General features: G+C 39.8%; 1 protein-coding gene across 5 annotated transcripts; it reads left to right on the top strand.

Annotated features, from left to right (window-relative positions):
- Nucleotides 1–18,222: 18,222 nt before the first annotated feature.
- On the top strand, nucleotides 18,223–29,294 carry LOC123507886 (tudor domain-containing protein 1-like). Of its 5 annotated transcripts, XM_045261169.1 has the most exons (17): nucleotides 18,223–18,402; nucleotides 18,619–18,715; nucleotides 19,504–19,853; nucleotides 20,726–20,850; nucleotides 21,787–21,958; nucleotides 22,388–22,512; nucleotides 23,263–23,427; nucleotides 23,711–23,892; nucleotides 25,015–25,162; nucleotides 25,397–25,495; nucleotides 25,775–25,894; nucleotides 26,057–26,474; nucleotides 27,272–27,416; nucleotides 27,601–27,816; nucleotides 28,013–28,142; nucleotides 28,391–28,622; nucleotides 28,743–29,294. In XM_045261169.1, the coding sequence occupies exons 3-16, from the start codon at nucleotides 19,529–19,531 to the stop codon at nucleotides 28,574–28,576; spliced, it is 2,556 nt and encodes an 851-aa protein (XP_045117104.1). In that variant the 5' UTR covers nucleotides 18,223–18,402; nucleotides 18,619–18,715; nucleotides 19,504–19,528; the 3' UTR covers nucleotides 28,577–28,622; nucleotides 28,743–29,294. The 5 variants fall into 5 exon arrangements, with proteins under 5 accessions (XP_045117104.1, XP_045117107.1, XP_045117105.1 ...); XM_045261172.1 differs by lacking the exon at nucleotides 18,619–18,715 and having other exon boundaries at nucleotides 19,504–19,670; XM_045261170.1 differs by lacking the exon at nucleotides 18,619–18,715 and having other exon boundaries at nucleotides 26,093–26,474.
- Nucleotides 29,295–72,089: the final 42,795 nt, after the last annotated feature.

Below are 72,089 nucleotides of genomic sequence, written 5' to 3'. Positions count from 1 at the left end.
GAATGAAAGAAAAGTAAGAAAAAGTAAGCTGTGTAAAAGAAAAAAGTAAGAAAAAGTAAGATGTGTAAAAGAAAAGTAAGCTGTGTAAAAGAAAAGTAAGAAAAAGTAAGCTGTGTAAAAGAAAAGTAAGTAAGAAAAGTAAGCTGTGTAAAAGATAAAAAAAAATACAAATATAACAGAAAAAAATGATTAACGCAAAGAAGAAATAAAAACGTACAAAAACAAGTAAGACAACAGAGAAACACTGAAAAAAAAAAAAAACACCATTCACAAACAATCCACACATTCCACGCAGTAAAAACAACACCCTCACCCACACAAAACCTAGAAATAGACCTGAAAACACCTGCACCAATTTCCGTCGTAACAAGGAAGGATGGAGTATCATGTTATATCTGGAAGACGATAGCAAAGACCTGATAAAAAGGCCCCTAAGTAGCTTTGAAGGTCTGCCTCACACATATCGCTAACGGAATTCAAGGTTTGTCGCGAGCGAAGTTCCTCAGATATTTTCAGTTTCATTTATTGGTGGTAGCTAGACTCCCACGCGGCCACAAAGAGGATTGTGTAAGCATTTGTGTCGCTGTGGGGGCGTGGATTGGGGACATGTAGGGAGAGAGAGAGAGAGAGAGAGAGAGAGAGAGAGAGACAGGGATGTGGAGAGAAAAATTCACGATAAAAGTGAGAAAAATACGAAGTGAAAAATATATCAACATAATAAAATAAGGCAGAAAAGCTGAGAGAGAGAGAGAGAGAGAGAGAGAGAGAGAGAGAGAGAGAGAGAGAGACAGTCTGAGTATAGAATATAATTTCATTCCACGAGAAAATATTTTGCAAAATATTATATAAAATTCTACATCATTACACACACACACACACACACACACACACACACACACACACACACACACACACACACACACACACACACACACACACACACACACACACACACACACACACATATTAGTGGTTAGGTTTTAGGTTAACTGAGACGAGAACAAGGCGAATGGCAGGTAGGGAGAGAAACAAGGACCTGACAAAAGAAGGCGTAAACGTGCAGAGAGAGAGAGAGAGAGAGAGAGAGAGAGAGAGAGAGAGAGAGAGAGAGAGAGAGAGCAAATATTATCGGGGAACCATTGTGAGAAAGTTAGAAGTGGAGGAGGAACAGCCAGCGGACCCTCGATGCAGGAGGAAGGCAGACTGCGAAGTACAAGAGTAGGAGCGAAATCGATGCTTCCAGTAGACCTGAAGACCCACCAGTAGCAGCGATAAAAGAGCAAGCCAGAATGGGGAACTTTAGACGCGGTGAGACAAGAGGAAATGTTACAACGGAGGAGATAGTGTGAGCAATTAGATAGATAGATAGATGTATAGATTGTTAGATAAGCAGATAGACAGATGAATATTCAGACAGACAGACAGATAGATAGATAGATAGATAGACAGACAGATAGAAAGGCAGATAGATAGATAGATAGATTGATTGATTGATTGATTGATTGATTGAGAGATAGAGAGAGATATCAAATAAATAAATAGCTATATAAATGTGTTATGTAATATATATATATATATATATATATATATATATATATATATATATATATATATATATATATATATATATATATATATATATATATATATATATATATATATATATATATATATATATATATATATATATATATATATATATATATATATATATATATATATATATATATATATATATATATATATAAAGAAATGGATTAATAGGTACAGAACCAATTACATGAGAGAGAGAGAGAGAGAGAGAGAGAGAGAGAGAGAGAGAGAGAGAGAGAGAGAGAGAGAGAGAGAGAGAGAGAGAGAGAGAGAGAGAGAGAGAGAGAGAATACATACTAAGAAGAGCTAATGACTCACTAGATAATACCACAAAAAAATGCATAATTCAATTCCAGATACGTTGAAGAAAATGTTAAAGAAAAAAATGAGTAAATGAAAGCCGAAAGTGACGAAAGAAAAAAACGTTTAGAAAGATAATGATATAATGAGAATTGGAGGCAAAAGAGTGGACTGCATATAAATCAACATAATTCTTATTCACGAGAGGAGAGAAAACAATATGAATGATAACGCAATTAAATTAACATTTCAACAAATTATGCAGGAAATAAAAACGAGGTGGACAAAATAGGAAGACAAAAAAAAAAAAAAACTCAAATAAAATCAAGCGAATGTAAACGTTCCGAGAAATGTAAACGTTGAGAAAACAAATCAAACGTTCAGGAAAAAAGAAAAACGAAAGAATCAAAAGAAGAGAAATAGAAAAGAAGGAAACAAAAGAAAAGAACAAGGAAGAAAGGAGATAAAGAAGAGTAAAATGAGAAAATGAGAAGAAGAGCAGACAAAGAAGGGAGAAAATATAGAAGGCAATTGGAAAATTAGGAAAGCAAATGAAAAAATTAAGAAGTAGAAGAAAGTATTGAAATTAAGAACAAAAAAAGAGAAGAAGAGAATATCTATAAAGAAATTAAACCACATAGATAATAGAAAAGAAAAATTAAGAAAGGAGGGATCTAGAGAACAGGAAGAAGCGGGGAAAATAAAAAAAAAAGGATAGAAGGAGGAACAAGAAAGAGAAAAGGAAGAAAAACAAAAAAGGAAAGAATGCAAACAAAAAAGGAAGATTATGGCGAAAGAACACGAAGAAAGGAGGAAGCAAGAGAAGAAAAGGAAAGGAAAAGAAGAAAGGAAGAAGGGAAGGAAGGAAGGAGGGTTATAGAAGAGAAGAGGAAGATCATGGTAAGTTTGCACATTTCACTGCATCGCCTGAACCTCATCCCACCTTCAATTTTCCTCACCTTTGCGGACGTTCATGTAAAGTTTTAATTAAATCCGAACTCGTATTTTTCCTCTTGTGGGGCGACGTGTGTGTGTGTGTGTGTGTGTGTGTGTGTGGGAGTGGTAGGTGGTGTGTTTTGTGTGTTAAGAGCTGTTGCTTTGTGTTCTAATTGTGTTGTTTTGGGTTATTTCGTGTTCTAGGAGTGTTGTGTATTGAAGTGTGCTGTGTTGTGTGCTCAGAAGTGTTGCGATCTGTTAATTTCTTTCAACATTTCTTTGCTATTTCTGTTTCATTTCACTGGTTATCTGTCTTAATTAACAATACTGATCTGTCTTTACTTCATCATCCCTTATTATTGTGGTATTTTCCTTCTAATACACACAAGGAAGAGAATAAACCATCAATCTTAATCTGCTTTACTCCATATCACTTCTTGTACGATATTCTTTTCTGATATAAGTCAAATTCAAAGGGTAAAAATAGATCAGTCTCAAACAACATCACATCTTTCGAATATCATCATTCCTTCAATTTTTCAGTTCATTTTACCTTCAGTGGTCGAGCTTCGGAGTTATCAGAGTTATATCTTCACGTGCATGGCTTTTAGGAGTCCAACGCGGATGATTGGCTGGTCTATTCTCGACATGAAAGACGATATTTTAAGATTCCAAGACGAAATTACGTGATTTAGTTTTCATTGATGCTCATGAATCGTGGGTGCTTGTTTTCGTTCGCATCTTCTTGTTTGCTTTTTGACTTTTTACGTTTTATGTTATTTATCTTGTTTTTTTATAGTTTGATGTCCTTGTTCCTCTTTTTTTTTATTACTTTATTGTTGTTTCGTGATGTTCATTTAGTTTTTTATGCTTATTTTTTTTCTTTTCTCTGTATTTCATTTGTTTTTCTTTATTACGTATTTTTCTCCCTTCTTGTCAATGGAATATCACCACCACCACCACCACCACCACCACTGTCATTATTCATTTATCTCGTGATCTTTTTTATACATTGTAAATTTATTTGCTTATCTAGGAAGCGAAACTCACAAACTTTTCTTTTTTATCAAGAGTATAGTTTATTATTCTCCAAAATATTCTACCTAGTCTTGCATATGATTTGTAAAGATGTTCGTTCCTATTTACTTTGCATAACTGAATAATATTTCCTTATTTGTTCTACCTCGTTATAGTTATGATATTTTTTTCTGTTAGTTCTTCCTTATAATGCTCATGATTTACCAAGATACTTTACCTTATTCATGATTCCTTCAGATGCTTTCTACTTTGCTTATGATATATTAAAATGCTCTACCTTAATAATGTTTACAATTTGTTCAGATATTGTATTTTTCCTTTATCATATTGCCTACGTTCATCTTGTCTATAATTTGCTAAGATAAAATATATTGTATTCCACTTCATCTTCTTTATGATTTGCTAAGACGCTTTACGTCCATCTTCTCATGACGTTACCCATAAAACCATAAAGGAAAACGACATGAACGTGAGGAATTTTCACAGAACTCGCACAAAAATGGCAACAGAATTCACTACAGCTCAAAAATGCTTCTTTTGTTCCTCCCTCGCGCTTCTTTCATGGAGGAAATCACATCACAGGTATTCGTGGAAATTCAATACGGAAAGTGACAGCTTAAGATAGCTATTCCATTGCCAACCTGAAATACCGAGAAATTGACTGACTGACTGAGGGAAAAAAGGATGTACGAGATGATCCTTAGTAATCGTTGTCTGGGCACCGGCGGAGAGAAAAGATTTGTGGGTGCACGGAATGATGGACGGATGGCGACTCGTGAGAGACAAAAGTGTAAAAAAAAAAAGATATAGATTTGAGTTGACTTTTTATTTTTCGAACGGTGTTTCTTTTATTCTTTAGTAATGAATTTGGTGGAGTTTTCTCTCTCTCTCTCTCTCTCTCTCTCTCTCTCTCTCTCTCTCTCTCTCTCTCTCTCTCTCTCTCTCTCTTTAAACGCTAGTCTCAGTCAGTCTCCGTTCGTCGCTAAAAACAAAAGCAAGTCGCGATTCGCTAGTTTTCTTTGAGTTTATTTTTCATTTCCGGAATTGTGTTTCTTTTATTTTCAAGTATTGAATTTAGCAGAGCATTTTATTTTATCTTCTTTAACTTTTAGGAATCTCTAGTTAGTGTCCGTCCTTCGCTAAAAACAAATCCAAGGCACAATTCTCTTTTTTCTTTTTTTTTTTTCTTTTATACCATGTGGGCTTTTCACGGGAATTTCTGGGCTAAAGGGGATACTTTTAGGGGTACCTCCTATCTCAAAGCCCACTCGCTAGGAAACCATTGCCCCGAGTGAGGAAGCCCAACCTACACTCGGACCGTGGACAGGATTTGAACCCCTGCGCTTGGAGACCCCTCGGACCCCAAAGCACGCATGGTTCCACTGTACCACGGCACGTGTAGTGTTTCGTTGTGTTCAAAATTTCTTCAGATGTCTTTTTTTTTTTCTTCATATTATGTACATTCATCTTCCATGTGGTTGATACAAGAGAGCTGCAGAAGAGAGGAGCATCAGTCAGACTACTTCATTTGGCCTCACACCATTGCAACTCCTCATTTCCTTACTTGACAGCTAATTTGTATCATTAGAACTTTCCCTTTCTCTTCCTTTTTTAATCCTCACTAAAGCTAATTTGACTTTTTTTTTATCCTTGCAATTTTTCTTTCTCCACGACAACTAATTTCACTTCGTATCATTGAAACTTCCAATTCATTTGCTCCATTTTTTTTATTAAGAGTTAATTGGACCTACAAAAACAAATCATCATTGTATTCTCTTTTCTATTCTCTACATCATTATCATATTTCTTCATCAGTGTCAGTATAATCCGTATTCGTAACCAGTATTAGTATCGGCAACACCATCAGTATTAGTATCAGTATTAGTATCCATAGTATCCGTACCAGTGTCCACGTCTGTATTCTTATCAGTATTCTTATTAGTATCTATAACATCCGAATCTTCATCCGTATCTGAATTCGTATCACCCTACAGATTATAACCCATATCCTTATTCACATCCACGCCGGTATTCACATGTATTCCTCTTCGAACTCACATTAGAATTTCCTGTATGAGTTTTGTAATAACCCCAAGAGACGTATTGGTAGATTATATTCATTCTATTTCTAATCCATTACAAGTGAGTCTTATCGTCTTGACGTTAAGAGGAGTTATTATTTTTGTATCAATCTACATTGCGAGCTTTCCATTTCCTTTTTTTTTTTTTTCTTCTTTACTGCCACATGATTTCAGATGGAAATACTGAGCGGCAGTCTCTCTCTCTCTCTCTCTCTCTCTCTCTCTCTCTCTCTCTCTCTCTCTCTCTCTCTCTCCGGTAGGCCTTTTGGCTTATTCTATTTACTTCATTTCTATCTATTTGCTTATTTATCTTTCTAGTGTGTGTGTGTGTGTGTGTGTGTGTGTGGAAGTGTGTAACTATGTGTATAAAGGCGTGTCTGTTCATGGACCAGAAGCAAGAGAGACAGACCGTGGCGTGGCCAAGGAATACAGTACATTAACCACCGCCAAGTGTTGCACGCAAATTGTATATTCCATTTTACGTTGATGTGGAGTGACACAGTGCCGCGGGAGGAGCTGCGGGAGACACACAGGGTAGATAAACTCCGGCCGGTGCTGCAATTGTTTGTGGGAAGGAGGCGAGACATAATTGTGTTATTACCTGAGAGAGAGAGAGAGAGAGAGAGAGAGAGAGAGAGAGAGAGAGAGAGAGAGCATAAGAGGTTGATTTAATCTTCTCTAGGTTACAAAACAAACACCACGAAAAATACAAAATACAACATAAAGAAATAGTCTTCAGAAAATTGTTTGGCAGCAGAATGGACAAGCGGTAATGAAGCATAATTGTGTTATTACCAGAGAGAGAGAGAGAGAGAGAGAGAGAATGTTTATCTCCCCTGCAGGACAACTAAGAATTCTCCTCGTTTGTCTGTTTGTTTATTCGTGTGCTGGGGTGATCCGTTGCCAGTGAGGACGAGGAACACTGTCAGCAAGAGGAAGTACCGCGAAGGGACAGAAAAGAAGCAAACATGAAAGTTACTGAGTCGAAAGCGGTTATCAAAGAGAGTATTCAATGTTACTTATAAATCGAGATAAGCTATTTTGGCATCTAGAGAACAAGTGTTTGTGTAAGCTAGAGTACGAATCTATACGGGATTTGTAAGAAAAGAAGTTGTTGGAAGATAGGAACGGATAAAGGAATGGAAAAAAAAAAAAGAAGCATTTACTGGATTAAGTAAAGGGCTTTCCGGGTACAGAAAAAACAAACATTTAGAGAAGAGGTTAAGAGAGAGAGAGAGAGAGAGAGAGAGAGTATTTGTGTTGCAAATATAAAAAGCATTAAAGGGAATAAAAGATAAGTATTTTAGGTGCAGAAATATAACTTATAAAAGAGAAATTCAATGAAGGAAATAATGCTGCTACTATGGAAAAAAAAATCACGGAATATCTGTAACCGATAGAGTGCAAATATAAAGCATTGAAGGCAAAAGTAGAGAAATATTCAACGAGTACATGAATATAACGCATGAAAGAGAAATAAAAAACAGATGAATAAATAAAAGTATAACTATTTGCTTGAAGATTATTTGTAGTGATAAAGGAAAGAGTACTTGAAGGAAGGCGGAAGAGAGCACAAGTGTGAAGGGACAGGCGGGCAGTGGTGGTGGTGGTGGTGGAGGCGGTGGTGGTGGTGGTGGTGGTGCAATTGACCTCATTAGCCCCATCACGCACGTCGCCGCACCATCGACCACATAATGGACTCGGCGCCATGAACAGCACCGCCCCGTCACGAGCCAGAAATTAATAAAGCTTGAAAAAATAAAAAGAATACACCGCAAAGAGAGAGAGAGAGAGAGAGAGAGTTAAGAGTCAACAGGCCAAAATATCCTCTTTTTCTTTTTTTTGTCGCAATATCTCACCGGTGTGTAGTTTCCACCCACTTTTCCAATATAAATAAATCCAAGCGGACGATTTCTTTTTTATGGATCCCGGAGAGAGCCGTAATTTAATCCCCTTTACCTTTAGATGAAGCACCGAGAGAGAGAGAGAGAGAGAGAGAGAGAGAGAGAGAGAGAGAGAGAGAGAGAGAGAGAGAGAGAGAGAGACCGAATAAATATAAACGAAACTCCAAACCCTAAAGTCAAAAGCTTCAAAAAGATCACCGGTGCCTGGAACTTGTGTGCTGTACGTGTTGAGCGCCGCGTGAAAGTAAGCTCCGAGGCTCAAGAGAGACTCAAACAGACCTACTTTGCAACGCGGGAATGCAATGTTACTACGGGGAGTATGAGTCAGAGATGCTCCTGTTTTGAAAGACTTTACTCTCTCATCACGATTATTTTCAATGGCCACAGACACCATCAGCCAGGTTCTCAAGAGTCTTTTTTCGTGTTGAGAATATATAAAGCATCTTAATTTCTCACTAAAACCGTGAAAACACTCTTAAAAATCCGTTTCACTTTAATTAATCCAACCTTTTGAGAGTAGCAAGAGTGTGGTACTGAAGTGTTTTGGGATATGGTTAAAGAGAAACTCGCCCGGGACATGAAACCAATCGTGCCAGTTGCCATTTGACGTTGAATTTACGACATTTCAGCTCATTTGAATCACTCGGCTTTACATTACCGCCTGGCTGCCTCGAGGTGTGTCCCGTGTATGATTCAATATTTATCCCGGATTTCAGTCAGTGCGCCCGCTTGAGTGCGTTCAGGAGGACACATGCGCTTGTCATTTAGTCGAAGAAAACGTAACAATTGTGTGAGGGCCGCGAAGTGCTTTTCCATATCAGGTATTGTAAAAAATCGTTCTTCCGTCTCCCTGGTGACTGCCACGCCGCCATGATCCATTATTTCTGTGTTACGAGGCTTCTGAAAACACTTTGCGTCACTGCGCGTAGCACTGCGAAGCCGAGGCGAGTCCTAGAATCTCTCTCTCTCTCTCTCTCTCTCTCTCTCTCTCTCTCTCTCGTGATTTAAAAAAAATTTTTTTTTTTTTTTACAAGAAATTTTAGTAGTAGCTGTGGTTTATGTTAATATTATTATTGTTAGTGTTGCTATTAATGTCGATGATGGTGGCATTGTTGTTGCTCTTGTTGTTGTTGTTGCTACTGTTGTTGAGATGAAGAACAGCAACAGTAACACCAACAGCAGCAACAACAGCAACAACAGCAACACCAACAGCAGCAACAACAGCAACAGCAACAGCAGCAACAACAGCAACAGCAGCAACAACAACAACAACAGCAACAGCAACAGCAGCAACAACAGCAACAACAGCAACACCAACAGCAGCAACAACAGCAACAACAGCAACACCAACAGCAGCAACAACAACAACAACAGCAACAACAGCAGCAACAACAGCAACAACAGCAACAAACAGCAGCAACAACAGCAACAACAGCAACAGCAACAGCAGCAACAACAGCAACAACAGCAACAGCAACAGCAGCAACAACAGCAACACCAACAGCAGCAACAACAGCAACAACAGCAACACCAACAGCAGCAACAACAGCAACAACAGCAACAAAACAGCAGCAACAACAGCAACAACAGCAACACCAACAGCAGCAACAACAGCAACAACAGCAACAGCAGCAACAACAACAACAACAGCAACACCAACAGCAGCAACAACAGCAACAACAGCAACACCAACAGCAGCAACAACAGCAACAACAGCAACAGCAGCAGCAACAACAACAACAGCAACACCAACAGCAGCAACAACAGCAACAGCAACAACAGCAACAACAGCAACAGCAACAGCAGCAACAACAGCAACAACAGCAACAGCAGCAACAACAACAACAGCAACACCAACAGCAGCAACAACAGCAACAGCAACAGCAGCAACAACAGCAACAACAGCAACAGCAACAGCAGCAACAACAGCAACAACAGCAACAGCAACAGCAGCAACAACAACAACAACAGCAATACACGACCAATGATAAATAATGTTAATAAGAAAACACCAGATACAGAAACTAAACGAAAACAAACAAATGCATAAAAAAATAACAAAAACACTTAAAAGACGAAAAACAAAACCCCAAAAAAACTACAAAATCCTGCGAAAACAAAAAGGAACTAAACCCAGGACGTGGAAGCAGTATGGGAACAAAGAGAGAAAAAAAAAGAAATAGTCGCTAAAAATATATGCATAAGCTAGGAAGATGAAAACAACCTGGTGTAATCCCTGGCAAGCCTTCTAAGCGTTGGGAAGAAGTCAGAAAGTCGGGCAGCGTGAGTGTATTGTATTGTCGGTCAACGCTCGGGATTGAGAGAGGCACGTGGAAGAGAAGCTTGCAGGATACGTGAGAGAGAGAGAGAGAGAGAGAGAGAGAGAGAGAGAGAGAGAGAGAGAGAGAGAGAGAGAGAGAACGACTTTTAGAGACTCGAATGTTTTTTATTTTTAATTTTATTGACACAGGAGCAATAAAAGGATGTGAGAAATGAGGTGTGAGGATATTAGAGACTGTGAGTGTCAGAGAAGAGTTTTTCATGTTTAGCGGAGAAATACACACACACACACACACACACACACGGCCCGGTAGCTCAGTGGTTAGAGCACTGGCTTCACACACCGGGTTCGATTCAGGTGGAGATATTTGGGTGTGTCTCCTTTCACGTGTAGCCCTGTTCACACAGTGAGTAGGTACACGAGGAGTTGTGACCTTGTTGTCCCGGTGTGTGGTGTGTGCCTGGTCTCAGACCTATCCGAAGATCGGAAATAATGAGCTCTGAGCTCGTTCCGTAGGGTAACGTCTGGCTGTTTCGTCAGAGATTGCAGCAAATCAAACAGTGAATTACACACACACACACACACACACACACACACACAAGATCGCATAGTAAGAAACTGAGGAAGGGAAGATGTCTGAGAGATGTTAAAAATATTAGTTTCCCGCAGAGATGTGTTGAGACTTGGAACAGTTTGAGTGAGGAAGTGGTGTCAGCAAAGAGTGTACATAGTTTTAAAGAAAAATTGGATAAGTGTAGATATGGAGACGGGGCCACACGAGCATAAAGCCCAAGCCCTGTAAAACTACAACTAGGTAAATACACACACACACACACACAGACAAGTGCTCAATTTCTTTCTTATTTTCTGTTATCATCTGAGAGAGAGAGAGAGAGAGAGAGAGAGAGAGAGAGAGAGAGAAAATGATTGATTGTTTAGCTAATTATTTGACTTCCCAGATGAAACAGGCAAACAGACAGAAAGTACGAACAAACAGGCAGACAAACACATAGACGATACAGAAATACAGAAAAGCAAGATACACACTTACTAAGAAAGCAGTAAAATAGATAAACTAATACATGAGAATTCATAGGCTATAATCAAACCATGGGAAAAAATGCTTTAGGAAAAATGAGAACACAATTAACTTTTCACCTCTTCTCCCCTTCCTCCTCCTCTCAACCCTTTTCTCTGCTATCTTCCACATCCTTGCCTAATCCCTAACCAATCTGAGACATCTTTTGCTCTAGTTCTACAACCACTGGGTAAAAATATTCTTCAGTCTATTCCTTTCCGTCCCAAAATCTTCATATATTGTTTTTTCATTAGTGGTCAGAATTGTTGTGTATCGGAGTGAAAGGGCTGAAAGGGTTAAGGTTTGTCTCGAGCACGAAATAAACACTCGCTAACAAACTCCCAGAGCAACAATCCTCTCTCAGCAATAAGCCTCTCCACCAATAAGAATCCCAAGTCTTTCCTCGCGAGCCAAAAATGACATCAAATAATTAATAAGACTCCTTGCTTCTCCTTCCGCTCCATCCTTTCCTCCTCCTCCCCCTCCTCCCACCTCCCTCCCTCCCTCCCTCCTGCCCACACACACATATATATAACGGATTTAGAAATGTAACTCTCTCTCTCTCTCTCTCTCTCTCTCTCTCTCTCTCTCTCTCTCTCTCTCTCTCTCTCTCTCTCTCTCTCTCTCTCTCTCTCTCTCTCTCTCACACACACATTTTTCATCAGGATGTAAAATTAAGACGCAACGAAAGAAAATACCACAGCAGAGAGAGAGAGAGGGAGAGAGAGAGAGGGGTGGGGGCAGCAGGGACAAAGAGGGAGAGAGAATTGAGACTTGACCAGCGAGACACTACATGGAGCTGAAGGCTGCGATGGGTTTTCCTGGCGAGAACTTCATTACAGCGTGGAAGCTTGATTGATTCTTGGATCTCGTGACTGTCGATTGGGTTTGGTGAGGGTGAGGGGGCCGGAGCAGGTTGGTCATAGTACTGTGGCTGTGGATATTGATTGGAAGGGATGCAAGGGAGGAAGGGAAGGGAGTAACGAAGGAAGGGAGAGCAAGGAAGGGTAAAAGAGAGATATATAGGAGAAAGGGAAGGGCAGAAGGGCAGAGAATGGGTAAGGAAAGCATCCAATGAAAGAAAGGAAAGAGATGAGTAGTGAAGTAAAGAGGAAAGAAAAAGTAGATAGAAGGAGATAGAAGAAAGAGAAGGATATGCAGAGTAGTAATGATAAATAAGGAAAGTAAATAATGGAGGAAGAAAGAAAAGAAATGAGTTTGGTAGTAAGGAGGAGTTGAAGAAGAATAGTAAGGAAGGGTAAGAGAACAGAGTATCAGAGAAGAGGAAAAGAAAGATGGGCAGCGATGGGTAAATGTCGATAGTGAAAAAGAGAGAAGGGAAGATAGGAACTAAGTAAAGATGGGTTAGAAAAATAGATAATGGAGAAATGGAAGAAGGAAGGAAAGTAGAAAAGAAAAAGTGATAGGTAGGAAATAAAAAGAAAATGAGAGAATGATAGAAAAATTAAAGAAAATGGGGAATGAAATACGAGAAATAGACCAGAATGAGATGCCAAAAAAATTCTGAAATCGAAGGACGAATAGGGAAAGAAAAGGAAGATCCGCATTTAAATAGACGAGAGAGAAGAACGAAGGAGATAAAATAGAATAAGAAAAGTACAGAAAGGAAGGAATGTTGGAAGGTAGGGAGGGTAGACGGGAAGAGTAGGGAAGGGTAAGAAGATGGATATGAGAGAAAGAGGAAAGAAAGAGAGGAATGAGGGAGGAGAAATAACGAAGGTGCAATGGACAGGAAAAGTGAGTATTGGAAGAGGGTGGAGGAAGGAATGAGGGAGGTATAGGATAACGAATAACGCACAAGAAAGTAAGGAAGTGCATAGTGAAAGAGGAGATAAGAGAGAGACACAATAACGAAGAGCAGACGAAAGTTAAAAAAAGAGTGCTGAAAGACAGAAAGTGTTGAAAGAGAGAGGGAAAAAAAGAAAGAGAGAGAGGGAGATACAAGAAAATGAAGAAAGTAATATAGATAAATTACAAATAAGACAAATATTGGAAGAAGTGAAAAAGAGTAAATGAGAGAAGTACAACAATAACAAAGAATAAAGAATCAGGAAAGGAATGCAATAAAAGAGCAAATGGAAGGAGACAGGGAGAGGCACAAGAAACCATAATAGACAAATGACAATGAAGATAGAAATAGAGAAAGACGAGAGAAACCGAGGGATGAGAAAGATAGATAAAGGGAAAGAGAAATTGGGAGGGAAATAAAGGACATGACAAGAGGTTATGCCAAGGAAGGAGAACTGAGAAAACTAAATAAAAGACAAATGAAAGAAGAATGGAAGATAAGAAGAATTGAATGACAGAAATAAAGTGGAGGAAAGAGGAAGAAGCGGAGGGAAGATGAGACAGAGAGAGAGAGAGAGAGAGAGAGAGAGAGAGAGAGAGAGAGAGAGACGTAAAGAAAGCTAAGAGGAATTCAAGAGAAAAGAAGTTAACTGGATACGACATAAAATAAACCACGAAGGAGAAAATAAAAGAAAAATGAGAGAGAGAGAGAGAGAGAGAGAGAGAGAGAGAGAGAGAGAGAGAGAGAGAGAGAGAGAGAGAGATTAAGATTTATGTATCTTAAAGATTCCAAGTAAATGAGGAAAAGAATGAAGAGAAAATATATATATATATATATATATATATATATATATATATATATATATATATATATATATATATATATATATATATATATATATATATATATATATATATATATATATATATATATATATATATATATATATATATATATATATATATATATATATATATATATATATATATATATATATATATATATATATATATATATATATATATATATATATATATATATATATATATATATATATATATATATATATATATATATATATATATATATATATATATATATATATATATATATATGAGAGAGAGAGAGAGAGAGAGAGAGAGAGAGAGAGAGAGAGACAGACAGACAGACAGACAGACAGACAGACAGACAGAGAGAGAGAGAGAGAGAGAGAGAGAGAGAGAGAGAGAGAGAGAGAGAGAGAGAGAGAGAGAGAGAGAGAGAGAGAGAGAGAGAGAGAGAGAGAGAGAGATTTCCTATAAGCTTAAATGTTATGTCATACAGTGAAATTGAAAACGTGGCACCTTAAAGTAGTAGTAGTAGTAGTAGTAGTAGTGGAAGTAGTAGTAGTAGTAGTAGTAGTAGTAGTAGTAGTAGTAGTAGTAGTAGTTCCATGTTTATGAATCACAGTTCTCTCTCTCTCTCTCTCTCTCTCTCTCTCTCTCTCTCTCTCTCTCTCTCTCTCTCTCTCTCTCTCTCTCTCTCTCTCTCTCTCTCTCTCTCTTTCTTTATTATTGTTATTCTTGTATGCTTTTCTTTCCATTCGCTTTTGAAAGAAACCTGAGAAAAGTCTGCCTCGTTTTTCCTCTCCAACGATTCAATCTCTTTCCCTCTCCCTCTATTCCTCTCCCCCTGTTTCTTTCCTCTTTTCATCTATTCTATCCCATTTTTATCACAGTTCTTGTATCTTCCCTTCCTTCCTCGTCCCTACCCTTTTTTCCCTCTCCGTATCTCCCTCTGTGCCAGACTCACTTCTTCTTGCTAATTCACTTCACCATATCTTTTCTCTCCCCCTTTTAGAAGGTAAACACACACACACACACACACACACACACACACACACACACACACACACACACACACAGAGAGAGAGAGAGAGAGAGAGAGAGAGAGAGGATGGAGGTCACCATAAAAGACTTCATTGAATCACAGGGCGTATTCAATTTATATGCAATGTCTCCCGTTAAAATTTATGAATTAGCTGTCTGGGGAGGCATTTTTCCTCTTTTTTATGTCATAATTCTTTATATATCACGGGTAGAAGATGAAACTGGTGTGTGTGTGTGTGTGTGTGTGTGTGTGTGTGTGTGTGTGTGTGTGTGTGTGTGTGGACTGGTAGCTGTTGTTGACAAGGACAAGAGCGGCGGGAAATCCACAGGGACAGGAGACGGTGTGTAAGGGAATCGGGGAACACTTGCCACCTGAACACTCCGAAGACGCAACACAAGGAGGAGGGAGCGCGGGAATATCGGAACAAGCTCCTCGGAACATGGTGGTGATGGAGCACGGAATAAAAGGAAACATTGTAACAGTAACACTTCAAGGATAGAATACGGGAACACTGGAACAGGAAACTTGAGCTGGAATACTTAGAGACTGGAATACTGGAATACTTGGAGGCTGGAATACTGAAATATTTGGAGACTGGAATACTGGAATGTTTGAAGGCTAAAATACTGGAATGCTTGAAGGCTGGAATACAGGGATACTTCGAGGCTGGAATAGTGGAATACTTGGAATCCAAAACACTGGGATACTTAAAGGCTGGGATAATAAAAGACTGGAATACTTCGAGTCCGGAATACTGGAATATTGGAACATTTCAAGATTAGAACTATGGAAAACCGGAGTATTTCGAGACTAGAACAATGGAGCACTGTAATATCTTGAAGTTGCGATACTGGAACACAGGAGTACCTCGAGACTTGAACACTGATCTGGAACACTCCTCGTACACATTGAAAACAAGAAACACTGCATGGGCGGAACACACGGCGTAGGAGGGTGTAGGACATCTCCCAGGAGAGTATTATTCCTTGTTGTGTGTGTGTGTGTGTGTGTGTGTGTGTATGTGTGTGTGTGTGTGTGTGTGTGTGTGTGTGTGTGTGTGTGTGTGTGTGTGTGTGTGTGTGTGTGTGTGTGTGTGTGTGTGTGTGTGTGTGTGTGTGTGTGTGTGTGTGTGTGTGTGTGTTCTAAGGAAAGTTCCGCGTCACATCACCGGTCGGAGTGTTTGGGAAGCAACAGGCTCGGAATAATCAAGGTCTTTGGTATCTTTGATCTGCCAACGAGAGAGAGAGAGAGAGAGAGAGAGAGAGAGAGAGAGAGAGAGAGAGACTTACTGACAACCAACCTTCACCACTTGTAGTCACCCATGGACGCACGTAGAGTTTAGAAAACAATATCAGAGCAACAAAAATAAGTGAAAAGTTTACAAGTCTCCACCACTTTAAAGAAATACAACCCAGCGGACCTAGAATACCCAGTTACAGACAAAATGTTGTGTTGCTCGGTCCGGCGGCACAGGATCCCTCAGGAGCCTGGTGGAATTCGAGGCAGTACGCAGGAGGCAGAGGGTCGGGATGGTTTTCACCGCTTGGGATGAAATTGATGCGAATAGCGAGGCCCACACGGGTTAAAATAATATACATATGAGTCTCCAGGCAGCAAGACGGCAAAGTTATCAGCTTCACAGAAAAGGTGGCGTGAGGTGGGTGAGCCGGGTTAAGCCAGCGGGGCGTGAGCAGGCGTGGGTGATAACGGGAAAGGAAGTAGGCACGATACGGGATGAAAAATGTGTATCATAGATGGAACACAGCTCACGCGAGGCAGTGAATGACCGTCCCGCGGGGGTGATTCACAGCGGAGCCAGGCACGCCGCCCCCTCTCGCAGGCTTTAGGGTTGCGTGCCCAGGAGTGATAATTGGCAGGGAGGCCTTCGGGTACGGCGGGATGTAAAGCATGCGGCTGTGAACCATGAGAATGTGTGACAAATGAACAAGAGAGATAAAAGCGGCCGTCATTGCACTGTCTGTCCCCAGGAGCTACCTGGGAACATAAAGGTCGCGACGCCAACACAGCAAGGGAAAATCTGACCTCTAGATGTTTATTTTATACGACTAGTCGACTATAGTGTGTGTGTGTGTGTGTGTGTGTGTGTGTGTGTGTGTGTGTGTGTGTTCGCCTTATAGTGTAGTGAGGAAAATATGAAACACCAACAAAAGGGTGTGACAGTCTCGTCTCGGTCCACCCTGGGGAAAAGAGAGGAATGAGAACGGAGGAGGAGAAGAAGAAGGAGGAGGAGGAGGAGGAGGAGGAGGACAGGAGGAAGAGGAAGAAGAAGGAGGAGGAAGAAGAGGAGGAAGAGGAGGAGAGAGGAGAGAAGAGAGGAAGAGCAGCCCAGCCATGAAATTGGAGGCGAGTCGTGGACAGAAGCGAGCACGATGTACTGCACAGGAGGCGGACGGTGCAAAATGGTTTTCAGCTCGGGGCCAGTTACTTCCTCGGCCATAATAGTCGTGATAAACACCGCCTGCACTCTACTACACTATTTTAAGTCGGTGTATTATCACGTTGAGCAACCTGTCGCCATTACTTAGCCTTCTGCGAGTGGGGAAAAAGATATTGAAAATGTATTCTCGTTTTTCATGATCATTTGTAGAAAAGTTACGCCATCATATTTTTTTTTTTTTTTTTTTTTTAGTTTTCTCTCTTCCTTCCTGTCTTACTTACTTACTTACTCACTTACTCACTTTTCTATTTTTCTTTCTTTGTCTGTTTCATGTGCTGTTTTACGTTGTGACATTTGTATTTTATGTAAGCGTAAGATTCTTAATATATTTCTCACCAAACTTTTCTTCTTCTTCTTCTTCTTCTTCTTCTTCTTCTCCTTCAGTAAATCTCTCAGTTGACAGTCAGAACAATTTGAGAAAGTGGTAAAATATGAGTTTTATACGATTATTCCAAATTAATAGAGATTGTACGAATATCATAAAAACTCTCTCTCTCTCTCTCTCTCTCTCTCTCTCTCTCTCTCTCTCTCTCTCTCTCTCTCTCATTTGATTTAGGGTACGGTACAGTAAGTTGCCTTCATAAATTTCTTCTTCTTGTCACCAAATAACTAAATAGAAGCAGTTCTCATGATGGTAGTAGTAGTAGTAGTATCATTAATACATGTAGCAGCAGCAGCAGCATCGAATGACCTATTGTCTTTCTTGACGGTATTTGTTTTGCAAGCATACATTATCAGTGTTGAAAATATTCGTCATTTTTTTCTATTATTTCATTCTCTGTAACTTTTAGGGTTATAACTTTGTTTGAATCAATTGTTACATATGTCGACATTTTGCAGTGCTAGAAGGTTCAAGGCTGTAGCCATTGCCCATTGGCCGAAGCACTGGGACCTCAGACTCGGCTTGACAACACATCTCTGAGCAGTGATCGGAGCGACACGTGGCGTGAGAACATCGCCTTGAGCCTCATCTCACCATACTGTATCTTGTGGTGGCGTCTGTAGAGTGCAGACGTAATTGCACAACACGGACCCGGATAGTCTGCTTCATGAGGTAATAGTTGTCTTACTGAAGTGGCTCCCAGACGTCTTTGTTTGGTGGCGGAGGGCGCTGATTGAGCACTGCTTATCAAAGTTTAGAAAATAATATCTATGAATTTTTCTGTTTATGTTTTATGACCAAGATACCTGTTTTAGTATTATGTTCATCCTGGTCTGTGCTTTTCTTGTGCTTTACCAAGGTGTTCGTTTTCCTATTTGCAAATCTCAGCTTGTGCGCCTACCAAGCCTGACCCAGCAAGTGGTGGTTACTTACGTAGTCCTTCATCATAGTGGCGGAGCTTCTGAAATTGCAGAAATTCAGAACGGTGTGTGTGTGTGTGTGTCGCTGAGAATGTAACATGATAAAATTTATAGGAACTCCAGGAAAACTAACAGGAAATATGGTGACAACCTTAGCCTAAGTCTCAGGAAATGTCCCTGAATTTAGCCTTGTGCAAAATTTCTTTCTAAAGGACTCTTCTAATTTAAAGATACCTATGTAGTTGAAAAATATATATGTAAAGGCGATAATTATCTACCTCCGTATGTAGTTATGAAACAGTTGGAAAAAAAAATACTCTTGTTATTCTCAAGTTGGGGGACGAAAATATCCTTTTTCTGGTAAATGTCATTGTATTTTAGTGAATCTGCTAAGTGTTTATGTTTTAAATAGCCTTTTTTTTTTTTTTTATTTAGGAATAAAAGTAAATACAAGAGTCCTGTGGTCCTATTTCATATTTTTTGGAGCTGAAGTAGAGCCAAACACTGCCTCTTACCATGTAAAAAGAAAAATGTTAATAGGAAGCTACACTGCTGATGCTGCTCTTGTCAATGTTGTAATGTCTTGATCTGGATTTTGAAGCTAGTATCCTAACGTGATTATAAATTAACCTACCCTTACCTAACATAATTCACAATTGATGATTTAGTATGTCATTCTAAGGACAAGACAAATAAAATTTTTGAAATCATTACCTTCATAATACAGTAATTTAGAATAAAAGGTTCTATTTGATGAGAGAAGTAAGAATTGCCACTTCTGTGCTAGCAAGAAAGTAAAATAATAGCATAAATCATTTCTAATCACCATGTAGTAACATTAAACTCTCCTCAGGAACCAGAGCAACAGGAAATTACCAATGAGTCGCATGCGCCCAAAACCAGATGTCCAGAAGTTACTGAAATTCATCAACAATGGAAGCAATGCAAGCCTCCAACAATTTAACACCTTAGCACCCACCAAGAGGAAAATAACAACTTTGCTGAAGAGCAACCCTCAAGGTATTGCTCTTGAGAAGTTTAGTACTGCATATGAAGCCGAGTTTGGAGAGTGGCTGAAACCGTCAGTGTTTGGTTATTCTGACATTGTGGAGATGCTCAAAACCTTGGATGACATTGTGGACATGAAGTTCTTTGAATTCAGTGACCAAATGTTGCTGTTTTCAAAATCAGAGGAAAGTAAAGGTAAGTTTTTTGGGGGGAATGTCATAAACAGGATTGTTCAGGTATTGGGGATACTGTTGCATATTAAGTCCAACATGTATCCCCAATAACTGAGTGCAGTCTTGGAACAACCTGGAAATAAAGGTCCCCGTACATGTTCAGGCTGCTAGTCTAGCACCTGAACAACACTGGCCTGACAGCTGCCCACAAACTATTCAGGCCACCTCAAGGCACAGCTTAGTTCTAGCAAAACACCACAGAATGATGATGGCCTGTCCCATGGGCACAGAAGAGCTAGAAATACTTTGACAGCAGCTATTGCAGCATCCCAGTTATTAAAAAAGACAAGAGGAGGAGGAAGAGGAAAGTATATATGGACTAAGGAGTGGTAAAGTCAAATGCTGCAATTTTTTTTATTTATTTATTTTTCTTTATTTATTTATTTTTTCAATTTATTTATTTTTATTTTTTTATTTTTTTTATTTTTAATTTTTTTTTTTTTTTTCCAAACTGTCTTTTGATTTGATTTTCCAGATGGATCCTCCTTGTAAATGTTTATAAATTCTGTCCAAAAGTGCTGCTCCTCTTCCATGGTGCAGAGAGTGCTTGGTGCAGCAGACATCCCTTAGTACGCTGTCAAGTACTGTACCAAGTGATGTGGCCTCAAGGTTTAAGTGCCCATAGCTATATGCTTATACCTGTCTGAACTGGATGCTGATCAGATGGAGTCAACATCAGCTGCAGGTTTCATGAGGCACTGCGAATGAGCCACCTCATATACCCATGCACACTCAGTTTTGCCTGAACAGTCCTATTTTGCTTAGAATCTGGACGGCTGCCTGAGCATGTGTGGGGCCCATCATTATGTAGTGAACATTTACCTTTACCTTCAGGTCCAGACAATAAAGAAAAGAATACAACCACCACAAAGATGAGGAAGGAGGCAATTGACACTTTCCGCACCATCATTAGCAGCTTGGGTGGCATAAGTGTAGATTTGCTCATTTCAGAATATGAGGTAAGTGTTCTAGTTTCAAGGAAAGATTTATATTAACTTACACTAGATTTATCAGAAGGTTCTTATTGTTCGTAATAATGTAATTGGACAACAGTTTCCTCAAATATTAGATAACAACTTGTCTTTAAGTTGATATGATGTTTGTGTGTGTGTGTGTGTGTGTGTGTGTGTGTGTGTGTGTGTGTGTGTGTGTGTGTGTGTGTGTGTGTGTGTGTGTGTGTGTGTGTGTGTGTAATTCACGGAGTGAGCTCAGAGCTTATAGACCAATCTTCGGGTAGGACTGAGACCACAACACACTCCACACACCGGAAAGCAAGGCCACAACCCCTCGAGTTACATCCCGTACCTATTTACTGCTAGGTGAAAAGGGGCTACACATTAAGAGGCTTGCCCATTTGCCTCGCCGCTCCCAGGACTCGAACCCGGACCTTCTCTATTGTGAGCAGAGCGTGCTAACCACTACACTACGCAGTGTGTGTGTGTGTGTGTGTGTGTGTGTGTGTGTGTGTGTAGGTACATATATATAGATAAAGATATATTTATATTTATTGTTTCAATTTATTATGTTTTGTAATGGGGAATTGTAAGCATGATTCAAAATTACTTACCATTGCATACCATTCAAACTATGGCCTGCCAAAGGAATTCATGCAGCCTTCCAAATGTTTGTTAATTTGATAGAGAAAGTTACCAAGCAATGCTAAATAATAGTTTTTCCTTTGAAAGCCTTTCATTTTGTCTGTTTTAAATATAAATTAGCTAGATTCATATATAATATGGCGCTGTAAAGATTTTTTTTTTTTTTTTTTTTTTTTTTTTTTTTTTTTTTTTTTTTTCAAATGTAGCCCTTGCGCTGAAAAGTTTGCCCATCCCTGAAATATACATACTTATGATGGTATTACAATTTCCTTGCCATTCTTTTCTGGAAAATTTCAGTCAAGGGCAAACCAAAAGCTGAATCTTCAGGAGCTTGGATTTGATTCCTTTCCCCACTTAATTTCCCACCTCAGTGAGGTGTTCAAAACCTGCAAGAAAGATGGACAAGTTTTCCTCCTGGACCCTGCCAGCCCAACCACCGCTCTGTTACAGGATTCCACAGAACACACAAGTAATTACTCTATATCCAAGTTTCTTTATATATTGTCATCAACTCAGCAGGAGTGATAAATAAATGGAAAATAGTAGGAAGTGCAGTAAACCAAATGTCACATCTTACCAGGTGTTCTGCAGTGACAAGTGCTCCTGCCAACTTTGAACTTAATTCAAGGTTAAGGCACAGTGGTTGATTGCCCTTGGTTACTTTGCCTTATAATAGGGTTGAATAAATTGGTATTTTCTCATAAATTGCAGAATGAGATTGTGATAAGATGTTTTGCAGTAGTGTTTGTACATGCATATTAATTTTATCCTTCATTGTTCTGATATCCTGCTTGTTGCATTCACAATCTTCATTTAACAATTAATGAAGTGCAAGGTATTATGCATTAATATCTTTCATCATATTTTGTGAAACAAGACAGCACTTCACTATCTCCAGATACTACTCCATCTGAAGGAATGAGTAGAAGCTTTGACACTCAAACAACAATGAATTTAAGGAAGCTGCTGGAGGAAGAGTTTCCTTTTGGACTGGAATTGAATGAGCTTTATGCAGCATATGAGGTCAGTGTTCAGAGGCTGTTGGAGTAGCTACACTTTAAAGTGTTTTCCTTCTTTATTTATTTATTTTTTTTCCATTCGTGTATATGTTTTTATGCTTTCTGTTCATATTCTCTTTATGCTTTCATATGCAGTTGCTAGTTTTGAACATTACAGAAAGTACATAGAAAATTCCATACATTTAATGCCTTTTAATGCAGAAATAATACCTTTTAGATTTTCATTCACTATATATATATACAGTATATATATATATATATATATATATATATATATATATATATATATATATATATATATATATATATAGTATGGGTTTTTTTCATTTATTTATTATTTTATTTAATCTATATTTTTTATTTATTAATTTATTTTTATTTTATTTATTTATTTTATTTATTTATTTATTTATTTATTTATTTTTTTTTTTTTTTTTTTTTTTTTTTGGGGGCAGGGGTTTAGTGTGTTGGGGGAAGACCAGAGGATGGCTGTGGTAATAGTACAAATTCATGGGTATTTTTTATTTTTGTTTTTGTTTATTTATTTATTTTATTTGTTTTATTATATTTTTCGGGAGTGTGTGGGGGGACAAAAGGGCAGCAGTAGTAGTGGTAAGGGACAATTCTTCAAATTCATGGTTATTTTTCTGTTACATCTCCATTATGACCTTAGATGTGAAAAGATAACTGCCAGACTAGGAACTGCTGGTGTGGGAGATGTAGAGCACTGATTATCTATGGGTGAACTTCACAGGGATTTTATGGCTCCAGTCACAAGGATCTGGACCATGAAAAACACGGCTTCACTTCGCTTGAGGCTTTCCTTCTTGCCAACTTTAGTGTGGTGAGCCTCTACCATCACCAAGGCACCACATGTGTCTTGCCCTGCCAGCCTCTCCAACATCCCAAACCAGAACAAGTAATGGCACTCTTCTCTCCTTTAAGTATGCCTCCTCTGCCATCCTGTATTATCGTGCCATGTTGTAAATTTATAACTATTGCTATACCTGTGTCTATAGATTTTACTCTCTAGGTTTTTGTTTGCCATTATATCTCATACTTAATCTCAATTTGTGTGTGTGTTGGTGTTTCATTTTATAAGACCTGTAACTTTGTTTTATTTACTCATGGCTTGTTGCTATCCAACCCTAACACCATACCACATTGATATTAAGTAATATCCAAAATTCTTTTGCCCTCAGATCAACTTGTCATATACAGGAAAAGTGGTTGGCCCTGATGAAAGTTACTCTCTGGTGGAGAGACTTCCTCCTGGGAAGGTGGAGGTAGTAGTGGGCGAAGTGTACACACCTAAGTGGTTTTGGGTCATGCACTACGGAGAGAACTATTCAAAGCAACTGGACAAGCTTATGGATAGGATGCTGTGAGTGCAAGTTCTATATATAGAGTAACACATTGCTGTAGTAGTAATATTGAAATTTCAGATTATAATATTTACTTTTATCCTTCATTAATAGAAAGTGTCAAAGTTTTTTTACATCCATCCCCTCAAGACTGGCAATTTACCAAAAACTTCTCCAGTAACTTTGCACCTTCATTTTTCTCTCATCTTTTTCCAAAGCTGAACTCTTTGCTCAAAGCTGTGCTAAAATCTTTAGCTGGGATGATTCTAGGTTTATTCCTCCCTTACTGGTCTAAACCCTCGCATGGCTTATGGACCAGATGGGGTCCCTTCTCGTCTTCTCAGAGACTGCCTCCATGCTTGAGTTTTACCTGTTCAAATTCTCAACTCTGCCCATCAACATACCTTCCCTTCTTGCTGAAAGGTTAACTACATTCAGCTTGTTCCTAAAAAGGGTAACTGTTCTAATCCCTCAAACTACCATCCTATTGCTTTAATTTTCTACGTACATATCTTAAGTTTTTAATCTATCATCAATAGGAAGATTCTTAAAAATCTATCACTTCACAATCTTCTGTCTAATTGCTAGTGTTCCTTTTGTCAAGGTTGCTCGAATGCTGATCATGGTTTCCTTTAATGATTTATTTATTTATTATTTATTTATTTATTTATTTTATTTTTTATTTTATTTTATTTTTATTTATTTATTTATTTATTTATTTATTTATTTATTTTTTTTTTTTTTAATTTCATCCTGGCCTTAGACTTTTCAAAAACTTTTTGTAGTGTCTAGCACAAAGCTTTGATTTCCAAACTACCTTCCTTCAACTTTGTTCTTTCTTCAACTTCATCTCAAGTTTTGTTTTTGATTATTGCTGCTGTGGTAGATGATTACTGTTCTTCTGAATATATTAGTATTGGGGTTTCTCAGGGTTCTGTCCTGCCACCCACTCTTTATTGTTCATCAATAATAGGACAGAAGTGGAATGAAAGGCAAGCAAGCACTTATAGAAGTATTTCTCATGTTTTTGATGAAGCACAATATTTGTTATTTCTTCAGCATAATTATGTATTTCAACTGTAACAAACATCACAGTCCATGAATTGGTGGTCATTATTGTAACTTTACCTATGGTTTTACAGGGAATTTTACAGCAGTGCGCTCGGGAATCGTTACAGACTCAATGAAAGACGTGTTACAAATCAAATGGCTGTTGCAGCATTATATCCATGTGATCAGAACTTCTATCGAGCCTTTGTCCTTTCAGTGAAAGACCTCACCACAGTTAAGGTAGCAAGTCTAACATTACTACCATACTTATCATTATCATCATTTACTAACTCACTCTTGTTTCTTTCTGATTTATAAAAGTGGAAGACAAGAATATTCCAATACCAAGTAGTAATTCATTATTTTTATTTTGTGGTAAAAAAAAATACATTTTGTCATTTGATAAAACCTGATTGTCACTACTACATATCCTGTAAAGTCCTGAATATATTTAGTTTGCATAACCTATTTCAGCTCTTTTTTGTTGATTATGGCACTGTGTGTGTAAGCCGTTTGGATCAGCTCCGCCTCCTTCATAAAAACTTTTTTGCATTGCCTGCTCAAGCCATCAAGGTAACTACTCAAACATAATGCATTTGCTATTTGCATTCATCTGCCTTACTATACATATTTTGTATGCATGCATGATTGTCTTTGTAACTATATTTTTTAATTCTGTTGCATATCACTCAAAAAAACCTTGAAGGTAGTGCAAATAACAGAACTCCACTAAATCCCTCTCCATGCATCTAAGTTAAGTTGTTGACATACCCATTTTCCATTGTGGATTTTGAGACATTTCACACATACAAAGTAAGGACTTTCAATCATATATATGTTGTTGGATTCCAGTGTTCCCTTTATGGTGTATTGCCAACAAATGGGAAGAGGACATGGGACCACACTTGTTCCAAGAGGTTCTTAGACTTGGTACAGAACCAAAGGGTGATAGCTGAAGTAGTATCTGAAGAGGTAGATATTGTTGATGAATTTTCAGTAAAGCATCATTATCAAAATATCCATCTTGTTGAAGGACAAGGATTTTTCTTTGAAAATTTTATTATTTTATTGTCCTTACAAATGTAGCAGTAACTTTGTTCAAGAAAACCTGTAAATCCCTCAGTGTGTTTACAGATGACAACAGTCATCAAGTTGTGGGACACTTCCCAGGGAGAAGATGTCAACATTGGAGACCTACTGATGAGAAATGATGAACTTAGTTATGGTTCAGAAAATTTGGATGACCCCAGTTACACTGAAAAGGCTATAGCTTCCCTCTCCATTCCTGCTTTGAAAGTAGACAGTGAGTCACTTAGTAAAAGTAGTAGTTCTTCCTTGGGGCTAGAAGAGGACTCATCACAGCAAAAAGGAGCTGGAACCCAGAATCTTTCAGCACATGAGGAAGGAGCTTCAGGTCAAGCAAAGAACTTGGATGCACAATGTAACATCAACTCAACACCCAGCCATATAAGACAGTCAGAAGAAAGCCTTCCCCAAACCAGGAGTGCAGCAAGCACTTCAGATCACTCTCTTCATGATTTTTCACAAATAGGTAATTTTTTTAACAACTGTATCTTAACAAAATTGTCAACTACAGGTAACTCTCGATTTACGCAATACATGTGTTCCAAGAGGCATCGTGTATATCAAAATTCATGTAAAACAAACATGTAATTCTCATAAGAAACAATAGACGATAGGGGGGATGCGGGATGTGGTCCAAAAAAATTTGTACAAAATACTCTATATATTTGGCTAAATTAACATGTTTTTATTATTTACCATTCTAAATACTAGAAGTGTATTTAAAGTAAAGGGAAAAGCAAGAAATGATAAGAGAAAGCAAAAAATACTAAGGGAAAACAACAAAACAAAGAATACGTAAACACAACACTCACTGCGTCACTGCCTTCACCACTCACACCACAGTCAGTCACGATCTTCCTCTGAGCTTTTCCACTTATCAAAAATAACCCCAAGTGCAGAAGAAGATGAAGGACGTTTTGGGGCCATCTTGGTGAATTATAGGCAGATTGAAGAGATTTCGTCTGTACTCAGTACTGGCAGACTACAAATGAGGCATGAGAAGAGCGGAGCTCCCACCTATCTGCCAGCTGCGGAACTCTCTGGTGCGCAGTTTGAAATTCCGTCTGGCGCTCAGTTTAAAAATGCAGTTGGGCCAAATCGCGTATAAGCAAACCGATCGCACAAATTGAATTAATTATAATATTTTTTCGGTCTCGTTATAACAAAAACACCCAAATCAAACGTGCGTATATAGAGAGTTACCTGTACTATTTTAAACTTTCTTCAGTGTTACTTTGATGATGATCATATTCTGTATCTCAGAGAATTCCAGTAGTGACCCTACAAATGAGACTGCAGCAGCAGGAGGCCCACAGCCTTACATGGCATCAACACCTATGGAGAAGGAGATAGTGACAGTGGGCTGCTCTTCAATGTTCTCAAATGAGATATTTCTTAGTGATGAAGAGTAAGTACTCAAAAAGGACAAGTTAAAATATATGTCTGTATATATATATATATATATATATATATATATATATATATATATATATATATATATATATATATATATATATATATATATATATGAATACATATAGTGTTATATTTTATTTCATTAAAAACTTATGCTAATTGATGTGCCAAACCAGATATCCTGAAGACAATAGTGAAGAAGATGGTCTCAACCACAGCTTCCTGATTCATTCTATGGAAGTTACTTTTAACAAGAAAATTCATGTCATAATCATTAATGGAGTTCAGTATGTACTGAGTGCAGAATTCCCACACATGGAGGACAAAGTGTGTCATCTTGGAGTAACCCTCAGGAAGGAAGTTGATCAGGATATTTACAATTTTTTGATTGAGTGAGTATTTTTTTTTTTTTTTTTTTTTTTTTCTCTAAATATTAATTACTCCACCCACTGATGAATATGAATTTATTGGTTCATCTTGTACTGGTTGTTATTTCTTGTAAGCACCATTGTTTGAACCCTTAGCATTTGCTTACTATTCTAGGAAATAAAATATTGGCATTAATTTAGTCTTTGATGTTTTCGTCAGAAATGGTTGCAACATTTATGAGCCCAATGGAGAAGTGAGAGCCACTCTCATCCTCTATCCTCTCACCCAAATGGCAACAGTTCTTGCCCAGAATGGCTACAGCATAGCCACACCTCTCTCTCAAGAAATGGTATGATTCATCTGTTTCTTATCTGTTGTACTATCCATCTAATAATGTGTGTCCTTTGGAACTCCCTCAGTGGATGACATTACCAAATCTCCACTGAATTTAATGATACTTTGTTTTTTGGGGTGCCATATTTATAGTATACTTTTTATTCTCAATTATATTATCTTTCACATTTTCATTATCAATTTTTTATTTTGTCTTTTGTTTATAGTTACTTAGTCAGGCTACTTATTTACTTCCCTTCATAGGATATTGTTCAGAAATGGAGCCCTAAACATCATTCCTCAGAATTGGGGAAAAAAGGGAATTACGAGTTACTCACATTTCCAAACATGCATCACAGTAGCTCAAGCAGTGGAAGTGCCGGAGCCAAGACCTACAGGCATGGGGCACAGGTCAAACCTCCACGCAGGCCATATAAAAGCATAAGTTGAACCAGTGGAACCCAGTAACAACAGTAGCATGGAATATTTGTCACCAGTGAGTGAATTATTTATTGTTGAGACTATACTGGTAATTATTAAGTATTGATATTAGTAATATAGTAGCATACATGGATCTTGCCTCCTTATACCTTTTCTATTTCTTTTTCTATTTCAGATGAGAGTTGGGACAGGTTTGTACTGTGAAGTGTAATGTGAGCCTGTTCTTGTAGCCAGCATAACTTACTTTCTTGTGGTTCTGTTTTAATTAGTAAGAAAAAAATAATTGAATTGCTTATAAAGTATAGTTTAGAGAGAATAAGTTATACTCTGAAATACTTGTAGTTTGTTTCACATCACTTATCAAGCTCATGTAGGATATAGTTGCTGAGATACAGTATTTACAGTTTAGAGGATGAATATCGTGCTACTGGGATTTTTCTTATTTATTATGGTAAACCCATGTAATTTCCAAATGTCTTGTTTCATTCATAGAATACAAAATTCTGAAGATCTTGTATTAAAATTTACTTATTGGTATTCAGTAAGGTGAATTTTAGTGGAATACCGTGATGCACATATACTTAATGTGTACAACTTATGCAGAGTATTGGTGGTTAATGACACTGTGATTTGAAGTGGTGGATATTTGTCTTGTTTAGGTGTCTGGAACTTTTTCTTCATGTGGATATTTGTCTTCTTTAGGTGTCGATTTTTTTTTTTTTTTTTTTTTTTTTTTTTTTTATATATATAAATTATGTGATTTTTATGTGTAATATTGTTTGATATTGTGTTTGTTATTATGAGACGTGTTGATTTCATGATACTTTGATGAATTCAGATCTTTGATGTAGCCACAACTAAGTTTTCTCTCATTGAACTTTTGATGGTTCCTCCCCACCCATTACTGTCAGATCAACTTCAGACATAAGAAAAGTGTGGATGGTTGATCATTAAAGGTGCACTTAGTTTAACTGTATTTAAACATTTATTTATGAAACCAGTAATTTTAAGTATTATTCTGTCTGTATAGATTACATATTGCTATTTTTATCATTCATGTATTTATTCATCAGCTTTTTTTTTTTTTTTTTCATTTAGATTTCCACTATAATTTGTTTATTTGATGCCCTGTTCCAATATAACTTTGCCCAGCTGTAATGGAGGAAAGAATGCAAGTTAATAGACGATGTGTCAATCATGGTAATATCTTTTTGACACATTCTTATATGTAATTTTAGAATTTTTGCGACTTTGTTCCACCCTCCATGTAATAAACTTTCATGTTATATCATGTTTAAATCATACATTGTATCATATCAGAAATGCTGGGCTCTGTGGTGATGTAATGTACAGATTGTTCCCTACTTGATGAAGCAGCCTCCCTACCCTTACTTTTGCACTGAGCATATGTCAACTTGAGGGATTCTGATAGGTAAATATTAATGGTCAGAACTTGTGAAGTGTATTAAGCCACATTTCCTATCTCAACCCAAATTTATGTCCAAGTCCCTTCCCCAATCACTTCTTGTTTCTTCATTTTTCATGCCCCTCCTGATCATTCTCTCTCTCTCTCTCTCTCTCTCTCTCTCTCTCTCTCTCTCTCTCTCTCTCTCTCTCTCTCTCTCATCCGTTCAGGACTGTATATACAACTTAATACAACGTAACACACACACACAAAGATCGGATTGTTATTATAACTATTATCATAATTATTAGTTATTGTAAGCAGCAGTAGTAGTAGTAGTAGTAGATCGGTCACAATAATATTGATAATAGTGCTACTGCTGTTACTACTGCAACTGCAACCACCACCACCACCAGTACTACTACTACTACTGCACTCTCCATTCCATTTCACATTTCTTTTTACTACAATGTATGAATTTCAGGTGGGAAACAGCTAAAAATTCCCAGTAAACTATGGAAATTGAAAGAAATATTGACAAGTTGAGACGAGGAGGAAGGAGGATGGGTTTGGTCTGTGCCTGCTGCCGGGATGATGGCTGCTCTGACCGGGGATATAACTATTGCCTTGGCTATTTAACCCCTTCAGTACTGCGACACATTTTTTACCGTGAGATTTACGTACCATTAGACCTTTTTATTGACATTAGGAAGGGTATATGAACGTCAGAAGATTAATGACAGTCTTCACTATTTTTATCCCCCACATGAGTTTCTCAGGCTGTGTAAGATCACCAAATAGTAACTAAAATTAATATGGAAACGCATCATGGTACTGAAGGGGTTAAAAGACATTTGGAGGTTATCTATCTTTTTGTGATTAATTTTGGGTATGCTTCACTCTGGGTCTAGAAATGCAAGGGAGTGCAGGTAAACATTGTTCTACTGACCTTGTGCCTCCATGGAGCAATATTTACGTAATTCACTGTAAAAAATCGTGAGAACAAAGAAGAGGCCCAGACTGGAATCCACAACATTTTTAGATGCAACAAATACTTAAACTAATAACCAAAATATAACATCACCGACTCACTGTTTACAAAGGAAAGTCCACCGAACTGCATGTATTTCTTTCATTAACGGCGCCACAAACATCATAATGTCCAAAAGGAAACCACAGCTGGAGTACATTATAATGCATTTTCTGAATATAAAAAATTACTTTCCAGCCAAATGAAAAAGCAACTTCTTCATTGTATAAAGAATTTTTTTATTTGTATTTTGACATTAAAAATCTTAAATTGAAAATATGAATAGTTAGACTAGCTTTTATTGATATTTTTAGATCATGTTTCTTATCTTTGTGAAGTTTTAAATCAAACACCAAAACATTCCCGGGCATGGTGATAAAAAACGTCTAAATAATAGAATGGTATGAGTGTTATTTCAACATAAAGCAAGAAACAGCTAGACAGGATCTTAGAATGGATTATAATTTGATTAATAAATCAGATACCAAAACAATGCAAGCTCCCCTAATAAAAGAGAAAAAATCGTGATATAAGGCTGAAGAATTTTTGTTTTTCTTTTATTACATTTTATTTCAACGGGTCCATCTCTTCTGCTGTCTCGTCATATTCCTCACCCTTCCACTTCCCCCTCATCCACCTACTCCTATATAGCAAACCTTTGAATAATCTGGAAACACCTGGAAAGCACTCGTATTAGCCTAAATATGAGAGGAAACTACTACTACTATTACCAGCTGCGGCAGGATGGTGGTGGGGCTTGGCGGGTGTTTATCTGGGCTGGACAGGTTGGGACGCCAAGGATGCCGGGGCGTGACTCGCCGTGACAGCAGGTCGGGACGCCAAGAATGCCTTGGTGTGATGTGTAGTGGTGTGGTGTGCTGCTGTGGTATATGATAGTGTCTGGTGGTGGTGGAAGTCTCTTGTGGTACTGCGGTGCTGGTAGTGGTGTGGTGTGGTGGTGCTGTGGTGTTGAGAGAGTGAGAAAGGGGAGGTTGAGTAAGAGAATCATGGTAGTGGGAAGGAGTATGTGGAGGGATTAGAGGAAAAAGGCAAGTCTAAGATACACATCAGAAGCAGATTAGCTAATGATAGCTACCATAATATATATATATATATATATATATATATATATATATATATATATATATATATATATATATATATATATATATATATATATGACATGTTGCTTTTGTTAGGATTTTAAGTAGGAAAGCTGCTTCAAGTAGGGCGTTAGAAATAGCTCAGACAGGGACTGCCACGTGTAGGCCTGCCGGCCTCTTATGTTCTTATGACTGTACGTGGAGGGATGGGATGAGCAGTGCTGAACATTCCACTTCATTCTTTCGTCTCTAAAGTGTGGAAGCCTCAATATATGATAGACTTTGTGCTGCTTTGTGGCTGCAACACAAGGTCATGCAAGGCTGTGTGGAGTGGGAGAGGTTATGCCATTATGGTGTTGGGTAGTCTTTTACTCTTTTTCTCATTTCTAGATCATACCCTCCCCACTTCCGCCTGAAAACGGAGTTATGAAGCATTTCTTCCTCCTCGGACACTCCTCACGTGGGAAACAGTGATTTAAGAGGAAAACACTGTGAGGTATGTAAGAATGGGATTTGATACCTTCATGTAGCAAAAGTACCCTGTGCACTATTGTTATTGTGAGGTGTATGGTAAGATGCTTAAGTTTTGCAATTTTCTTTAGTATTAGTAATTATGACAAGAGTAAACACAATTTCTTTTTGGAATGACGATATATTATGTAAGATATTTTTCAGCTATTTATAGTAACTGAAATAAAAGGGAGAGTGTTCAATTAAGCATGAAGATGTGTGGAACAAACTTTGCTATGATTATAAATAATTATATGTGCTGGTGGACATTATGTAACGGTATATTTCATTGAAGCGAGTTGTGTGGATGTGAGGATAATATCTTCCACGTCTGTCACACTTCAAACCATCACCTACGTCCCCATGAGTGCCAATAACCCGATTATTTCCCTCTTAGTGGTGGAGAGGGTATAGTGGGGTTGGAGGGGAGGATCTTGAGGTGAGAAGTCTTGCACTGAGAGGAAAGTTTTGAAGTAAAAGGTGAAGATCGACTAGAGCTGTTATGTAGTCCAGTAAATGTTTAGTTTCTCTCTCTCTCTCTCTCTCTCTCTCTCTCTCTCTCTCTCTCTCTCTCTCTAATTGCTGTTACCTATTTTTTTATGAAGTCTAACGCTAAAATCCTATTTTTTTTGCTAAAGTTTCAGAAAAGTACTCCAAACTCTCTCTCTCTCTCTCTCTCTCTCTCTCTCTCTCTCTCTCTCTCTCTCTCTCTGTGTGTGTGTGTGTGTGTGTGTGTGTGTGTGTGTGTGTGTGGGAGGAGGGAGGGAGGAGGAGTGTATACTGACATACAAAAATTATAACATTCCTTCATTACACACTTAACAGAACCGTAGTCTATTTCCTTGTCCCTACATATCTTCCCGTCAGCTACGCCAACACACACACACACACACACATACCAGCTGTACGTGAGTGTGGAGAACCGCATTATTCGTGGTCTTTAATTAAGCGAAACACGATATACTTAATGAATCTGACCTCGGGGAGTTTCACGGCGTTGTTCAGAGATCCCGTTACTAAGGAAGAGAGTCCTGCCTTCTCTTAAAAAACGCTTGATTAGATGAAGCGACCGCTGGCTTGGAGATCCCCATATTAGCATTTTTACTCTGCCCACTAATACCGCACTCACACCATCCCCCGCCCCTTCCCGGCCCCGACAGACACACACACACACACACACACACACACACACACACGGGGATATGTATTGGAGTTTATCTTATCACGCATGTTTCCAAGATAGGCCAAACAGTATAAGTCAGGAAAGATTTGCGTGCAAATAGAGATAAGCACAGAGTGAGGAAAAATATATAGACGACTAAGTAAATGAGACCCGTTGGAAAAAGGAATGGTAATCGAGATAGTAAAAAAAAAAAAAAAAAAAAAAAAAAAAGAAAAATAGACCAGTAGAGATGGGGAGAGATTGAACTGTGATAATCGTTGAAATGCGTCACTGATCGTAAATTTGAGAGTTGGAATAGTAAAGGTAAGTAAAGAGAAGGAAAAAAAAACATAGAGAACTGTATGTTTAAATTAGTGCGATGCACTATCTGATCGAAAATGTAAAGTAAACAGAAGAATGGTAAATATGAGCAAGTTTTTAAAATACGACGCCGGTCAAAATAAAAAGGACGTAAACACAAACAATGACTAACAGAAAAGCGAAATGAGAAAAAAAAAAAAATAGGACAGCTGGAACTAAGACGGAAAAAAAAATTAAACAAACATGGAATAATCTGAATAATCGTAATTGAATAAAGTTTTTAATCCATACTGATGCTCACTTAAATTAGTTTTCGGTTTACGTCCCAAGATAAAGTTTACGTGCATCTGAAAGTTCTCGGCACTACCCACCACCACCACTACCACCACCGCCCCCGCCGTCGCTTAGATGAGGAAGTGAGCGAAATATTCAATTGGCTCGCCTCATCACGATAGTAATTAAAGCAATTCACTTCACGGATGCAATGATGTGATTACGCGTGCCTGTTTTATCAGATTCTTTTTTCTATTTATTCATGTATTTATTTACTGACTCGGTTATTTATTCAAGGGGTTTTTATTTTCTTGTTTATTTGTGCACGTGTCATAATTCAGAAAAAAAAGAGATAATTATTTTCTTTATAATAGAAAATGGAAGATGAAATACTGAGCCTTTTCTATAAACCTCTCCTCCTCCTCCTCCTTTTTCGTACTGTTGATATTACCACTACTACCACCACCACTACCACCACCACCACCACCACCACCACCACCACCACTACCACCACCACCACCATCACTACCACCACTATCTTCGTCATCACCTGTGGCAAACATTCTCGTGCCTGCCAACACCCGCCCGGTCTGTCTCCTCTCTCTCATCCTCGCCACCTCGCCGGCAGCAGTTGTCACACACGCACTATTGCCTATGCATTGCCTTCGACATCTCTGATAATTACAAGCCTGATTTGGTAATGAGAGATAATTCCCAGCTCATAAGCCTAGTTTCTCCGTACGCCATCGAGCACGACCACCTCCTTCTCCTTCTCCACCGCCTCCTCCTCCTCCTCATCTTCTTCCTCCTCCTCGTATGCTCCATTTGCTGTGGTGTTAAATTCCACCTAGGGAAGCGTTGGAGAAGCCATCTGAATATTGGCTTGGTGATCCTGATAACCCAAAGCCACACACTACCTACATTTCGCGCGCGAGAGGAGGGGGTGGGAAGGAGTGGTGAGAGAACAGGTGACGTGTATTGAGAGGAACAAGTGGATAGACGTGGATATCAAACTGTAATGGACTTTATATCCTAGCTATGGAAGTTAGTCTATAAAAAGCTTTACCTTTTTTTTTATCCTGTTAAAAAATAAGTGTTGTATTAAAGAACTACTTTCTAACAATGGTTGTATGATTGTATTTAGATAATAGACTTAAATAATCGAAGACTGTTGAAAATGCAATGAACTCAAGGAATAGAGAATCATAACTTTAACAAACAAAAAGGTGATAATTTATTCTGAAGCAAGGCTGACAACCGGACATGTCATATGAAGTACGTAAAGTCTGGTAAAAGTGTGGAATAAATCTGATTTGACTATGTTCGAGGGAAACGATGAATTTTAAGAGATTAAAGACATATGATACGAAGAGTAACAGCTGGGGACTTGATATAAAAGTACTTATCGAAACATCTGTCAGAAGTTTGGATTACTCTGAAGACCAGACTCCTTCTAAAAACACGTTATTACTTATTCTAAATCGAGGAGTGACAACTGAGATTTTATATATAAAGTCTGAGTACTTATCGAGGCATCAATCAGAAGTTTGGACTAGATTTGATTTGATTACTTTCAAGGAAACCAACGAATTTGAATAACGGAGAGTTTTGAGTAAATGTGATGGTTTTGAAGAAATGAGCAGTGACAGTCAGGGGTTCAATGAAATACTTAATGAGACGTTTGCGAAAAAATGCAGCAATGGAAAAGAAAAAGTGAGAAAGTAGTTGAGGAAGAGGAGAACAAAGAAGTGGAACCCAATTGAACCGAATGTAGTCAAGAAAGAAGAGGAGAAGAATTAACCAAATTGAACCAAAATAAAGTCAGCCTAAGAAGAGAAGGATCAAGAAGAGGAAGAGGACAAGGAAAAGAAAGAACTAAGAGGACATCAGCTGCAAGAAGAGAAGGAGAAGCAGGAGGAACCGAAATAAACCAAAATGACATCAATTGAAAGAAGAGTGGGAAGAGAAGAACATCAACTAGAAAAAGAGAAAAAAGAGAAGAAGAAGAAGAAAAACGAAGACATCAGCTATAAGAACAGAAAAAAGCTGAAGAGTCACGAGTCACCAAATTAAACCACCAAAAGAACATCATACCAACTTATTTCCCGTCCACTACATCCCGCGTCCTGTCTGGCTTCGTACTTGCAGTACAAACGTACCCATGCCACCGACTAGCAGGGTCTCGGTAGGGCAATGCTCCTCTCCACACCTGAGTAATTAGTTTCAGGTGCTCTCTCAGACTGCCATTTGGGAACGAAGGGAATCATTACCTGAAGTGTCCTACGGCAGAGGTTGCAGGAGGTGAAGGAGGAGGAGTTTGGGTGAATGGGTGAGGCGTATAGGGAAGGAGAGAGAGAGAGAGAGAGAGAGAGAGAGAGAGAGAGAGAGAGAGAGAGAGTGTGTATAGAGGGGCATGGAAGAGCAGAAATATTGAAATATATTGAAAATTCTGTAAAATTGATTGAGTTATGGCGCCACAACAACAAGGTCACGTGTCGCCTGATAGTGTAGCGGGAAGTGTTACCTCCCCAACTCACAAATTACCTTCGCCTGCGTGGGATTGAACTATCTATCAGTCTACCTGTCCATATCTCTACCTACCTTTCAATCTATCACTCTATCTATCAAAGTGAGCTGTTTATATGTTTTATCTTTATGTCTATCTGTCTGTCTGTTTATCTATCTGTTTATTTACATTTCTTTTTTTTTCTATCTATCTATGTATTTCAGTCTTTTTGTTTTCATCATCTATATATCTGTTTTATCCATCATCTCTCTATGTGTCCGTCTGTCTGTTCCTCTGTCTGTCTGTCTCTCTATTTCTGCTCTTGTAATATATAACAACCTCTGAAGGAAACATGCTATAGTCCAATTCTCCTCTTCTCCTGCTTCACAGTATATATCCACTACCACCCTCCCCCATTCCGTTATTTCCCCAGTCATCTTTCCCCTCCATTTACTTATATTACTTCCTAGTCACCGCTGCAGTAAAAAAGAGACAAAAAAGAAGAAAAATACATCACCTAGGGCGCTTCATTTACATATCTGCCTCGCTTTTTCACAGGAACGACGCAAAAATTTAGACGAACGCAAATACCTCAACGAAAAATGGACGATATCACCAACTAAAAGAAAAAAAAAAGAATAACAAGATATAAAAAAAGCAAGAAAAATAGTGAAAAAGAAAAGTAAATCCCGCGTTTATCAGAAATCATCAAACAAAAGAGGGGGAAAAAAAGGAAAAAAAAAAAAAAACTATTTGAAGAGAAAATGTGAGGCGTCTATTTATCACGACTGAAATATCACGGTGGGAAAAAAACGACAAAAAAAAGGCTGCCTATTTCACCAACACTGCTCGGCGCGTCCCCTGACCTACCGCCTGCCGAATTCCCGAGACTATATAGCTCTGTCAGGCGTGGCGGTGAAAAGACAGGTAGCTCTATGGCCTCTTTTGAACGGCACTGAAGCGGAGGTAGACTTAGGACTATGACTCTCTCTCTCTCTCTCTCTCTCTCTCTCTCTCTCTCTCTCTCTCTCTCTCTCTCTCTCTCTCTCTCGTTTCTTTTGTCTAATTTTGGTATGTTTTTATTTTCTTTTGATAATCATTTGAAAGTATGGTTTCTCTCTCTCTCTCTCTCTCTCTCTCTCTCTCTCTCTCTCTCTCTCTCTCTCTCTCTCTCTCTCTCTCTCTCTCTCTCTCTCTCTCTCTCTCTCTCTCTCTCTCTCTCTGTGTGTGTGTGTGTGTGTGTGTGTGTGTGTGTGTGTCTCTTTGAAGGATTTTCCACCTTCTTGTCTTCGCGCTACTCGTGTATAATTTGCGAGTTTAAGCAAAATTTAATGCACTGCCTTCCTTTTACTTTTTGAGGAATGCGTTTGAGTTCTTTCGTGTTTTTCTGTGATTTATTAAGTCGTTTCTCCTTCCTTCCTTTTTATTTTTTTTTTTCTCTCTCTGAGTGACTAGTTTGGTTTTATTTTTTTATCTCTTCTTTTTTTTTTTTTTTTTTGCTCCGTCTTTCCTTCGTTTCTTATTTCTTTCTTTCTTTCTTTTTTTTAGAGAATCTCGGTGCTTTGATGAGTAACCACCGCGTCTCAGCAGAGTATCCATCAACGTGTTAAGACGGTAAGTGGCCCCAGGTAGATAATTAAGTGTGGTTTGTACTGCCCAGTGTTCAGTTATGGCCAGACGTGCAGTAATGTGAGGCGTTGTCTTCCACTGTGCCTTGTGTTCTCTTTTCTCTTTTCTTCTTTTTTTTTTTTTTGTGTGTGTGTATGTGTGCGTTTCTTTAGTGTGCTTAAAGTCAATAGTTAGGTTTTAAAAGGAGGATTTTGTAGTAGTAGTAGTAGTAGTAGTAGTAGTAGTAGTAGTAGTAGTAGCAGTAGTAGTGGCAGTATTAGTAGTGGTAGTTGTTGTTGTTGTTGCTGTGAAAATAAGGATGTTATTTTTGTTTTTCTACCAAATACATAAACATTTCTACATAAAACTTACACACACACACACACACACACACACACACACACACACACACACACACACACACTCAGACTTTCTCTTTACCAGTTTCCGATGTCTGGCAAGAAATAACGAGTCTAAACACACACACACACACACACACACACACACACACACACACACACACACACACACACACACACACACACACACACACACACACACACACACACACACAGACAAAGGAATGCATCGTATCCTCGTTTCCTCAGCGTGCGTGGGTGAGTGCGTGTGTGTGTGCGTGGGTGCGTGTTTGTAGCTGTGTGTGTGTGTGTGTGTGTGTGTGTGTGTGTGTGTGTGTGTGTGTGTGTGTGTGGATGGACAGACGGACAGCTAATCCCTCTCATCAATCCCTCCACACGTGAATCATAGCGAGTAAATGACGTGGTTATCGTGTTGTGAAGGATCTCCGGAATTTTTGGGGGCGTTTGGGAAGGTTCTGGTGAGTTTAAGGAGAAATTTGTAGGTTTTAGTCGGATCTTGTAGAGTTATAGTGCGGTTTTGGATGGTTTTGGTTGGTTTCGATGGTTTTTGGTGGTATTTTAAGTTTTTAGTAAGATTTTGGATAGTTTAATTGGAGTTTGGATGGTTCTGGAAAGGTTTAGAGGACTTTAGTGGTGTTTGGAAGGTTCTGGTGTGTTTATAGAGGCTTCTGGTGTGGTTTAGGAAGGTTCTGGTGAATTTGGGATGGGTCTGGAAAGGTTTGGAGGGTTGTATTGGGTTTTGGAACATTTTGGTGGTGTTTAGAGAATTCTGATGGTGTTAGGAAGGTTCTTGTGGTATTTGGAAGGGTTCTGTTGGTGTTAGGAGGGTTATAGTGGTATTGGGAGGGTTTGGGTGGTATTGAGAGGATTATGTTGGTGTTAGACAGGTTTTAGTGGTATTAGGATGGTTAGGGTGGTGTTAGGAACATTCTAGTGATACTGGGAGGGTTCTGGCGATGTTAGGAAGGTTCTAGTGGTATTGGGAGGGTTCTGGTGGTGTTAGGAACGTTTTATTGGTGTTGGGAGACTTTTGGTGATGTTAAGAGAGTTCTAGGGGTGTTGTAGGGGTTCTGGTAGTGTTTAGAGGGCGTACCTTGTAGGGGAACTTGTGGTGTTGTAGACTGTAAAGGAATGATTAAAGGTTGGTTAAAGAATGTGTAATAGTGATGGTGGTGAAGGGTAGAGGGATGGTGACTCGTTGTGGTGATAGTGGTGAGGAGTTTCGTGCGTCTCTGAGGGTGGTGGTGGTGGTGGGTAGGAGGTCAAGGAAAGTATGATGGTGTGGGTTGATAGTGTTGGTGATGTGCGGAGGCGGAAGCAGAAATTGAGGCAGAGGAGGAGGAGGAGAAGGAGGAGGTGGAGGAGGGTAAGATTAGCGGCAGCTGTGGCGGTGGCTGGCGGTGACGGCGTCTGCTGCTGGAACACACCAAGAAGAAAACCCGTTAAGTAGTGAAAACAGCGACTAATGAAAGCCGTGGGAGCAAAATCCAATACTCTTGTTGAAAGCCGCAAACTTTGGCCGCCAGCGAAGTTCTGACGCCCCTGCTCCACCACCACCACCACCACTGCCGCCGCCGCTGCCGTCGCCGCCCACCACACACACACACTAGCGACAAAAGATCACCCAGCAGCAGCACCACCACCAGCCACGCTCCCCATCGTCTCAAAACAGGTCGTGAAAACCCGAAGCCATACTTGAGCTACAGTCCTTCAAGTTGGCGGCAGCGACGGTGGGAGATATTGAATGCAGGGGAAGCAGGGTGGCTGGGAGGCAGGAGAGGTAGGAGGGCGTAGAGAAAGTGTTCGTCACTGAGTGTTAGAAAGAGGAAATAGTATTGTCCCTTACCCTTCTGTCTATTTGCTGATGGTATTGGTGAGGGAAGAGCTTCTCACTTCAGCTTTATCTGTCTTGGTAAGGGCCTGACAGATGCCAAATATCACTAGGGGAGCCTCATTTCAATGCCTCATTCGCCATAACCGAGGATGCGATGAGACAAGAACGGTTCCCATGAAGGGGCGGGGAGGCTGAGCACGGACCGGGCAATGTGGATTTATTAGAGTCGCCAGGCGGGGAATGGCATTGGTGTCGCGTCCCTCACTACACTGTCTGCTCGGTGCCTCGTCCAGGATGTGCCGCCTCTGTGTATTTTCTCCCAGTCAGCAATTCCGCCTCGTTTAATCATCCCTCTTCCGCCTTCCTCTGTGCTGGGAGACTCCTCGCTCTAGTCAATGAACAAACACGCACACCCGCCGTCCCCACGCACACACACACACACACGTACACATTGTTCCTGCATCGTATTCCATTTTCGTCGGTGAAAGAAAGCAATCAGCCCTTCCGCCCGTGTTCATCAAAGTAAATAAAGTGTTTCCATTGGCGACAACGTCCTCCCCTTTCACCCCTCACAGTATTCTTTAATAAGTATTATCCTCCAGCACAGACTAGCCCTCTGCAATATGCCCTTTTTCCCCTTCCCCTTCCTGTCCTGCACTACCAGAACTATAGACAAACTCAGGTGCTCTCCCTCTCCACCCTCTCGCCGCACTTTCCTCCGCGCATAAAATTCACATTGTAAAGACTGGGACCAAGCGTGACATTCTTACCGATACAGGAGGATGAGGGCCAGCTGGCGCGCCGGACTTGTGGCCAGATTGGAAGGTGGCGGGCGGCGGGGAAAGGACGGCCGGAGCGAGTACTGGGAGGATGAAAGGTGAAGGGAGACCGGGAGGTGAAAAAAGGGAGAATGAAGGTCGTGTGTTGGAAGTGAGTGTGGGAGGCAGAGGAGGTGGTGGTGGTTGTGGCGGTGGTGGTGAGTAAAGGGAAAAGGAGACGATGCGAGGCTGGCAGAGGTGTATTGGACGTGTGATGGAGTTGGTTATAGTGCCGCTGCTAAAAGGTTGGCCCTGCACTACCGCCACTGCGTCCATTACCACCACCACTGCCACCACCACAGCTGGCCAGTCACCGGGGTTGGTCGTCTCGCCACAAGCTGCACGCTATACCTCACATCATCGTATGGAGGCAAACACACATGCATGAGATGATGTGGCGTCCACCCCATGGAGAGAGAGAGAGAGAGAGAGAGAGAGAGAGAGAGAGAGAGAGAGAGAGAGAGAGAGAGAGAGAGAGAGAGAGAGGCTTACACACAAAACTATAATCTCTCCAGGAAAATATATTGCTGATTACATTTATTCATTGTCACCGATGAAGTATAATTATTTATTGAAAAAAGGTAAATATTTGCTACCAGACTCAGAGTGGATTAGGGAAGAGAATTTGACGTAAGAGAAAAATGTTTAGAGCTTTCCACGTGGGTCTTACTGAGGGAATTAAGCGTAAGTGAAGGATTTGCATAAAGGAATTTTTACGAGAGGGGGAAGGTAAGAGAACTAACAGGTAAAAAAAAAGAATGGAAATAAGAGATGTTCCCGGAGAAATTTAGGGTGAATTAGGCATTTCCTCAAGAGAATTATGTATGGGTGAGGCGCGGCGCTCCTCTTTGAACCATCCCAAGGGTGAGGCGGCTATGGCTACAGTTTTGTGTTTGTCTAGGCTGGCCGGGGTGAGGCGGGGAAGATTGGTGGTGACTGGAGCTAGGTGGGGCAGGGCTGGGAAGGGAAGATCGGGGTGACTAAGGCGGGTTAGGTTGGATGTGGGTGGAGTGGGGTGGCGTTGAACAAATGAGGCAATAATGAGACTAAGAAAACACATGTTAGAACTTTTCCTATTCGACTCCTGATGTGACTTGCCTTCACTAATCATTCCCTCGGGTAGGTAGAACTTTACACGCATTATTAGAGTGCTTACCAGGGCATCATGTATTGTCCAAGGCAGCGTAGGATCTCAGTGTTGACAGGCGGATGGTGAAGACAAAGCCGAAGTCAGAGTCGCGGCCGAGCATTCAGACTACTGCCACATCGCGTCTCCTGAGAACAAAAGAAAATTTACTTTACTTGTTACTCGTAGACGCAATTTTGGTCGTAACTGAACGCCGGCGTCTTGGCGTGTGTTGCAGCTACTGGTGGTGGTGGTGGTGGTGTGGATGACCTTAGGACACGGGAAGGGACATGTCAAGTTTCCGGTAATGTGTGTGTGTGTGTGTGTGTGTGTGTGTGTGTGTGTGTGTGTGTGTGTGTGTGTGTGGCAAGGAGACCAGCCCAGGAAGAAAGAAAACAGAGAGAAAAGAAATGTACCTTCACTTTGCCGCTCCCCAAAAAGGCAAAGAAAGAGTGGAAAGAGGTGTGCCCCTGATCGGTTAGTGTGAGTGGCTCCCATTGTAAGGGTAAATAACTCATTGGGGATAACATGTCAACTCGCGCCATTGGAGAGGCACTGGGCAAAAAAGTTGAGGAATCCGGGACACTGACAAAACAATGTGACAGAGTGAATGTGACTAACAGGCTGTACTCGTACGTGCTGTGTTGCATTGGGTAACGAACCGAAAAGAAAAAAATGAGAACCAGTGTTATAACCTAAAAAAAAAAAAAAAAAAAAAAAAATGTTATATGAAAAGATAGATAAATAGATAAAAATATTCACTATCAAGTAAATCTTTTCTCAACAAACCCTCAATTTTTTCAGTGATAACAAAGCAACATTTTCACCTATGATTTTTTTTTTTATTTGCAAGGCTTTAATAGATCCAATAAAAGGTTTGGACAGGTAAGCACTATTTGCGAATAAAAAAAACACTAAAAAAAAAGTTATTTTCACAGGAATAGTGCGAGCGTGAGGAGGAAATTTTTCACACTAATTCTTTTCCAGCAGAGCTTCACATATAAATTAATTGAAATGCTCAAAATAACAACACTGGAAGAGCCACTGGAAATGTTGATGCTTGATCTTCTTTTGTGTTCGCCTTCACTAATGCTTCATCAACATAACCTCAAATATTCACTAATTAGAGCGCTCAAAAATAACCACACTGAATGACCCACCACAAACACTAATGGTTGGTCTTCTTTTGTGTTCCCTTTGTTTAGCAGCTTTACGTACGCTTACCCTTTCTTTTCGCCCTAATAATCCTGCACTGGCATTCTCAAGGGCCTCACAAACATTTCTGCATCGAAGGAACATAATCACTCCTTTGTTCTAACGCCCGTATTCAGAAACGCCTTCTCCCCACTGCGACAATTTTCCAAGGCCACAGAGACAACTAACCAGGTTTTCAAGACAGTTTGTCCTTTTTAATAAACTATAAATGTTGCCAATCCATCACCAGAACCATAGAAATACCCTTAAAAACACGAGTATCTTCAACTGGAGCCTTTGGAAAGCAGTGATGGTGAAAGACCAAAGCGTCTCAGAACACGGGCCCAAATCGCAGACTACAAAGATGTTCGTGTTAGTTACAATGACCTTCCCTCAGTAGTTACAACGGCTCCTGATGGCTGTCAATGACCCAGGTGATGGCTCTAGTGGCTCATCCTCATGGCTGTAAAGATGACTGCCTGATGACCCTCCACTCCCCTGCTGGATTGCTAAGTGGGAAGGGGAGGGAGGGGTCTTCGCTCCCCTCTTCGGCACAAAGTCACGTTCATGGTAGTTCACGGACCGTAAAACACCACCCAAACTTTGACAAGGTCCCGCGAGTGAACGGTAATTACACATAATACGACGTGAAGAAAGTGTGTGTGTGTGTGTGTGTGTGTGTGTGTGTGTGTGTGTGTGTGTGTGTGTGTGTGTGTGTGTGTGTGTGTGTGTGTGTGTGCAGTGCAAGGAAGGCAAGGCGGCGAAGTTGTAAACAAGAATAATTTGGCGACTTGTGCTTTCAGAGGCAACCAACTTCGCCGGAAATAATTATGAGCACTTGGAGCCCTTTTCTTCTTCAGGCTTGGGTGGTGGAGCGGTGGTAGTGTGTGGGGAGGGGGAGGGGGGGCTGCTCATCGTAATTTTCCCCACATGCTCTCTTAATTTGCAAAACTTAGCTGGGAACTCATTGGGAAGCAAAACTCACTGCTAGTTATTGAGGGCTGCTCGGTTCTCCTGCGCCTGTTTGCCTTGTGCTGTTGTTTTATGCACTATTATTAGCTATTGTAGACGACGAACTGTATAATATATCACACTACTAATCATTCCGTGCTTGTTTGCTTTATACGACAACGTAAGAAAGATAAGGGAGCGGCAAGAACCTGTACGTCAGTCCTCCACACAGCAGTCCCTGTACGAAAACATATCTACGTACATACTTCCAAATATCATCTTCATCTATAAATTTGCCTAATATTCTTTTGAAGCTCCCTGACTCAGCACTAGCAGTCTGATTAGAGAGCTTCATTAACCTACCGCTTTGTTTTTGTAGTTGTTGCTTTATACTCTTCTGTTGGCTACTACACACGAGGAGCTTTGTAGAATATCACACTTCTTATCTTCCCTGTGTCTATTTACTTTCTGGTGTTGTAGTTTCATCCATATACTCTATCATCAGCTACTCTAGCCAAAGGATGCACCATAATGTACCATGCTGTTCATCCTCCTGGCGTCTATTGATCTTATTGTGCCGTCTTGATTGGTTACTGGTCTTTTCTTACTACTTGAACAAACCACTTTTTTTTCTATCATCTTATCATCACCACCACCACCACACATCATCACAGCGGCAGTGCGTCAAGAGTGCCTCCGTGAGTGAGCAGTGGCACGGGGTACGCCGAGGCACAGCAGGCACCCTCCGTCTTTGTGTGGCCCCCGGTGGGAGGACTGGACCAGCCACTCTGCGCCTCTTTGGCCGGAATAGCTTGACCGCCGCTCTTTCTTCACCTTATAGACGAGAAGCTCACCCCTTTTCACACACAGATATCACCCCTTTTTCATTCCATCTCGTGCCTTCCCCTCACCTCTTCCTCTTCCTCTTCCTCCTCCTCTTCCAGTCAATGTTCACTCGAGTCTCTTATTCTATTCCTTTGACGGTTTTCTCCTTCCTAGCTCTGTATTTTGTTTTTAATATTTCAAATCTCCCCATTTTATCCTTTACTGTTTCCTTCTACTCATATTTCAAACCTCTCTGTTTAAAGCTTTGCTCTTTTATTTTACCTCACCAATCCCGCCACTACTCACATTTTAAACAGTGTCTATTATCCCCGTTCTTTTGTAATTTCACCACTTCTTTCATTCTCATTTATCATTTATTCTTTCCTTTATTTCTCATTTCTTCCATTCATATTTCAAATTTTCTCTCTGCCTTTAGCCTTTCGTAATTTCATCAGCTCCCTCCATTAATATTTCAAAAAACACTTCCTGCCATCCCTCTACTCTTTTGTAACTTGATCACTCCTCTCACTAGTAAACTGCGCCTTACCCTCTAGCCATTATCATTTTACTAACTCCATTACTACTTAAGCTAATATTTTACAACCTTCCCCCTGCCCCTTATCTTTTTACTACACTGCTAGACTCTTCCCAGACGCTTCCCAAATTACCTTACCTCGTTCCGTAACAGCTCATCCCCCGCCTCTACATTTCACTCTAACCCCAGCGGCCTCCTTCATTTCCAGGCGTCTTATCCATTCATTCCCTGACTCTTTAAGCTCCTTACTGTTTCTCTGCGTGGATGATAACTTTTTGTGCGCTGGAGTAGAGTAATTAGGTGAAGCGTTCCGGAACATCTTATATTCCTTATCGTTTTCTGGAGTGTGCGATGCTTTTTTTATCGTATGAAATAAAGTACAAGTGGATGAAAGAAACGTTAGCTCTCTTTTTTTTATTTCTTCGAGTGGACAGTTTATTTTATCTATTTTGTTTTCTTTTTCTTTTCGTGCATTTCACACTCGTCAATGTTCTCAACGTTTCCCCTTAATTTTAAAGCCTGCGAGCTGCTGGGAACTACGTATCAATGGATTACATAAGGAGAGAGCCAGTAGATGAGAGGACTGTAGTGTTAGACAAGGCTCAAATCACGATGGAGATTTATGATATTACTAGAATTATAGCTATTTTATGTGAGGCAAAAACAAACTGACTGCCGCTGCAAGTAGATTTTGATGGCCATGACTGTACATAAAAGGTAGATAACCACATAAAAAGGAAAAAAATAACAGAGTCGATTGTACCTTGTAGCAAGTCATCAAGGCAAAAACAGACGGACAGTACGGCTGCTTCTGGCTATTCACGTATCAGATAGGTACTTTGCTCTCCCCAAAGACCCTTAGACCCACATCAGTGCCTCGTCCTTCCCCTGCCCCGGAAAAAGCATCCATTAGTCCAGAAAAGCCAAGCCGCCGAGCCGCACGAGACGCCTAAAAGGGATTGATATCTCCGTTTCTTGTCCTCGTTCTACTTGTCAGTCAGTCGTCCCGCAACGCCGAACCTTCCTTGAATACATGACTCGGAAAAAGGAAAGAAAGGGAAGGAAAAATGAGAAGGATCCATTTGGTTACCGTGAGTCGCTTTAGATGTGATGCCAGATTGTGTGTGTGTGTGTGTGTGTGTGTGTGTGTGTGTGTGTGTGTGTGTGTGTGTGTGTGTGTGTGTGAGTGGGTAGGTGTGGGTGAGAGAGACGGAGAATTTTTACCAATTTACCCATTTCTCTTTTTACAAAATTGAGTCAGGTTTGTTATGCTTCGTCTAAATCTTATCAGACTACCTATTTTCTTGAAATGTATGTATATGTAATCCTTGCCCTCACCACTTTTAAGGTCGTGTGTGCGTGTGTGTGTGTGTGTGAGAGAGAGAGAGAGAGAGAGAGAGAGAGAGAGAAAGAGCGCATTGACACAGCGCTGTTGTGTTTGGGATTCACGGTGTAAAAGTATGCGGGAACAAAATATTCTTTATGCTTTTCTCAGTTGCTATTTTCCAAAAACTCACCCAGGAATCACCGGCAGTGCTTGGTGGTGTAGCGAGGCGTAGTGTGTCATGTGGCGAACTGATGCAAGGGAATATGTAACCTGTAACGAGATTCCACTTGACGCAAACGAAGTGGCAGAAAAATTATGACAAGGGCAGTAAAAATAGTACATGTTATCAAGGTATACAGGGCAGATATAAGGTTGTTTGCCATCCCTCCTCAGTACGTATAATAGGTCACCTTAGTAAGAAGTCACAGTTTATTCCTTCTAATTTATGTTTTACTTCGTTTACTTACACTTCAGTAAATTTCTCTTCTTTTTTCTGCATATTTTTTTCATTTACTTCATTTTCTTTTCAGTGGGAGTAAATGTATAAGGAGGAGTAAGAGTCTTAAGGTAAATGTCATATGTTAGGTTCCGTTATGCCACCTGACTATAGCGAAGAACCAGTAGCTTCTCATCATCTGGATCTAATTATCATATCCTGTTTGTGTCCTGGCTTCCTAAGAGACCTAGCGGCTTAAGATGTGAGGTGATGATAGAATGGTGTACATATAGATATTTTATTTTTTTTTTTTTTGTGTGTGTGTGTGTGTGTGTGTGTGTGTGTGTGTGTGTGCGTGCGCGCGCGCGCGCGCGCGTTTGTGTGTCCTTTCATATCTCTTTGATCCCGAACCTTTCATAAATATCAGGACTGAAGCCTTAAGCGTCCAAGCCTAATAACGCCACTGAAAAAGCTTCAGTCATTAGAGAAGCGCGCCTTACCACCACTGCTTATAGTATCTGGAAGTCCTTTGGTGTACTGACAGTCCCCTTGCAACACAACGGACGGATTACAAGAAGATCAGAGGACTTATTGCGGGAAAGACGATAAACGCAGTGGAAGTGTGATGGTTAATGGGAGACCATTGGCATATAAAGTGTTTATGGCATATTCTGCAAAATATTCTACACAAAAGTTAGCTATTTCCAAGAACATGAGAAGGTAAAGGAGGTTGCAAGACGTGGCGACTTCAGTAGGAAACGAGAGCAAGTTATTTTAATACTGAGGCGAAAGATACTCAGGTGATAAGGGCATCGAGTCAGAATAGATAGATAAACCGACAGAAGTGTCTATAGAAGGACGAGCGTGAATCCACTGACATAAAGAAATAAAGATCATCCACTCAACCACCCACCCATATCCGCACGCAACCATCTACCCCGTCTTGTTCTATCCTAATTACTGACCCAGAGAATTGTGCTTACGTGAACTGAAGTAGCCACATTTATCGCATTCCCCATTTTCCTTTGCCCTTTACTCTTAACTCAACAGTAAATTTGACCATATTCGATTTACAGGCAGGAAACTCGCTAGACTCTTTTTTGACATGACTTCTGCACGTGTATGTATTCTTTGTGCAACGGAAGCTCCAGTGTCAGCGTTGCCTCGCCTTTAAAGCCACTCTTGTCGTCGTGAATGCTGCAGCAGTGCATGAATTGTCCCCTCCGCTTCCCTTCGGGAAACATTCGTGCTCTTCACCCTAAAAAAGTAAATAAATAATTGAATAAAAATGAAATAAAATAAATAGATAAAGAAATTAACCCCTTCAGTACCATGACGCGTCTCCATATTAATTCTGCTGACTATTTAGTGATTTTATACAGCTTCAGAAATTCATGTGGGGGATTAGAATAGAGATGACTGTAGCCATTAATCTTCTGACCTCCATAGACCATTACTAATGTCAATAAAATGGTCTAATCGTGGACAAATCTCAAGGTGAAAATGTGTCCCAGTATTGAAGGGGTTAATAAGAAAAAGTTAAGTGTTTTATTGAAGTGTCTGGTTACATGAAAGAAAAAGTAGAATAGTCAGTTTAGCAGAATGATGTCGTGAGTCTGGTGCTGTTGGAGAGAATGATGTCTTCAGTATTATTACGTCATATAGCAAGGAATGAAGTCGTCAGTTTAGTTGTAAAATATAACGTAAGGTGGTCAGCTAGGTCGTCATATAATTAGCTAGTTTGGTGAATAATCGTAAAATCCAAAATATACAAAGATTACTAGTGAAGTGGTCGTATAACACGCATACACTAATGGTCGTAGGTGTGACAGTAATGAAACACATACAGTTGCAGTGACCTTATAACTCACACACACACACACACACACACACACACACACACACACACACACACACACACACACACACACACACACACACACACACATACAAATGGCCCAGAACTAAATCTTTAGATGTATTTTTTATATGAAAAAAATTTGATTCAACGCAAGATGTAATTTCCACACACAGATTTCTTAACTTCTTCAGCATTCATAAATACTTCCTTTTGTTATATATTTTTAAATGTCTTACTCACCTAAATGCAACTCAACATTTTCAAGTAGTACATTCAACACACAACACTCGCAGTAATAATCTGAACCTTACTTCTCCACAGTTCCGGACAGTCCTTTTTAATAACAGTATGTTTTGTGCTGGACCAAATATATGGAATAGTTTGCCAATAGATATTAAAAATTTTGTAAATTGTGGTAATTTGTCTCAGTTCAAACGATCTTTAAAAAAACATTTGTTTTCGCTTCAACTAAATCACACATAATCCAACATGGAAGACAATATAATAAGTACATTGTCACTATTCTGTTGTCTTTTTCTTGGACATACTGGTAATATGATTGTTTTTTGTAGCATTACTAGCTATGCTGTTGTTTATTAGATTTTGTATAATTTATTCGCTATTACTGTTTTTTTGTTTGTTTGCTTGTTTGTTTTGTAAAATTGAAATACTATTTCAAGTATAGGTTAGGCTAACATAAAGGGTTATTAATACTTGTCTGTCGGGAAGCCTCTGACTTGGCAGACTATAAGCCTGTATTGAATGTATTTTTTTACTATGAGTCTGTATGTTGTGATTAGGCAATAAACAATTACTTACTTACTTACTTACTTACACACACACACACACACACACACACACACACACACACACACACACACACACACACACACACACACACACACACACACACACACACACACACACACACACACACATGCCTTAGAGGTCGTGTGTTTGTGGTCGTCTAAAACACACACACACACACACACACACACACACACACACACACACACACACACACACACACACACACACACACACACACACACACACACACACACACATACTCAAGGAGGGTCGTCAAGAGGAAACTCACAAACGACCTCTTTCTTTTAACGGCGTTCATCGTAACTCAAGCAGGCGATCATTTGTGCGCGGAATTGCCTTCTCCCGGCCCCGCTATGCCGCTGTCAAAGTTATGCTTATTGAGTTTTAATGCTGCTGCTGCTGCTCCCTTCTTCCCGCTGACAACCTTCACACACTACCCTACTTATGTGTTTTACCTGTACCTACTACCTTGCTTACCTCCTTCACACCTTACTTTACCTAACCTTCACCCATCTGCATATTTGTATACCTTTCTTACTTTACTGAACATTCTATATCTATCCTAACTTGATATTTACCTACTATCCTACTCATGTATTTTACCTGTATGTATTCTTACTTATTCCACACCTATTACCAATTATAAAAAAGAATGAAAACAAAGATGTGGATGGGGAGAGGAAGAACTACCTATAATGGTATACATCATAGGTAGTTGTAGCCAATGACAGTTCCCATGAAAATTACGACAGAATATCACTTTTATTAGAAATATAGATAGGAAAACTATTTCATCAAGTAGGGAGGCGACTGTATATTCTCTACTTCACCTTAACTCAACCGTACCTGCATGTATGCTTCACCTGTATGCCTCAGTGCCCTTTATCCAGCGTAGCTCTTCACCTGTATTACACTTTGATAAAAGAAAAAAGATACATAGTTTACCTGTGTAGGTGTCAGTCATATTAATGCGTTTTTATGCCATTTTTGTTACCTGTCAAGTGAGCATATTAAACACCCGGGAGGTGTAATTAGTGTGTTTTAAGTCTCACTCATCTGTGATGGAGTAATTTGTGTTGCACGTGTTTCACTTGTTTGTTGTCTCTTATTTTGAGTGACTTGATTACTTGTCTCTTGAATGACTTGCGGACTGGTTACCTAACAGGTGTGATGTGTGGGTGTACTTGTCTCTTTCGTCTTCTGGTCATCGAGGAGCAGAAGGAGGAGGAGGAAAGGGGGAGAAGGATGATGATGATGATGATAATGATGATAATGACAACAACAACAACAACAACAACAATGATAATGATAATAATAATAATATGCACCATCTAACAACATATATTTTGGTATTGATCTATTGATAAGGAAAAGAGAATCATTTACTTCCAATACTGCTTTTCCTCCTCCTCCTTCTCCTCCTCCTTCTCCTTCTCCTTCTCCTCCTCCTCCTCCTCCTCCTCCTCCTCCTCCTCCTCCTCCTCCTCCTCCTCCTCCTCCTCCTCGCTCCACGTTTAAATTGAAGTAATTGTCTTCAGGGCGCGGCCGTCCTCCCTGCCCTAAATTGAAATGGTTATCGAGGCAAGGAGAGCATCGCCTTTCTAAACCTGTCCACATTTTATTTGTCTCTCGCCCTGTGTGTGTGTGTGTGTGTGTGTGTGTGTGTGTTCGTACTCCTTCGATTTTATTATGTGTTTCGTCCCCTTTCCTCCTCCTTTCTTGTCTTTTTCCTTCGGTGTTTTCTGTTCGTCACTTATTTGTACCTTCCCTAATGGTCGTTCTCAGTCAGTAACAATAGCAGTAGTAGTGGTAATATTCGTAATGACTCGTAATCCTGTGAAAAAAAAATACAGGTTATATTTTAATCAGCGTTTCCCAGGTATGAACTGCACCTGTGCCAGTATTTCACTATCACCTTTGGATTTCATTATTTATTCACTTCATTTTATATCTCCTCCTTCTTGCTATTTACTGGACTTTGTACCCAACATATATATATTTTTTTTCACTATTATTCCAGTTATTACCTTGAATTCACTTTTGACTCTTGATTTTTGCATTATTGTACTATCATCATCATTATGTAGACTTTATCTTTAATTAATCATGGCCACTATCATTTCACTATCATTATCGACTATTTTCAACTGGAAGGGAAAGGCATATGTGATAATAATCTAACTCTTTCTTTATCATTTCTAAGCTTTACGTTGCCTCTTGTGCGATAAGACTGGCTACTGTTAATTGAACCTTCTTATTGTGAAACTCGACAATTTTTAACTGGAAAGGAAAAAGTATACATGATAATCTTACCTTCTTTATTTTTATCCCGAGATTCACTGTGGTTTCTTGGTAATTACTTCAAATACTCCGTGGTCAATAAAAGCTTCATAAATATGTATTCTGTAACGCTTTGGTGATATGACTTGACTAATTCTAACCAGGCGAGGGAAAGAGTCGTTTGATGATATGGTCCCTTTATAAGCTTTACAATCTCCGCAGCCTTTCAGTAGTTAGTTAATACATTATGTCATAAAGTGGGTGGAGCTTCGTGTTATGTAACGTTCCGGTGATGTAACTCGGTTTATTTTAACTGCGAGGAAAAATAAAGTGAACTTGATCTGACCATTTGCTGTTAATCCTAAGAATCCGGGTAGGTTTGCATATCAAATAGCCTTTTGTGGATTGTGGCGGTGATGTAACTCCATTATTTTCAGGTGCAAGGGAAATTATTTACCTTTTTTTTATTTATACCATGTGGGCTTTTCACGGGAATTTTATGGGCTAAAAGGGATACTGTTTAAGGTACCTCCTATCTCAAAGCCCACCCGCTAGGAAACCGTTGTCCCGAATGAGGTAGCCCAGCCTACACTCGGACCGTGGACAGGATTCGAACCCGTGAGCTTGGAGACCCCTCAGACCCCAAAGCGCACATGGTTCCACTGTACCACGACGGCCCCTATAAACCGTTTTCTTATCCTTTGAATCATGGCGGCCTCTTGGTGCTTATTATAATAGACTGTTGTAACTTAAGCCTCGTGTTATGGGACGTTTCGGTGAAGTTTGTCTCTAGAAGCATAAAGAAAAATACTGAAGTAGAAAACGGCTTTGCTAATTTCAGATGCTCGTTTGCTGTTTCGATTCCTTTTGTCACTGTGTACTTATCGTATGTTCTCTTTTTTTTTTTTTTTTACTTCTATCTTTTTAACCCCTTTAATACTGGGACACATTTTTATCTTGAGTACGATTAGAACCAATTTATTTTACATTAGAAAGAGTGTATGGAGATCAGAATGTTAATGGCCTTAGTCTTCACCACTTCAGTCCCACACATAAGTTTCTAATGCTGTATAAAATCACCAAATAATAAGCAGAATTGAAATGGAAACGCTTTATGGTACTGAAAGGGTTAAGACTCCTGTTCAACTTGTCTTCCTACCTGCTTTTCTCACCTGTATTCTTTATTATTCTTCATTTATTTTTGTAGTCTGCTTTTCCTGCCTATCTTTTTTCTAACCTCTCGTTTTCATCTTATTTCTGTATTAGTGTTTTTTTTCACACCATATTTTGTAGACCTCTATTTTTTTTTTTTTTTTTTTTTTTTTTACTCTTTTTGCCTTTATTCCATAACTGATTCCCTCTTTCTTTTTCTTACAGTTCTGCTTTGTTTTGCTTACTAATCGTTCATATTTCCCTTTTTTCTTATTTTCTTTTGTTTTCTTGATGTCCTGCTACTATCACTAGACCGTCTTACTTAATCGCCCATCCATATCTTACTATCCTTGTCTTCCATTACCGTGTCTTTCCTTCCACGCTCTTTCTTATCCTTCTCTAACCCTCCTTCTTTTCCCTTCCTCACCTCCACCTTCCCTACCGTTCGTTATTGATGATGTAATAAGATGACGTGTGGTGACCTGGGTGGGTCTTTACTGTGGGTAAATACAAGGTAAAAGGTAAGAAGGGGTAGGTGGTACATTTTCCCCTGCACGCAACAACCTAGTGCTTTAACAGAGTCTTCTTCTATCCACTCCTTTCTGTCTATTTCTGTCTTTTATTTATCTATTCTTTTTTTAATCGTCTTGTACCATCCTTATTCTTTTTTCCATTCCCTCATGTCACGTCAGTCTTTTACCTTTCATCTACTGTTCCATTTCCTTCCTGTCCCTTTCAAACCTCATTTTATCTCTTCTACTATCCCCATTCTATTCCCTTCCATGCCTCACTTACCTCACCTATCCTAATCCTCCCTTAACTTTTCCCTTCCGTTCTCTATCCACACCTTAACCTTCCCACACCGTCCCTCTGGATCTTGTCTCACCTCACCTAATTTAACCTAACCTCCTTATTCTGTCCGCTATCCTCACATTACCCTCTGGTCTTCATTTGTCTCACCTTACTTAACCTAACCTCCCCCTGGTGTCCCCTATCCCCACCGTCCCTCTGGTCTTCACATCATGCCTCTATAGTCAGCGATATATACCTTTTCTTTCTCTCGAAGCTACCAAAATCGATATAAAAAAGAGGAGGGTCCCGTGTTTTTTAACTTCACCCTCACGTCGGTTCTATTGGCCCAAATTACCCTATCGCTTACTCCACGTTCCATAAGAGTACCGGGACGGGCCGAGGAAAAGAATTACCCTCGCAAAAGAAAGAAAGAGAGTGGGAGGTGCGGGGGGAAAGTAGAGAGCGAGAGAGAGAGAGAGAGAGTGAGAGTGAGAGGGAGAGGGAGAAAAGTGTATGTAAATGGTATTCGAAGTTAGAGCATTTCAGGCCAAGTTTGTTCATCTCTTAGAAGGGCGAGGAGGAGGAGGAGGAGGAGGAGGAGGAGGAGGAGGAGGCAGGAAGACGAAAGAAAAGAAATGTAAATATAAAAAAAAGTTAGAACGTAAGGTGTGAAAATGGAGCACAGAGAGAGAGAGAGAGAGAGAGAGAGAGAGAGAGAGAGAGAGAGAGAGAGAAATATATAGGTCTTTTCAGGAGGTCAAGATAATGTTTCTCCTAGCTGGTCATTAACACTCGCCTTAACTCGCTAGAGGAAGAAGAAGAAGACAAAGAAAAAGAAGAAGAAAAAGAAGAAGAAAAAGAAAGAAAGAAAAAATAAAAGAAAAAATATCAAAGAAGAGAAGAAGAAAAAGGTGAAAGAATAGAAGAAAAGGATGAAAGAATAGAAGAAAAAGAAAAAAAGAAGAAAAGAAAAAAGAAAACAAAAAAAGCTGGAAAGGAGACCAAACTAATTAATTAAAGAAGAGACAAAGATAAGATAGTACAGGAAAGATAGCTGTACTTATCGTCCCTTTGTGCATCGTGGCAGAGCTGAAAGGAGACATTCCACTACCCAGACACGGCCCACGTCCCTCGCTTGCCTTCTAATCCCCAATACGAGATAGGGATTCAAAGTTAGAGGTCCGCTTGTCATTTTTCCCGTTGCACTCTGGAATCCCGCAATGAAAAACGAGTCCCCGCGTGGAAAGAATGCAATGGGGAAGTAAATCCAGAGACAGGGAGGTGCGGAGTGACTCTTACAGCCTTAGGGATTAGTGCTCTGGCTTACCCCTCTTGACAAAAGCATTATCTCGTCCTGTGCTAGCCAATGGAACTCTGTAAATAAGCTCTCGTGAACTGTGCGCGCATTTTCCTCGGCTGAATATTTACTCCGCCACACTCACTCTCTCTTATGCCTTATAATAGAAGATCACACACCCCGGGATAATATTTTTGTGTGTTTGAATGGTGTACAGTAGTGAGGTGTGACCGAGCGGTAAAAAACAGGGTAAGGTAAGAGAATAATGGCGCAACGGTAGTCATGGAGAGAGAGAGAGAGAGAGAGAGAGAGAGAGAGAGAGAGAGAGAGAGAGAGAATATGTGAGTGTAAAAGGGTAAGTAGGTCAAGGGGTAAGAAATAAGAGAGAAAAGAGAGGAAAAATGCATGTAACAGTGCTATTGAGAGAGAGAGAGAGAGAGAGAGAGAGAGAGAGAGAGAGAGAGAGAGAGAGAGAGAGAATCCCTGATCGCTGTCTGAAAGTGCTGGAAGGGAGAAAGGAAAAAGAAAACGGGAAAAAGGGAAGTGTCGACGTGTGAAGATTAGCAGAGTGCCCCCTTCGCGTCCTCAAGTGACATTTAGTACAGCACCTGCACACTGTGAATCAAAAGAAGTTAATTGTCTTGTCCCTTCTTTCCCTTCCTTCCTTTCCTCCCCTTCCTCTGTCCCCGTTTCTCTCCTTCTTCTCTTTCCTTCATCACGATCTTCTCTCTTTCTCTCTCTCTTCTTACATTTCTTCCTTCTTCCCTTTCTGGTTTTGTTATTTCATTTACTTTTATGTCATTCTTTTTTTTGTTCTTCATCCTCATCATTATCGTTGTCTGCGTTTTCTTCCTCACCATTAGATCTCCACCTTCTCCTCCTCCTCATCATCATCATCATTATCCTCATTATCCTCATCCTCATCCTCCTTTTCTCTCTTCTCTTCTTCTATTCAATTTTCTTTCTTTCTTTCTTTCTTTTTCTTCTTATTGTCATTCTTCTTCTCCTTCTTCCTCTTCTTCTTCTTCTTCTTCTTCTTCTTCTTCTTCTTCTTCTTCTTCTTCTTCTTCTTCTTCTTCTTCTTCTTCTTCTTCTTCTTCTTCTATCTTCTCTTTCTATCTCTACATCCTCCTATGCCAAAACCAGCATTTTCTTTCCTCCTTCCTCCTCCTCCTCCTCCTCCTCCTCCTCCTCCTCCTCCTCCTCCTCCTCCTCCTTTCCTTCTCCTCTTTCTCCTCCTCTCCCTCCTTTCACTTTTCTGTTTGGAAGAGAAATATTTCATCATCTGACACTTTTTTTCCTGTGTGAGCTGCAGAAGGGTGAAATTAATTGATCTTTTTTTAAACATGTTTTATCCGAACAAGAATTTCGAGAGAAAATATCGATGGAGAAGAATGCTTTTGTAAATCCAAGAGAGAGAGAGAGAGAGAGAGAGAGAGAGAGAGAGAGAGAGAGAGAGAGAGAGAATCTACAGAGAGTGACAACAGCGAAAACCTCAAGAAAAGAACAGAAAAGCTAAGAAATGTCCATATTTGTCAACTTCCCTCAGCGTGATAAAGTTAAATTGCCGTGAAGGACGAAGTACTGAATCAGACAACGTTTTCTTTTCCTCCTACAAGCCATAGAAAGGAGAGAGGGAGAGATAGGTAACGAGAGGGGAGGTGAATGATAAAGGAAGAGAAGGAGAGGTGGAAGGAAAAACAGATACGGAGACAAGACTATTTTGATACGGAAAGGGAGGAAAATGGGATGGAGAAAAGGCGCTTGATAAGGAGAGGAAACATAGCTTGGAAGACGAAATAGAGATTGAGAATAGGGACGTAGAAAGAGGGAAAAGGGAAAGTTGGAGAGATGATAGGGAAGGAAGAAATGGAGAAAAAATTCCTTAACAATGAAATAAATATGATAATCTTATTTCACCAGGAGACATACAAACACCTTATTAAAAAGATCAAACAATATGTAAAACTAACAATAATAAGACAGAATATACTTTATGAATAGAAAAAGATACAAACACTAATGGAAAACTTACAAAAAAGGGGAAGGAACAAAGATAGAGGAAGGAGAGATGGAATGTGAGGAGGAAGGGATATATAGGAGGAGGGAAGGAGGAGGAGGGGTGATGGAGGGATGGAGAGCAAGGAGTGATAAGAGGATTCGTTAGGAAATGGTAACAAGGGGTATTAAGGAAGGAATGAGGGAGAATTTGTCTTCTAAAAAGTGCGTAGAAGGAAATGTTCTCGGGGTGGTGGTGGTGGTGGTGGTGGTGGTAGTGGTGGTGGTAGTAGGTGGTGATGATGGTAGTAGTGGCAGTGGTAGTAATTGACTTTCGCTCCTTCCGTCTACCACACTTGTTATTGGAGTAGGAGGAGGAGGAGGAGGAGGAGGAGGAGGAGGAGGAGGAGGAGGAGGAGTATACAAGCTAAAGAAAATAAAATAAAAATAAGAAAAATAAACTTGAAAGAATGATAGCAAAACATGTAGTGATAAATAATATGCTAATAAAGAAAAGGCGGGAAAGAAAAGGGCGAAGGAGATGAAAAAAGGAAAAGGAAAAGAAAGAATGGTAATAGCAAAAATTTTCACATAAAAAAGAAAAAAAGAAATAATGATAAAGCAGATTATAAGAAAATACAAAAAAAAAATTATGACAAGGAAAAAAAAAATCAGGCAGAGGAAGAGAAGAAAGAGAAGAAAGAGTAATAAAAGTATGCGAAATGAATATAGAAACAAGGAAGAATACTATCCAAGTAACTAGGAAAGAAGACTAAAGATAATAACGCGATAAGAAATTAAGGAGATCAAAAGTAAGAAGAATAGGATAGAAGAGGGGGAAGAAAAAAAGAATAAGAAGAAAAACGAAAATGTACATACAGCGAATAAAGAATACAGTCAAAACGATAACAAGAAACTAAAATGATAATAGCAAGACAACTAATGATAAGAGATAAAGACGATAAAGAAAAAATAAAGGGTAAGAACAATGAATAAGGAACAAAAGCAGAAGTGGGAGAAAGAACATATTGAGAAATAAAAAAACAATAACATAACAAAGCATGAAAACAAAGTGATAAGAAATTAGGATTATTTAAAAGGAAAAGAAGAGAGAGAGAGAGAGAGAGAGAGAGAGAGAGAGAGAGAGAGAGAGAGAGAGAGAGAGAGAGAGAGAGAGAGAGAGAGAGAGAGAGAGAAGGAATAATAACAAAAATAAAAACACATCGAGAAGAACACTAAAGTAACGAACAAAATATAAAAAAAACGAAGATACCAAGAAAGGCAACACTAAAACTAAGAGGATGAGACGTAAGAAGCGTAGGTAAGAGGAGGGGAAGAGGGAGAGGAAGCAGGTGTAGCATAAGAGAACCATTAGTGTCAGTGTGTGGTGATGAATGCCGGGATGAAAGCGCCACCACCACTACCACTACCACCACCACTGCCACCACCACCACCACCACCACCACCACCTTTAAGTGGACAGCTAATTAACACCTGCTGCAAATGAGTGTGCGTTAATGAACCACCGTCACACAGGTTTGCTTCCTTAAAACACCCAAAGAAGAGTGACAGGCAATCGCTCTCACCTCTCACCGATTTTTTCTCTCTCCTCTCTCTTTTTCCCCTTCCATTTTATGATTCTGAGGCTGCGTAAGAGAGTGACCGCAGGGAGAGAGTGAGAGAGGGGAAGAGAGAGGGGGAAGACCATAACAACATTGGCTTTGCGTTTTTATATTATAACAAAAAATTAATGAAGGAAGAAAGAAAAGAAGAGACATGCATGAAAAGGAGAGAGAGATAGAGAGAGAGAGAGGGAGGGAAGGGGGGAAGGGAAAGAATGAATGAGCAAGGGGAAGGAAGAAAAATGAAAAAGAAGTAAGAGGGTGAACTGGAAAAGAAATGAAAGACGAAGAGACGGAGAGAGAAGGAAGTAAAAATACGGGAGAAAAGAAACGAGGAAAGGATGGAAAGAAATTAAACGAGGGTATCTGGAAAAAAGAAAAGAAAAAGGAGAATTGGAGGAAGGAAAGAAAGAAAAAGAAATGAAGTAGTAACGCGAGGTACAGAAGGGAAGTGGTGAAAAGAAATAGAGGGATGAGAGCAGGAAGAAAAAGGGAGAAGGAACAAGGGAGATAAGGAGAAGAAATTGACGTGGTTTAAAGAAGATGAAGAAGAACGAGAAAGGGAGATAAGGGAGATGAATGAAGAATGGAGAAAAAGAAGAAAAAAGAAGGGAGATAAGAAGAAAAATTTAAGGAGTGAAGGAGATAATGGAAATAAACAACGGAGAAAAGAAAGAAAGAATAAAAGGGAAGAAATGAGATAAGAAAATTAAAGACAATAAGAGGAAAAAGGAAGACACTCGTATATACAGGAAAGTAATTAGGAAGAAAAATGAGAAGAGAGAAAGAAAGAAATATAAGGCAAGGAGAACCAGGAAGAGGAGAATGAGATTGAATGAGGAACAGGAAGGAAGGGAGGGAGCGAACACAAAGAACGAACAAACAGCAGCATACTTGTTGTCTCTTGCGAAGTAGGTGTGCAGGCTCTAAAGAAAACGAGAAGTTGAAATTACAAGACGCTCTCCGAGATTAAACTCAGCGTGTGTGTGTGTGTGTGTGTGTGTGTGTGTGTGTGTGTGTGTGTGTGTGATATGCCTTTCATGTTCTCTTTCTCTAAGACATGTTACTGTTAGTTATGCAGTGAATTCTCTCTCTCTCTCTCTCTCTCTCTCTCTCTCTCTCTCTCTCTCTCTCTCTCTCCTGCTAGTTAGCGTCAACCTTGGTATTGATTCGCCCTTAGCACAAGAGAGAGAGAGAGAGAGAGAGAGAGAGAGAGAGAGAGAGAGAGAGAAAGGTGGAAACTGGAAATTAGCTTCTCTTAATTTCACTCACTCACGTGAAACAATTTGTCCGAGAATGAATTACTGTTTTCCTTACATATTTCTACTTCATTTTCGTGGAGGCTTTTCTTTTCTCTTCTCTTAATTTCTCCCTCTTCCTGGAAACACACGTATCATTTCCGAGGATATTCGAGGGGGCTGTATTTTTTCTTTTTTTTTCTTTTTTTTCTTTCTTTTTTCGCCCTCCTTGGTATCCTGCACCGTAAGGAAAACACACCTCTGCGCAGTGAGTGGTGGGTGGGGAGGACCCTTCTTCTGTACTATCCTGCACTTTTAAGAGAAGATTAGTGTAGTTGATCAGTCTCGTAGAGTTTTGAATGACAGTGATAATTGTATGTTTGAGAGTACTTGTTCATCCTTTCTGTTCGTTAATGTTCCTTTTGTCATTTGTATTACGGGTATCTGTGATTCCTATTTTTTTTTTTTTATTTCATCCATATTGATAATCTTTTTTTTGTTTTTGTCGTTTTCTTTCTATTTTGTCCATACGTTCATTCAAACCTCACCCATATTTACTGCAACTCATATCATTATTGCTAGTTTAACACACACACACACACACACACACACACACACACACACACACACACACACACACACACACCAGCAGTGATGAAATAATGGCAAAGGTTGGCTTGTATAATTAATCGTTCAAACATTTCGTGACTTCACCCCCATCCAAACAAGAACATTAGGCCTTAATCTTTATCGAATAGGAAATTACCCTCTCTCTCTCTCTCTCTCTCTCTCTCTCTCTCTCTCTCTCTCTCTCTCTCTCTCTCTCTCTCTCTCTCTCTCTCTCTCTCTCTCTCCTAGATTTCTTGCGAAGAGCTATATAATTTCCTTTGTTTGTTGTTTGTAACGTAACATTTCTCCCTTAGGCGGGAAGAGAGACAAACATATAGACAGATAGACAGACAGTATTTTCTGACCTGCAAGATCTTGACCCCTGAGCTTCACTGTGACGCTTGTGTGATAAGAAAAAAATAGGAAATACAGCTCTATATGTGTGAGTGTGTGTGTGTGTGTGTGTGTGTGTGTGTGTGTGTGTGTGTGTGTGTGTGTGTGTGTGTGTGTGTGTGGGTTTCTCCATCCGCTACGCACCCATAGGCAGCCCAGAACTCTACCGGCTGCCAATTCCAGCCGCAAACTGACACGTGTGAACCCGCCTACTACTACTACTACTACTACTACTACTACTACTACTACTGTCCTTGTTCTGCTTATTCGTAATCTTCTTCTTTAGCTCCTCCTCCCCCTCCTCCGCTCCTTTTCATCTTCATCTTCATTTCATCTTTCTTATTATTATTATTATTATTATTATTATTATTATTATTATTATTATTATTATTATTATTATTATTATTATTATTATTATTATTCATCTTCTTCTTCTTCTTCTTCTTCTTCTTCTTCTTCTTCTTCTTCTTCTTCTTCTGAAAAAAGTAAGGATGATTATAGTGCATAGAATGAGAAACAGAAAAAGATGAGTAAAGAAATGAAAATAATGATCATGTGTATGTGTGTGAGTGTGTGTGTGTGTATGTCTGTCTGTCTGTCTGTCTGTCTGTCTGTCTGTCTGTCTGTGTCTCTCCAATCATTTACTAGCTTTTGAAATCGCTACCTGTCTTTTGCATCTATACCGCCTTACCTGTTGTCCCATGGAAGGTGTTGCTCTATCCAGATGGTTCTCCGAGGCCGGGAAACTCGCTCTAACTGGGAGAAGTGAGTTAATTTTCATAATAGGTCTTTGTAGAGGATGTGAGTCGCCGCCACTTGCTAGCCACTTCAGGTTTAATGAGCAAACAGCACTCCAGACGGAGAGAGAGAGAGAGAGAGAGAGAGAGAGAGAAAACATATGTCCTTCAGTTAGTCGTTCATAACTCATTTCCAGAATAAAGAAAATGGTTTTAGTTGTTTTCTATTATTACTTCTGTGAATTAGGTTTTAAATCAGTTCTCTCTCTCTCTCTCTCTCTCTCTCTCTCTCTCTCTCTCTCTCTCTCTCTCTCTCTCTCTCTCTCAATTATTAACCCTTTTATCAGAGTTTAAGGACGCTAATGCATGTGCAAACTTTATCGTGTTTTATTTAAGCTCTTTGTTTGCTTCTGCTTGGCTTTGCTCCTCTTCTCTCCCCTCCTTTATGTTTTTCCTCCATCCTTTCGACTCATTTTCCTCCTTCTCTCCCTTTCTTCTCTGGCTTCCCTCCCTCACATTTTTCTTCTCTCGCTTTCTGGCTCTCCTTCCTTACTCTATTTTCCATGCCGCTCTCTCTCTCTCTCTCTCTCTCTCTCTCTCTCTCTCTCTCTCTCTCTCTCTCTCTCTCTCTCTCTCTCTCTCTCTTTTAAAGAAATTCGTGGTTAACAACGTTTATTAGAATTTAGCTTCCCTGCTTCCAGAAAATAGTGAACCTCATTTAATCCAATTTTATTCTACTCCATAAAACTTCCTTCTTGTGTTTTTTTATTTCTCCATCCCCGTGATGTATTTATTTCAGACCTGCTCCCTCTATGGCTTCTGCCGGAGGGAGTGGAGTGTGGGGAGAAAGTTTTCTAATTCGTTGTCGTTTTCTTTTGCTATCACCTTCTTAGTGCTTGCAGGTGAAATTATCCCGTGAAGACCGTAAGAAATGATGTGGCATGTGTAATTATGTAACTCTCTCTCTCTCTCTCTCTCTCTCTCTCTCTCTCTCTCTCTCTCTCTCTCTCTCTCTCTCTCTCTCTCCATTGTCTTAAACTTAATAGAGACGTCTCACACACTCAATAATGTTCACTCACCTCTTTAATTAACCGTATCTGCGTAGTAGTTACCTGTTAGTTTATAATGCCTTCATGCCTGCTAAAAACGCCCCTCCACTTTTCTCCCTCCTAATGTGCTCGTAGGAATGTAAACGCGGCAAATTGTTATAAAGAAAAACTTGAAGCGTGTGTGGATCAGTGCTAAATTGCTGTAGAAGAGAGATTAATAATTGGCAGGGTTTATTTTAGTTCTTATTTATGTGTCTTGAAGGAGGTGTGCAGTGTGTTAGGTTAACCCCTTCAGTACGATGACACGTTTCCATATTCATTCTGCTTACTATTTAGTGATCTTATACAGCTTCAGAAACTCATGTGTGGATTGAAATAGTGAAGACTGGCAATTAATCTTCTGACCTCCATAGACCCTTCCTAATGTCAATAAAATGGTCCTATAGTACACAAATCTTAAGGTAAAAATGTGTCCCAGTATTGAAGGAGTTAATAACAAGGTAGATTTTAGTTAGTTTAGTAGCAGAAACAGAAGATATTACATTTTTTTCCCTTTTTTCATCGAAGTACAGTTAGGAATAAAGAGATTTGGTTCATCTCTCTCTCTCTCTCTCTCTCTCTCTCTCTCTCTCTCTCTCTCTCTCTCTCTCTCTCTCTCTCTCTCTCTCTCTCTCTCTCTCTCTCTCTCTCTGTACCTGACGTAATTGCATTCAGACACAGCTTCGAGTTAATGGTCTGAGCTATAGAGAACCGATCCTCCCTGACGTTAATATCTCCCTGAGGGCGTTTGGATGGAGAGCGAGGGAGGGAGGGAGAGTGGTGGTGATTGTGGCAGCGTTGGAGACTAGTGTAAGCTTCGTTAGGGGGGGAAGGAAGAGCTTAGTGTAGTACAATACGTGGTGGAGTGGTGTGGAAGCTCTCTCTCTCTCTCTCTCTCTCTCTCTCTCTCTCTCTCTCTCTCTCTCTCTCTCTGTGGTGTTTTTTTGCTCATTTTTCGTGTTCCTTTGTGCTTCATTGTATTACTTGTGCTCCTCCTCCTCCTACCTTAAGACCTTTCTCTTCCTGACCTTTTCCCGGTACAGTTGAGGAAAGGAAGGGAAGAAAGAGAGAGGTGAGAGACGGAAGAGGAAAAGAGGGCGAAAGAAAAGGGAGAGGAATAGGGAGAGGGGAAAGAAGGGAGAGGAATTTTTAGTTCAAGTTTAGGCAACGGAGGAAGGTAACGATGTAGACACATTTTCACTCACTCACCACCTCCCATTTCTCTCTCTCTCTCTCTCTCTCTCTCTCTCTCTCTCTCTCTCTCTCTCTCTCTCTCTCTCTCTCTCTAAGCTGGGAGAGAGGAAGGAAAAGTTTACACATAGACTCACAAGGATTTTTTTCCTCTACTGCTGAGGCGAAAAGTTATGGGAAGTACACACACACACACACACACACACACACACACACACACACACACACACACACACACACACACACACACACACACACTCAGTCCTATCCGAAGATCGGTCTATGAACTCTGAGCTCGCTCCGTAATGGGGAAGACTGGCTGGGTGACCAGCAGACGACCGAGGTGAATTACACACACACACACACACACACACACACACACACACACACACACACACACACACACACACACACACACACACACACACACACACACACACACACACACACACACACACACACACACACACACACATAGCCTTGACCTTTTAACTAATGACTTTTGTGTCGGTAAAGCAAACCTCTGAATATCACACACACACACACACACACACACACACACACACACACACACACACACACACACACACACACACACACACACACACACACACACACACACACACACACACACACACACACACACACACACACACACACACACACACACACACACACACTGAAAAAGTTTGTATTTTTTCAACCATCATCCTCACATATTTCTTTCCATTGAACATAACAGTGAGGGAGGGAGAGAGGAGGAGGAGGAGGAGGAGGAGGAGGAGGAGGAGGAGGAGGAGGAGGAGGAGGAGGAGGAGGAAGTAAAACAGTAAAGTTAGAAAATAAAAGTGAGAGAGAAGAAAATATGATGCAAACATGAAAAAATATGAAAAAAAGCAAACATAGAATGAAAATAGACAATGAAAAGAGAGAGAGAGAGTAATGAGGAGTAAGAAGAATACTGAGGAGGAGGAGGAGGAGGAGGCAGAAAAGTAAGAAAATAACTTAGAAATTATACCAAAACATTGAAGTAGAGAAAGGAGATGCAACGAATAGAAAAATGAAACAGGAGAAAGAACAGAACAGAACATAATACGACATAGAAGTAGAGAGAGAGAGAGAGAGAGAGAGAGAGAGAGAGAGAGAGAGAGAGAGAGACAGAGACAGCCAGAGAGACAGAGACAGCCAGAGAGACAGACACAGACAAAGATAGAGAGAAAAAAGTTAAGTTAGGTTAGGTTACATTACAGCACTAATAGAACGCAAAAAGATAGAGCAGAATAAACTACGACAGGAGAGCGATATAAGAGAAAGCGTTAGGGATAGGGATTAGAAAGGTGAGGTGGAGAGGTGGAGAGGTGGAGAGGTAGCCAGGTTGTGCGTGCCTGACATACTCTCTCCCTGGCCCTTGTCGTCCTCAGCCTGGCCTCAATAGTGCCTCGCAGGACCTTCGTTTAAGGATAATGGTTGCCTTACGACCTTCCTGCGTCAGCTCAGTGTCTCCTTCTTTTTATGTATCCAGAAGGCAAGAGGCAGAATAATGATGGTAATAATAGTGATGGCGGTATTGAGAAGATGCTTGCGTGGACAATCCTCTATTAGTTTTATTTTTTCTATTCCTTCCTCCCTTTATTCTTGGTTTGTTTCACTTCTTCCTTCCCTCCTTATTTCTTTCTTTCCTTCTCTCATTCATCTATTCTTCCCTTCATCTTTTCCTTCTTTCTCTCATTCATTTATTCACCTATCATTTCATGCTTTTCTTTCTTCTTCTCTTTCCTAATTCCTTCTCTCCCTTTTTCTTTTCTCCCATCCATCCATCCCTGCTTCCTTTCTTTTTTTTCCTTCACTCCTTCCTTCCTTTCTTCCTTCTTTTTTTTCCTCTCTTTCTTTCTTTCTTCCTTCCTTCCTTCTTTCCCTCCTTCCTTCCTTCCTTCCTTTCTTTCTTTCTTCCTTCCTTCCTTCCTTCCTTCCTTCCTTCCTTCCTTCCTTCCTTCCTTCCTTCCCTCCTTCCTTTCTTCCTTGATTCATATTTTCTTCTTTAATTCCTTCTTCATCGTTTATTTTCTCGTTGATTTTAGTAATGATATGAGAAATAATAAAACAATCTCTCTCTCTCTCTCTCTCTCTCTCTCTCTCTCTCTCTCTCTCTCTCTCTCTCTCTCTCTCTCTCTCCTTCCCACCACGTCTATTAATTCACCCAAAGCTGTTAGATCTGTTGTGGTTCATTGAGAGAGCTGTTAGATCTGTTGTGGTGTTTATTGAGAGAGAGAGAGAGAGAGAGAGACAGACAGACAGACAGACAGACAGACAGACAGACAGACAGACAGACAGAGAGAGAGAGAGAGAGAGAGAGAGAGAGAGAGAGAGAGAAATATATTGAGATTCGATAATACCAATTTTTCTTCTATTACTACAATTCCTCCTCCTCCTCCTCCTCCTCCTCCTCCTCCTCCTCCTCTTCCTCCTTCTCCTCCTCCTTCTCCTCCTTCCCCTCCTCCTCCTCCTTTCACTACCTTTTTTTCTATTACTACTACTACTACTACTACTATTACAAGAACAACAACAACAACAACTATTACTACTACAACAACTACTACTACCACTACCACTACTACTACTACTACTACTACTACTACTACTACTACTACTACTACTACTACTACTACTACTACTGCTTCTGCTACAACTATCGAAGGAAACAAAAGAACTATCGCCAACCAGCAAATACCCAATGTTGGTGCTTCCATTAATTCTGAGCCAAGTTTAATAATTGGTCTATAAATTGCATCAAATTAACCAGCAAATTCAAGACCGTCGTGAATTATCCTTCCATTTGTATCAAGTTGTCGATTTTTTTTTTTTTTTTCATTGTCATTTATTTATTTTTGAAGGAAAATTGTTTTTTGTAATACTCTAATACACACACACTCTCTCTCTCTCTCTCTCTCTCTCTCTCTCTCTCTCTCTCTCTCTCTCTCTCTCTCTCTCTCTCTCTCTCTCTCTCTCTCTCTCTCTCTCTCTCTCATCTGGAATAAGTTAACATTCCTTGGATTCAATTTACCATCTCTTATTGTGCAACTTTCCTCGGATTATTAAACTTTGAGATATAGAATTCATATATTTTTCAAACTTTAATTAATATGATCAAAGTCTCTGTTTGGAGTGAGTGCTTCTTGATTTTGATGATGCAGAGGAGTTAGAGGAGAAGGAGGAGGAGGAGGAGGGGGAAGAGGAGTAGGAGGAGGAGGAGTAGGAGGAAGAGGAGTAGGAGGAGGAGGAGGAAGACGACAACAAGGAGGACAAGGAGTATGGAAAATAAATAGCAAAAGGAGGAGAGAAGAAGATGAGGAAGAAGAGGAGGAGAAAGAGAGAAGGGAAAGAAGAACAAGAGAAAGAAAAACATGGAAAGAGGTTGAGGAAGAGGATGTCAACAATGGTGACGAAAATGATAATAGAAATAAGAAAACATGAACAAAAATAGAGAAGAAAAAAGATGAGGAGGCGGAGGAGAAAGAGAAGAAAGAGAAAAGAACGAGTAAGAAAAACATATAGCAAAGAAAATATGCAGAAGAAAGAGGAAGAGAATGGAGGAGGAGGAATACAAAGGAATATAAAAGAAGAGATAGGAATATGAATATTGAAAATGGATGAAAACGCTGAAAAAAAATAGGAAGAGGAAGGATAAAAATATAAGAGGCAAGAATATAAAGATAAAAAAACAAGAAAGAGGAAACAAAAAAGGAATGGATACGAAAAGAAAAGAAAAAATGGGAAAAGAAGCAGGAATAAGGATAAAAGTAGAAAAGAGAAGATAAATAAAAGACGAAAAGTATGAAGGGAAAGACAAATAACAGTAAAACATAGAACAGGAGGAAAACAAAACACAAGGAAATAAAGAGAAAAGGAAAAAGAAAAGGAAAAACAAGAACATAAGGATAAAAAGTAAAAAAAAAAAGAAAAAATACGAAGACAAAGGGAAAAAATGAGAAATAACAATAAAACGTAGAAGAGGAACAAAAACAAAACTCAAGAAAATAAAGAGAAAAAGAAAAAGAAGAACAAGAATATAAGAATAAAAATTGAAAGAAGAAGAGGTAGAAGAAAATAAAGAGAAAAAGGAAAAAGAAAAAGAAAGAACAAGAATATAATGATAAAAAGCTCGGAAGAAGAGGTAGAGAGCAAGAGCTGAGAAAATATGAAAGGAAAATACAGCGTCACGTTTACCTGTGACGTGGGAAGGAAATACGTGTCGGGTTGGTGTGACGGCCTTCTCACCTGTGTGTCTTGTATTGTTTATAGCTATTCTGGATTAGATGAATATTGATGGCCTTTGCGTATATCCAGAGCGACTAGCAATCTCTCTCTCTCTCTCTCTCTCTCTCTCTCTCTCTCTCTCTCTCTCTCTCTCTCTCTCTCTCTGTCCGGACCTCCAGCCTTTAATTAAACTCAGAACGTGCCTGAAATCTCCTCTTTTTAATCTAGTAAAGTGCCGAGCTCGTGGTCTGTGCAGGAGGTGGCCGAGGCTTGTCCAGTGGCGCCGAGGAAGAGGTGGGAGAGTTACTAGTGGAGGGAGAGAGGAAGGAAGAGCTGGAGGAGGATGGAGAGGGAGTGAGGGATTGAAGGAGGGAGTAGCTCGTTTTCATGCACTGCTCTCCCTCCCTCCCTCACTCCCTCCCTCCCTCCCTTGTACCGTTGCACCTTGTCTGATGGGCTTGTTTCCTCTCAGATACATGTACTGGTTTTACTGCAATTTTTCTCCCCCCGCCCTCTCTCTCTCTCTCTCTCTCTCTCTCTCTCTCTCTCTCTCTCTCTCTCTCTCTCTCTCTCTCGGTCCTCTAGTCTGCCTCACGCTGGGTCAGACTGGCTTCCTCCACGTTCAATCTACAATATCGTCTACTTTTTTTTTCTTTTCTTTTTTTTTTTTTTTTGCAAGCATCTTTTCCACGAGGCAAATGTAAGTGGATAGATTGATTGAGAGATTGATAGATAGATGGCAGTGCAAGTTTTGAGATTATTCCCGTGATAAAATAATGTTAATTTGGTCCATAACGAGTTGTTGTGCATTAGGAATCACTTTCATTCAACTTTATTTTACCCCTAGAAACTTGTTATCCTAAGCTCAGGCACCACCACCACTTTGACCACCACTACCACCATTCCCACCACTACTACTGCCTTTATCATCACTAGTCCTTCCCACCCACACATCTTGCATTCATCCACACCTTTCACCAACACTTACTAGTACATCCTCGGGCCAGTACTTTGCCTGGCTGCCTGATGGAGGAATATTTCAGAGAACAGTAGCAGGAAAAGGCAGGCAGATCAACAGAGAAACAGTGTCCCTTCAACAAGCCAATGCAGACCCCGTGTTGTATGTTGGTTGAGTGTTCCCTCTTCTATTTCATTTAAGAGTAGTATTTCATGCAGTGTGTGTGTGTGTGTGTGTGTGTGTGTGTGTGTGTGTGTGTGTGTGTGTGTGTGTGTGTGTGTGTGTGTGTGTGTGTGTGTGTGTGTGTGTGTGTGTGTGTGTGTGTGTGTGTGTGTGTGTGTTAGCCTATGTGTTTTAATCCCCGTGTTGAGTAATGTATTGTATTTGCGACACACACAAACACACACACACACACACACACACACACACACACACACACACACACACACACACACACACACACACACACACACACACATACAGACAGAGAGAGAGAGAGAGAGAGAGAGAGAGAGAGAGAGAGAGAGAGAGAGAGAGAGAGAGATAATAGTTTGAGGGGAAGGGAATAGAACTGAATCTATCGTCGTTGTGATCTTTTATTTACTTCTTATTCGTTTATCTATTTTATTTATTTTCACACATCTCTCTCTCTCTCTCTCTCTCTCTCTCTCTCTCTCTCTCTCTCTCTCTCTCTCCTAAACCAAGGCTTTTCATCATGTAACTTTACTCTCGACACATGTCACAAGAATAACTGACAGGGAGAAGTACAACTCTGAACAATGTAAACTGACAGGCGAACAATTCAACTTTTCCGATACACTATGAATTCCTGCAATCACAATAGTTACCTGCGGAGAAAAAAGAATTCACGATTGCTCTCTTTACTTTATACGTCCAGATTACGTCAAACACTGGGAGAGAGGGACGGAAGTAAAAGTGTTCGTGTAGGCATAGAAAACGGCTTTATTTGTTTAGGGAGTACTATAGTAATGCTTTTGAAGGACAGGCCAGCTAAGACAAAGGCTCCTTGTCATCCACCTCTACCTCGATTGAGAAATGGAAAAACAGGAAGAAGAAAGGAAAGGAAATTACGAATAAAACACACAAGAATCTATTTCCTCCTACATGTAAATCAAACTTTATGTAGATACACATTAAAAAGACGGGAGAGAAGGGAAAGATATTTACGAAAAGACAGAGGAATATTTATTAATACTATCACTAAAAAATATATATAAATGCATAGGAAAGGGAAGGAAAGGAAAGGAGAGAAGAGGTTTTTTTTATAGTAAGTGTAGAAAACAAACAATACCACAGAATATAGAAAATTAAATAAAATTGATATAGGACATGCTAAGCTGTGGCAGAGTAATCGCAGGCAGGGTGGTGGTAGGGTGGCAAGCTGGCAGGGAGGGCGCTTGGTAGTGAGCAGTGGAGGCAGTGATAAAGGGGGCGCCACTCCCCGATGGGTCAACTTTGTAATTTGAGTTTGGGGAGTAATTCAGGAGCTTGCTGGCTTGTGTGAAGGGGATAAATAGATCACACTGAGGACAGGAGGTGTGTGTGTGTGTGTGTGTGTGTGTGTGTGTGTGTGTGTGTGTGTGTGTGTGTGTGTGAGAATGCCTAACTATATGTTCTGCGAGATTTATTTTATACCTATTACATTCTCTCTCTCTCTCTCTCTCTCTCTCTCTCTCTCTCTCTCTCTCTCTCTCTCTCTCTCTCTCTCTCTCTCTCTCTCCTTCTTCGTTTGTTTTTCCTACTTTTTGCTGTTGCTGCTTCTTCATGGTCTTGTTGTTGTTGTTGTTGTTGTTGTTGTTGTTGTTGTTCTTCTTCATCATCATCATCATCATCATCATCATCATCATCATCATCAT

Source organism: Portunus trituberculatus, chromosome 23 (genome assembly GCF_017591435.1).
Source record: "Portunus trituberculatus isolate SZX2019 chromosome 23, ASM1759143v1, whole genome shotgun sequence".
NCBI classification, from domain to species: Eukaryota; Metazoa; Arthropoda; class Malacostraca; order Decapoda; family Portunidae; genus Portunus; species Portunus trituberculatus.
This window is presented reverse-complemented; position numbering and strand designations above follow the sequence as displayed.

Coding starts and splice junctions, on each gene's coding strand:
- LOC123507886 (XM_045261168.1), top strand. Junction 25,163..25,396: donor AAGACCTCACCACAGTTAAG/GTAGCAAGTCTA, acceptor AACCTATTTCAG/CTCTTTTTTGTTGATTATGG. Junction 27,817..28,012: donor ATTTACAATTTTTTGATTGA/GTGAGTATTTTT, acceptor TGTTTTCGTCAG/AAATGGTTGCAACATTTATG.